Here is a 72,089-nt window from a genome sequence, read left to right on the forward strand (position 1 = left end):
ACAGCTGTAGCGCGCTGGGTTTACGTTTTTACAGGTATATCTGGCAACCCAGCCTGGCTGTCAAAATGGGCAGTTGATAACAACACACAGGCCAAAACAAACAGAAATTCCGTCACGGAACGTAAATTTCAAAAAGAAAAAATACTGACATTAGCATTGTTGTCAGAAAAGATAGTATTTCAGCTTAACATGTTTTCTTAATATCTGATGAGGCATTGGTGTCATTTGTTGTTTGGATTTATTACAGTACAGTACATATATTACATATTGGACCTTTAATGGAACACACAGTACATTAAAAGCACATTGTAGCCTGTAACCTAAACAGATATAATGTAGATATGAGTCATATCTACATCATATCATATGACGCCTGGTATAATTGACTATGTGGGTTGTTAGCTGTCATAGCGAGCATTTAGAAAGTGACTGTTGTGAATAGGGCAGCCGACAACTAAGGAAAGAGCAAATGCCAGTCTGTGTGTCTGCAGACAGCCTCACTGTGTTGCCCTGAGTTGGATCTTCATACGATAAGGTTTGGGAGTCAGCGTGACCCCATAGACTTGAGTATAGTCTGGCTCTCCTGCATCCTCAGGCCAGATGAACTTAAACTTCCTCAGCAGGGTCACCATGATGAGGAAGAGCTCCATACGAGCCAGACCATCTCCAAGACACATACGAGGACCTGGGACATGAAAAAAATACCTCAAAGTCATCCACAATAGATTAAACCCACCCTGTCTGCATGCCGCTGCACTTTTCATACAATGAGATCCATACTGTTGTTGTTGTTTTATGATCTTACAGTATACCTGCAGAGAAAGGCATGAAGGCCTCTGGTTTAACAAACTCTCCCTGGTCATTGAGGAAGTTTTCAGGGTTGAATTCATTGGGGAATTTCCATTGTCCCTCCTCATTCAGCACTGAGATCAGGTTAGGGATGATCAGTGTGCCCTGAGGAGAAAATTAGGCAAAAGAGAAAAGGGCATAGAGGAAGGCAGAAAACATTTGTTAGAAGATTTATTTAAAGGGGTGGTTCAGAATTTTGGACATAGGACCTCATTTCCAAGTTCGCCAGTGTGTTATTTATCAGTGGAGACCGTTTTGAACACTTTTCATCCAGTCCTTCCAGTTGCAGAGTGCGCTGGTGTTAGGCTAGCTCAAGTATCTGCTAGCCTGCCACTAAAAGCAGTCTTAGTCACACCACAGTACACCCGAGACAAATAAATTATAACGCCAGACTATCTTTGTAAATGTCTGTGTTGATAGAATAATGTTAGACATAAAACTAGATAGTAGATAGGAAATGCTGTAAACATATTTTTTAAATCTTCACAATCATTCCTCAAAAGTACCAAGCAGGCCTGCATTATTGCAAGATTCAAAACTACGTCATACCCTTCCATTTTGAACATGTAACGTTAGCTTGCTAGGTCGGAGGTTGTTCTTGTTGTTTCGATTTCAAATAGCAGTAGGGGATAGGTTTATTCTGGTAATGTACTTCCGTTGATCCAAACTAGAAAAATTGTAACCAACATTAAAGACACTAAACTTTTATCTTACAATAACTCAAATGAAATGAGAATTGAATAAGAAGTCATGTTTAACTTTGTTCCCTACAGAGGTTACCTTCCCTTGCCTCCACAATAAGGTACCGTGCTGGTACAGTACAGTGAGGTTTCCTTCCACAACACTTCACTATAGTGTTCACTATACCAGTTGCTTCTTACCCTGGGAATGGAATATCCCATGAGCTCTGTGTCTTTAGTTGTACAGTGAGGGACACTGAGTGGAACCGTGTTGGCTATCCTCTGCACTTCATGGATCACAGCCTGGATGAAGAGAGATTTAAACAACATGTTCTTATGCTTTTTGTGACTTTATGGGGCAGAAGAAAAACAATGCAGGCTTTCAGAAGCTCAGCCATAAAACAGTAGACCAATAAACTTATAATTGATCTACCCCAAGGACCCCAACCTAAACAGATTATCTCACCAGATTTATTGTTAGAGCTTGACACAATCAAGCTGTAATAATTACACAATTACCCATGTGTACACATACAATAAAAATAAAATTATTAAGTGACATCTGTCTTGATTATTTACCTGCATGTAAGGCATGTTGTGTCTGTCATCAAAAGTGGCCTGATCCTTCCCTTCCAACACCTCATCTATCTCCTGCTGACAACGCTCTGACAGATACAGCAGAGAGATAACAATAATTAGCAATATAATTTAACTAACTTAAATTGGCACACTTCTATAGCACTGATACCTTCCAAAACGGACCCTAAATTTAAATATACCCATTAAATTACCCCATCATCAATTCAACAATGAATATCAAAAACTATGCAAACTTACAGTGGAAGTGTGGCTTTGAGAGACTAAGCCTTGCAAGTGGTAAATCAACCATTTTTGGAATTGCCATTGCAATGGTACTGATGTCTTCATATTGCTTCACTGGCACGCAAACTCCACTTACCAAAATACTCTTTCTGGGCCCAGATGGCATAGTTTAGAGTCTTAATCCTGGAACAGGAGCTTGGTTATTGGATGACAAGAATGAACGACTGGGTGGACGGCAGACACCTTAGTAAGGTTTTACAGTCAGCACCAAGGATCTTGAGCATCCCAACCAGGGTTCAAACTTTGAGAGCAAATCTCTTAAAGACCTTGACTTTACCTCTGTGGTTATCAGAAGCATACATCACTGTAGCTATCTTCTGAAGTGCAAGCTGGTGAGACTAGCCAAATTTATCGTTCAAGGCAGCCATGGTGTCTGTATAGGGTTTTGGAGAGACAACCACTACACAGGCCTCTTCCAACTTAAGATGGTCTACTAATAATGGTATTTAAATAATTAAGTCCCAAGACACGAAAATATGCCTTTTCTGTTCATGACTTTCATAGAAATAATTCTAAGCATGAAATGAATATGTATTTTAGATAGAAAGACAACGGTAAAACTATGGAGCCGGTGGCAGAAAAGCCATTTACATGTGCATACCTTGTATGTGTGGGTAGGTCATAAGGTAGAGGAAACCAGTAAGCAGGGTGTTGGAGGTAGTATCTGTCCCAGCAAAGTGAAGATCTAGAGCGTACATAATCAGTTGCTCTTCTGAAAAGGAAGAACCTACATCGCCTCTCTAAAAAGAGGAGAATGGTTGTTTTAATACAAACAGACATTAAATGCAATTATGCATTACTGATACACACAAAAACCCACTGTGGGGCAAAACTACACAGACTGTGCACACGTGGTCTAAAGATACATGCAGAACATGCATACATTTGGTTGTAAGCTGATATCTTTTGACACGGCACACACACACACACACACACACACACACACACACACACACACTAGTCTATATCCTTGCATTCCACTTCCGGGATTGCTCCAGTGTTGCAGGAAATTCTGCTCGATGCATGTATTTTCCGTTTCCTTCCACTTTCTTTGTGTTTTAATTCTAAATTCTGTGGATGTATGAGGACTATTGTTGACACACAGACCTTATTCAGTTCATCCAGATAGCAGTCAACAAAGTCTCGTGGCTCTCCTTGGACTCTGGTCTTCTTGTGCTCGTTCATCAAACCAATCACAAGATTCTGACAAGTCTGAAAAGATTTCAAGTCAACATTCATAATTTGTATTAATTGCATGTTTTTCTTCCCACTGATAAATGCCATGTTTAATTCTCAACTCAATATATTTTTGATATTTTTGATTATTTTTAACATACCTCAACATTCTTAAAGACCTTAGTGAAGGGCAGTGGCAGGCCACGAATGATGGGAAAAGAGTCATACAGCTGTAAAAGAAGATAAATCATTTGTTTATTTCAATCCAAACTGTAGCCTGTATACAATATTAACGCTAGTCTCCGTGACATCAGCCATAGGTTTCTAAAGAGCCAAGATGAAGCTCAAAGTGTGTGGGTCGTGGTGGCTGTTTTAATGTGCTGGGTAATGTCATTTTCACCGCCGTGCGCTACATTAAAATCAATGCGACACACCTTACAAAAAGCATGGAGGTTGTCGATATGACTAGGTAAGATGCATGTAAATTGTTGCGCCCAACATGTTGAAATTTACAGCTATATTTCGATTTCTTTGCGGGAACACCACCTTCACCTGCCATTTTTATCTGCTCGCTTTCGGGTCTGAACTTTCCGCGAAGCTTGCGCAGAGAACAATTGCGGAACTGGGTTATAGGTTGCCAGGTTGAGGTGACAAACAGGTTGAAAATTGTATATGGTGTTTGGTTTGTGTGAATAGGATGCGTTTCATACAAGATCTGGCAACATTAAACAAACATATTGGTCTGATTATTTATAAAGGAGTTTGGGCCATGCAAATTACGGGAGTTTCCCGGGAGAAATAACAAACGGGATCAAAGGGATCAAAAGGGGTCCAGGAGATAGGGTTAAAAAACGGGAGGAAGAAAAGAAAAATGTACACACAACAGAATACACATTAAGTAGACATAGGAGAAAAAATATACATTAAGTATAAGAAATAGAAAAAAATAGGATTAGTTATGATAATAATAAATCAAACATTTACACAATAAACTTTCTATAAACAGACAGTATATAAACACAGATATACAGATGAGTAAATTGCAGATGAATAGAGATGAAATATTGCACAGTTGGAGGTGACACAGAGTAATAAATAATAAAGCGTAGTGCAGGATGTTGTCCAGTGATGGCTCATATTGCAGAAACAGCTAGCAGTGCTACATTGTGATGTTGCATTAAAGAGTCTGACTGCTGCTGGAATGAAGGACCTGCGGCAGCGCTCCTTCTTGCACTGAAGGTGCAGCAGTCTGCTGCTGAAGGAGCTGCTCAGGGAACTCACAGTCTCATGTCTCGGCTGCCCCGTATCCCCAGGCTCCCCAGTGTCCCTGAGCTCCCCAGCGTCCCCAAGCTGCCCAGTGTCCCAGCCCTGCCCAGTGTCCCAGAGCTGCCCAGTGTCTCCGAGTTGACTCGACCCGCTCAGCCCTCAGAGGGCCTCTGCCTTGGCCGACCCGCTCGGCCTCCAGAGGTGCTCTGCCTTGGCCGTCCTGTTCGGCCGCCAGCAGGATTTGGCCTTCGCCGACGGCCGCCCAAGAGTCCTCGACGTCCTGCCTGGCCGCCTGAGGGGCTCTACCTTCGCCGTCCTGCTCGGCCTCCAGAGGGGTGCTGCCATCGTGCTGTGGTTTATTTGCATGTGTTTTCTTATTGTTGCATGTTGTGGTTTATTTGCGCGTTTTCTCATTGTTGCATGCTGTGGTTTATTTGCGTGTGTTTTCTTATTGTTGCATGCTGTGGTTTATTTGCGTGTGTTTTCTTATTGTTGCATGCTGTGGTTTATTTGCGTGTGTTTTCTTATTGTTGCATGCTGTGGTTTATTTGCGTGTGTTTTCTGATTGTTGCATGCTGTGGTTTATTTGCGTGTGTTTTCTTATTGTTGCGTGCTGTGGTTTATTTGCGTGTGTTTTCTGATTGTTGCGTGTTGTGGTCTATTTGTGTGCGATTTCTTAATGTCGCGTGTTGTGGCCTCTCAGGGCCACCGTATATATGTGCAAGTGTATATGTATGCGCATGTGAAGTATGTATGTATGTGCAAGACTTTAGTACCAGTATATATGCATGTGCAAGTAAAGTATATATGTACTGTATGTGCAAGTAAAGTATTTCATTTTGGCCTAGGCGGCTTCTCATAGTATTGCCATCTTTCCTCAAGCCTAAATACACCTGCTGCAATCACAGAGTATGAATGAAGAGATGGATGGACGGACAATCCACAGTTAGGATTCAGATGCAAAGTTTATTCTGACATCGTATTCATGCTGAATAGTAGGGCAATGCAGGATGTAATGCACACTCAAATCTTTCAACTTGAGTGAGACATCTGTCTAATGTTGTGTTGCGAAATTTTTAAATAGTCAGCTTTTAAAGTAGACCTACTGTATACTGTTTTCAGATACATACTTGTATTTTTTAATTCTACTAGAACATGTTTACATGCTTTAATGTTCAAAAAACACTTTTTTTTCTTATAGTGCCCATGTCTGCTGCTCCTCTTTAATGTGCTATGAAACCATTTTATAGCTCCCTGTGACTGCTCTTTTCAACTCAGCAATCACTTGCTTATACAGTTTGGATGTGAAATTTTTAACAATGAAAGGGCCCACCTGAAAGAAGAAGAGGACTCTGGGCGCTGTATAAAGACTCCGATTTTTTTAATTGGTGCATGTTAAACTTTGCAGGTGCTTTGGGAATAACACTGTGTCTTTTTGTGTTATTTGTGCAGGTTTAGCTGTAAAAGAGTGCAATCCTTTGGGGAATTTAAACATTATACTTGGATGGCCTCATCCTATTTCTTTGGCTGTGCCTCAACAAATGTTATCAACGTGCTCTGTTATGTGCTATGAAACTGTTTTATAGCTCCCTATGACTGCAATTTTCAACTCAGCCATGAAATGCTTATACAGCTTGGATGTGGAATTTCAACAATGAAAGGGCCCACCTTAAAGAAATAGAGGAATCTGGGTGCTGTATACAGACCGATTGTTTTTAATTTGCACATTGCTTAAGCCTATATCATGGGTATCAGACTTGCATGATTTGAAGCAGAGGACACACCTAATTAATGAGCTTCATTACCACCAACTCTCTGAAGACGCCAATAATTTCCCTGTAACTGTCTGTGGCTATTAGTGCTAACCTTTGTGAGTTGAACTGTTTTTGCAATAAGACTTGCATCGAAATGGGTTAATTTTGCACTGAATGTATGCAAATTACCTAGGGTTCATTTTACACTTTGCTGATGCTTTCTTTTTGTGTTATTTGTGCAGGTTTAGCTGTAAAAGAATGCAATCCTTTTGGGAAATATACCTGTTAATATTTCTGAGCCAGGTTTGAAGGCAGAAACATGCTTTCACTCACCACAGTCCATGGTCCATTGATTATCTTGGTAATCTCAGTAAAGCATTGAACAATCACTTTGATGAACTCATCATCATACTCGTAGCGTGTACCAAACAGAACCTGACAGATGATGTTGGAGGCCGCTCTATGAAATATAACTTGAGGATTCAAGGTATTGCCTGTAGAAGACAATGTTGACATAAAGTATGACACAGCATTGTGCGAGAACACAACATAACATTAAAGGGGTGGTTCAGAATTTTGGACATAGGACCTCATTTCCAAGTTAGCCAGTGTGTTATTTATCAGTGGAGACAGTTTTCAACACTTTTCATCCAGTCCTTCTAGTTGCAGAGTTTGCTGGTGCTAGGCTAGCGCAAGTCAACAGTATCTGCTAGCCTGCTACTAAAAACAGCCTTACCCACTTCACAGTACACCCAAGGCAAATCAATTATAACGCCAGACTATTGATGTAAATGTCTGTGTTGATAGAATAATGTTAGAAATAAAACTACCCTTGCATCTCAATGATCGCATTACATTTTGAGGGACTACTACTGAATTTTACTTTGCTTCGGTTAGTAGTACTACGCTGAAAAGTAAACATAGAAGCACACTCCAGTCGGGACACCTAGCAGTAGCCTAGTACAGTGGTATTGAAGCATTGGATTGGAAACTAAGGACTAGGCAACATGGTGATTCAGTGTGCATTTAGAAATTGTAAAAATAAACTAAAAAGATGGGCACCACAAAGTTTCCACAAATATTCATTGGGAGATCCAGAAAGGAACCAACTGTGGCTTCTTGCTGCTGGCTTGGACATCAAGTTGGAGACTCTACTCAAGTGGCAAATGTGTAGTGATCATTTTAGACCAGACGACTTTGAAAAACCCTGCAATCTAAAGGACCACAAGTCACTGACAACGAATGCGGTTCCATCCGTCTTTCCAGATGCACCAACAGCTACTGATGACCAGGTAATGACTTTTGGTAGGCTAACCTAGCTAATAAAGCTAACCCCTTTCATAACGTTAGCCTAGCTGCTACTGATAGATTGAGACTGACAACGTTTGTAGAGATAACGTTACAGTTCAATGCATTGTGGAGAGTGACAACATTAGCTAACGGTATAGCTACACTCTTGGTAGATACCTGGCTGGGCTAACCGCTAACTTTAGGCAATTGCTGACAGAAAAATCATGTAGGCTTGGACAGTTTACATGCAAATTGCAGCGGCAGGTAAATAAACTTGTGTGATTGTCATGGAAACCGGCTTTCTCGGTAGCCTAGGTAATATCACTCCGCTGCTGCTGTAGCCTATGCTACCAACTACAAGGAACAAAGTATAACTATTGCAATGCGATGCAAGGGTAGTTTTATTTCTAACATTATTCTATCAACAGACATTTACATCGATAGTCTGGCGTTATAATTTATTTCCCCCGGGTGTACTGTGAAGTGGGTAAGGCTGTTTTTAGTGGCAGGCTAGCAGATACTGTTGACTTGCGCAAGCCTAGCACCAGTGAACTCTGCAACTGGAAGGACTGGATGAAAAGTGTTGAAAACGGTCTCCACTGATAAATAACACACTGGCTAACTTGCTAACTGGCTAAATGAGTTCCTATGTCCAAAATTCTGAACCACATCTTTAAACATAACCCAATGCAAAATGAATTCACATTAATGAAAATTCATAATCAAAATCCACCTTGTAATAGCTATGTTTCCATCCACACGTTTTTAATCCAAATTACGTGATATCAAATGAAAAATGCCTTATGGAAACAGTAAAATTCGATAGAATTTCATGAATATTGACTCAAATGAAATACGTTCGGTCTCATGGGATTTTCTCTTGATCGATATATACGGCTTATGCGATAAACGCTGATGGTAACGTTATTTGCCAAAAAAATTAATGAATTGCGATTGAGTTTTAGGTAATTTTATGGTGGGACACGGAGGGAAAATAAAAGGCAAGTTCCACCTTTTTGATGAGCTGGATCAGATCCTCGGCCAAAGGCCTATCGTAGCTTCCTTGGCTTCTAATATTAACAACAACAACTACTTTTGTCTAGCAAAACTTTGTTCGCAAACGTTTGCTTGAATGTTGTGCGATTCAGTGCGAAAATGAATGGAAACACCTTAAAATGTCTCAAATCAATTCAATATACCAATTTAATCACAAAAAAGAAAATGTGACATCATTACGCACAGGTTTTTATTCGCTTTCGCTTGAATGGAAACACATTTTCACCAGCTTTATTCTTATGAGTTTTTTTACAGAACTTCAGATAATTCGATTGACAAGTGGATGGAAATGATGATGATGGAAGCTAATGATATTAGAGTATTTGTGCTGCTCAGAAAACCCTCCCATCCGTATTAGGATTATGCCCTAAGATCACATACCAATACTCTTTTCCAGTGTATCAATAGTGTATTGTATCTCTGTCCGAATCCTCTCCTCCATGGAATGTTTCCCCAGACCAAAGTTCCTCAAGGTCGCTAGAGCAAAGCGACGATGGTCCCTCCAACTAGAGCCATAATCTGCCAAAACCACTCCTACAACAAGTGTAGTGACACAATGAGTATACAGTATAAGCATGGTTGCACTTGACAACCAGCCATTGTCAGTCGTTAATTATACTAGTAATAATAATAACAATAATAATAATAATAATAATAATAATACATTTTATTTATGGGTGCCTTTCTTGATACTCAAGACACCTTACATCAGGGGCAGGGCTAGAAGGGGGCATGAGGTGGCACCGGACCACCCTGAAATATAATTTGCCTCCCCTGGTGGTTTCTTAGAGTAGTGAAGAGAAGACTTCTACAAAGATAAACTAGCCAACATGTGACCTGTAATTTCTGTTTTTCCCTTTTCACCATTTCCCACCATTTCATTTAGTGTGATACAGTAATGATGGCAATAAAAACTTAAACTGCACAACCAGATGTTGTAGCAAGATATATAGGAATTATGGTACTTCACTCATCCCTACATACAGTACACGCATAGAAAGAGATATTTCTGACATACAGTATGCACTATACGTTTTTTTTAATTAGTTAAGTTTAATAAAACATTCTCTGCCATATGACATTGTGTCTGTTTTACCTTTCCTTTGGGTGGCGTCATTGACAAACATGTCTTGGGGTCGTCCAGCAAAATCAGTGCCCTTGGTCACCATAGCCTCCTTCATGGCCTTCATCCCATTGATGAATACAGCTGGTCTGGTACCGAGGAACAGACTGTAGACATTTCCATAAGACTTCCTCAGCTGGGAAAGAACAACATGTCAGTGTTAAAATGCATATATATCATATAACTTCAGATGGATATTACTCTTTGAAAGAGCAATTTACTAAAAAACACAAAAAATATATTTGCCCACTACCTTAAATTTTGTATCATCTGAAAATGCAATTTAAAAGCCAGCAAATGAGAACACATGGATTGAGATACAGTTGCACAACTCTCCACACACAAATTTGCAATAATTTTGCTACAATAATGACCCTATACCTGTACCACTGTTTAGCTATAGTACAAGTGCACAAGCAGTCAACTCTGTACAGACAACCTGTTGTAAGTAACCTTTACACTTAGAAGCATACTGTATTGCGCAAAGATTTAAGTGGCTTTCATACTTGTTTTTTATTTTACACTTACAGCAGCCAATAAGTTTCATTCATAGTCTAGAAGTGCAATGCAGTGCAAATGTTAAAACTATTACTATTAGTAAAACACAGTGGCCACAAGTGTAAGTATTGCACAATTGTAGACACATTTTAGGTAGCTACTATAGTTTAGTATATCATCAATGCCATAACATAAATCAATCAAACATCAATGCCTTAACAATTTCAGGCATTGGAAGAGCAAAATATTAATTTCAATGTTTTTTCTTACCCTCTCAAAGTCCTTCAGGGGGTTCTCTAGGCTCAGGTGCAAAATGTTCCCTAGTATCGGCAGAATAGGGGGTCCTGGGGGAAAGTTCTTGGGCCTCCGGGATTTGAGTAGAAGGACGAGGAAGACAAAGCAGAGCAATATCAGGAAGATTGAGGCAAACATGTTGATGGACTGGTCTGAACTGAAGAGGCAAGCTAATTGACTTGCTTTCAAAGTGTATCTCAGCTCTTAGTCCTGCCCCTTCTAGTTGTGGACTTTGCTCCCCAATATTAATACAGGGGAGCAAAGTAAATAAGCAAAGGTGAATAGTAACATCAAGCAGACATCAAAAAATTAGTGGCTATAAAGCCCAACTTTATAGCCATAGTCTGTTACAGTGTTCAAGATGACAGGAATTTCACTTTACCCTGGCGTTATATTAGTGCCAAATGTCGAGAGCTCAGTGAAACATCTTCACAAGCAAATAATATTAATTCACACAGCAGGGAGCGAGGAAAAAACAGCAGCCGAGCTAAGAACAAACAGCTGCGAGCGAGGAAAAAACAGCAGCCGAGCTAAGAACAAACAGCTGCGAGCGAGGAAAAAACAGCTGTGACTGCACAAAACAACCACTGCGGGGCATATGCACTCTCGAAAGTGAATTCTGCTCCTGTGCTTTTATTCTGCTCGGTAGGAATGGTGTTTTGCTAGGGATGGCTGAAGTGAAACTGACGTTCCGAAGCTTTGTCGAGATCCCGAAGCGCAGATGTTTCGAAACACTGATTCAAAGCGTGATTCAAAACACCCATGTCACGTGACTACGGCTAAATGAAACATCGGAGTGTTTCACAAGTGGCATAATATCAGTGTTTGATTGACAGGGTCGGGAACACACAATCACACATCAGTATAAAAGTGAAGTCAACGCATCTTGACCGCGTGGGTTTTTGTGAGAGGAGTTTGATTTTGAGATAGCGGATTTTTGGTGATATAGTGACATTCATAGTGCGAGTTGTTTAGTTATATTTAGGCTTACATTTAAATTTACACATTGACTGATAGGCTAGAGACAGACAGAGTATACATAGTGACACATTAACATATTGATAGGTAGATACATATATAGATACACAGATAGATAGATATATAGATACACAGATAGATAATTAGGATTGAAATATAATAAACTGTTGGGACATTCATATTTTTGAATAAAGATCTATAAAGAATTGAGACATTGTGGCTTGATTTCTTTTATTAATATTCTTTTGTCATGACCAAAATAACATTATGCAAAAATGGCTCATTGTCAAGGTTGTTTTAGATCAACACCTGCAAGTGACCACTAGGTGTCATCGTTGAGACGGGTGTCGGATTGTTTCGATGCCTCGACACAATATGGCACATTTGCATCAACGGTTTCATTGTTTCACGAAGCCTCGATCTGCCCACCACTATGTTTTGCTCGCTCGCGTTAGTCGACCTCCAATTTTGACAGGTTGTGGGAGGGAACAAACGCTGGCCCTCTTGTGATTGGTCATTTTCCACACGGAAGCCCAGGAAGGATGGACCAGAGAATGTCTAATAAGGGAAAAACTTCCACTCTCGGGAAAATTCCGGGTTGGTACAATGGGGCTAATAGGGAGTGAGATAGGGAGTGAACAGGCTCTCCATAGACAGGCTCTGGATGGACCTTCGCCTTCACGAAGACAAGAGGAGGACGGTTAATGAGGTAATTCGCTGTTGGCTAAAGCTAAAGCTGGTCATATCTGCGGAAAAAACACTACCTTGTGTCAATTTGTGTCAAAGTGTATATTTAGGAGATATGTTAGTGCAGGTGACAACAATGTTATGTTTTTAGCATGTTAACGTGTATTGTTATGTTAATGTTAGTCGGTAGTCAATAACGTTAGTTAAGATTAACGTTAGTGTTTGAATAACTACCATTAACGTTACCGATAGCTCCCTATGTCTTGCAGTTAACGTTATGTTATAAAGTTTTTAGCTGCAGCATTTTTAGGCTAATGTGAATAGTCTATGCCTATTGTACTTTATGAAACAGTCTTAGCATAGTTAAATAACTAACGTCACTTGTAATAAGTAATGTTAGTCAGCTGGCAGTCGGCCTTACAACCAAAGCCAGTTAACTGAATGCCTTTCCACTCCCTATTCAGTCCCATTGTACCGAATTAGGTTGCAGTTCCACCAGAGTTCCACTGGGGGTGATCACAGGCGAGTGCGTACTTTCAGTGTATTATGGGCATTATACATTGAGTCACCTTTGACTCGAACCTTTGTACATACTTATACCATACATACTTTGTTATTTGAAAACCTATGAAAATACTTCACTGAAAATGTTAGCATATGCAGCTTATTAAGTTGATTAAACGTGAGATTTTCTATCTCAACAGGGCACTCTCAGAAGGCAGGTCTTGTTGAGGCTGCTTTCCAAATTTGAAATGAGACTCGCCAGACAGCCCATAGACCTTGATTATTTTGAATTTACATGTAAGCAAGAGCTATATCTCTGCAATGCATTGTCACGTCATTTCAATGTACCTGCAGAGATGGCTGCATCATTACACCGTGTAGACTCTGTGGGCATACTCTCAAGACTCGGTGGGTTAGGCTGCATCATACGCAGGACCTATTCTGTCAGAGGACCCCTTTCTCTGTGGCATGTGGACACAAACTACAAATTAATCAGGTTAGTGATTATAAATAGTTCGCCTAGGTACAACATTGTACAGCATGGTGCAGTGGATGGGTACTCTAGGAAGGTTAGTTATTATTTGGTTTGATAGCATTTACATTTACATTTACGTTTCAATTTCAATTCTGGTAATGCATCGGACTAGAATTAAAACTTGAGGAGCCCCCTGTCCATAACTTGTCATGAAAAGCACAGCACACCATAATGTGAACTAGCTAGCGACACTTGATTTGTTGTGATTTCATAACACAGGTGATGTGCCTGAGTGCAACCACCAACAACCTGGCATCCACCGCATGTTCTGCCTTCAAGAAGGCTACTGAGCGGCATGGCATTCCTTCAAGGTAAACGTTTTGCAATTTGAACAGTTTTTACACGTTGCTACAAAAGGTATTATGATAGTCACTTTACATTACATTGTGTTTTATTTGTGCATTAGAGTCAGAGGTGATCAAGGCATTGAGAATGTGACATTGCCAGATTTATGGTCAGCGTTCGGGGAACTAACAGGGGAAGCTTCATGTCAGGGAAAAGTGTTCACAATCAAAGGTTTGTCATGTTTTCACAGGCACTTGAAGGCTATTTTGTCATCACTCACACTGTCATTGCATTTGTGTTAAAGAAAAAGAAACTAATACATACCCTGTGTTGGGTGAGATAACTTTGAAAATTGATTCAGATTAAAACTATTCTGCATATTAAGGATTGAACGTCTGTGGTGGGATGTCAGGACCTGTGTCACCTCAAAGTATTACAACATGCTTTGGAGTCTGGAGTGGGATCAGCTACTTGACGTTTCCTCCACAAGTTAGAACTCAAATCACTGTAACTGAAGGCTATTGAGAATAAGGGAAATGAACCTTTCATTATAAATTCATCATGATTTTAGTATGACTAAAAGTTGAGTTGAAGCAATAAAACAGTATGCATTAGGTTAGTCTATTCTTTGCTGAACTGCTACCCATACCTCTTTACACTTGACAGAAGACCTTTTCTGCATCCACATGGTATTCCTCCCAAAAGTGGAGATGGACCTTGAACATTATGTGGAAGGTTGGAACCACCATCCAATCGGGACAGAATATAACAGAACTCCACACTTGAGCAGTTATGGCAGTTGGGTTTGATGAACACCGATATTGAACAGCCAGAAAATATTGAGGTATGTTCTCCTAAAACCACAATTATTGTGATTCAAGTGATTTCATTAATCTTTGGATATTGTTCTGTGCTAGGACATTGAGGAGCCAGACATTGACTGGGACATTGCCACAGACCACGATGGTGAGACGCAAGGGGCGATTGTGGTTCCTGAAATTGAGTGTCCTTTGAGTGAAGAACAAAGTGAAGGTGTTCAGTCACTCATTCAAGACAATGACCCAGTTTCACCTGTAAGGGAACTGTACTTGCTATGCCGTGAATATTTGTTTGGCATGGGTTAATACTTAAAGGTTTGTAAATAAAGACGATCATGGGTACATCAAAGTTGGTTTGTTGTGGATTGGGACATTGTTGATATTATTATTAATATTACAATCATTATTATTATTATTATAGTTATCCCTCAGAACTCCAGTGGCACGCCTTTTAAAGAAACTTTAAAAACACGTCTGAGTCCCTGGACGCTACCCTCTCCTCTACACCCAAGCACCTGGAAATGTTCTTTTACCAATTCCAATAAGTATTGTAGATATATACTATATACTTGTGTATATAGCCTTAACCACCTGTTTATTACCGTAACAATGATAGCAAAGGTCCCATAACCTTAATGAAATAATAATAATAATAATGTTACCTGAGCCTTAACAAAGTATTACTTGTACCATAATGTTGCCCTAAAACTATCCAAACCTTAAAGAATACTTCACCCCCAAAACGAATATTTGTTTATAAATTATTTAACCTGTATTTCCTTAAATTTGTGAAGAAAACTTCTGAAAACCATCAGATGAGTATAGCGCGTATAAGCATGCAACTGTTTATGTGGAAGTGTTAGCCTAAATAATAAGGTTCTTGCGAAAATGCATGTTTTGGAAGTATTGAGCATACAGCTGGATAAATGAGACTTGGATTATATTTCACAAATTGTGTGAGAGTTTGTAATCAGATGTTTGGATATAGTTTTGCTGTTGTTAAACGTGGCCCCCCGTTTTTTGGATCTTCTTTGTTCACCGTGGTGGCATACGAGAAAACAAGTTTTCTTTCCGAATTCAAGGTAAACCAGGGTGAGTAATTATCCTTTTTTTAAAACTGATTTATTTTTCAAAAGTGGTTTATAAAGGTTTTGGAAGGAACAGAAAAATGATGCTGTCATGGCGTTTCTTTTTGTCGTTGAATTTGGAGGATTTCATTTGTTGATTCCATGACATGCTTTGATATGTGTACTTCCACTTGTGTATGCAATGACATGCTTTGATGTAATGTAACTGATTTGTATGAAATTGATATGATGAAGGCCATTCTGGCCAATTTGTCATGTTTTTAGTCTGGTGTGTAACATTTCTATCAATAGCATTTTAATCATATGCATCCATGAGTTAAAAATAAAGAAACTGCAATACTAACAAAATCTTGTGTCTTGTGTCTGTGTTTTGGTTAAACACCAAATGGCAAGAAGTAAAATAAATAAAACAGTACTAATGAGATCTGTTAGAATCACACCTCTCTGTCACAGTGGCAATGAAAACCATATCAACTTTGTTGTTTTGCATAAATAAATGGAGTACAAAAATACAAACTTACTAACATAAACTGTACTGTAGTTTTGCTATGGGGCTGTTCCATTGGGTTACATTATGTTGCATCTAATGAATCTAATTCCGTACATTTTAAACAATTAAATGTGTATATTTGAGCCAACCACAAAGGTCAGCAATAAGTATAATATTTTTCTTCTGTTATTTGGCATTCTTTAAAAAAACAACAATAAATTACATAAAGACTACACTTATGCTGGTTGAACCATAGCCTGTACAAAATAAGCAGTATAGTAAAACAAATTCTAAGGGTGTCACAAAATGTTACAGTTACAAAAGTTTCACTAGAAAGATGCAGTAACAACCATGTGTTAAGGTGAACAGCTCCAACCCCTAAACTAATACGGTCACATACATTACCGTCCACTGCAGAGTGATGCCGCTCCCCTCAGTGTTACCTGTGTATAGGAATGTATATGCATGTGAACTGAAGCAGTTTTGGGTGTGGACAGATAGTCCTTGCTATCTTTAGTACTTCTGTCTTGTATCTAATCACCCTTATGGTATGGGTATTTAGAATGGTTTTGTCAGTCTTAGCACAATATCAATATATTCCTCAGATCATTTAAACGTCAACACAGTTCAACTACTGCAGTGTCTTTAATCTGAGCTTGAAAAGACATGGCAACAGACAGTGAATGGCTCCCTCAAGTGGACAGCATTGGGTAATGGATTTAACATTCAGTGTGATTTTTGAAAATGAAACGCTTTACATAGGCCCATATTTAGATGTAGGCCTATATAAAATAGATCCGTTTGTTTCGTTTTCCAGAATAAGATCGAGGAGAAGGCATCCATATCTCTGACTGAAGATCCTTATTTTGGCCACTCAAAGGCAACTCTTACTGTAGGTAAGTGTTAGACATCCTACGCTGGCATTTGAATGATTAAATAAAAAATAAAAATAAGGACAAAGATTGGGCTGATCAATAAAAAAGAAAAAGCAACAATAAAAGAAAACACACCTCACCAACATAACAGCAGAGACAGAGTAAAAAGGACTTGAAATCGATCAGAATCACAACTTCATCATGTTTGCATCTGTGGTTCTACTCTTGGCGGCTGTTTTGCTCCTCGTGCTTCTCTTTCAGACCCACAGGGCCAAACATTTATCTCTGGTCAGAACCAGAACCAGAACCAGAGAAGAACCAGAACCAGAGAGATCTGTGTCCCAACAGGTGACGGTACGTCAGCGCCAACAGCATTTTATCAGCCGTGGAAAGTAACTATGCTGTACTTCAATACAACTGTAAGGTACTAATAATTTTCTCCTACTTGCCTATTGTACGTTTTACTTCTTTATTTTTATAGCTTTAGTTACTTTTCATATTCATATTAATTATACAAAATATTATGAATAATCTATGATGTATTAAAGTTTATTGATCCGGTGGTGAAATTCAAAAGCTACCTGCCAAGTCAAACTTCCACTGTTATTTTGGTGAAAGTAATTCAAAGGTAATGCAAAAGTAGTGTAACACATTACAATTCAGAGACAGTAATATTGTAGTATAACTAATTACTCTCAAATGACAGTAACTGGTAATCTATAATGTATTACATTTTGGAAGTAATTTGCCCAACACTGACTACATTTATATAGGCCTACTGCATTCATATACTGTTGGAATGTTTAAGAAAACATATAGACCAAAACAGAACTAAAAGAGAATGAATATTAAACTTACATTTGTCAGGTGGACAGAAACTCAACTCCAAATAGAAGGGTTCCTTCTCCCTATGTCTTCTACATGTTCTACTATGAAATAGTCAGTAAAATAAAGGCTTTTTAATTTTGAAGAAGAGTGCCTTGGATTTTCCTTCTTTTCTACACTTAATTGAATTTCCGACCCCAACGACCACCTTCAAACATTTGACTGAACTTCCTGAGCACCCTGGACTTTTTTTGTCTTTCAAATGATAATGTTGCTCCGCAACTGCCACATATGTAAATGATAGGGGGGACACGATTCTCCAAATCCACTATTCGATTTCACTTTTGATTTTAAGGTCACAATTCTAATCGATTTTCGATTCAACATTTTCTTTCAACAGGGACAGCAATGCCACAATAAAAGCCACTGGCAGAAGGGTACTTTTTAACAACAGTTTGTGTTTCTCAGTTTTTTTTGTGTCGTGAGTGAACGCACCATCGTGTAATGTTATGTTACCTGAGGGCACCGTGGACTCCCCTCGGAGCCCTCATACGTTACCTTCCTTTACCTTCGTTGTTTGTTTGCATAACTCATTAACAGGAAACCTCTCACTTTTTTCCAGTTCTGTTGTTTCTCTGTCACCTTTGACTCCGGCATTGGCCAAGGCATCTGAAAAAGTGCTGCTACAGGCTTCCGGTAAGCTAACGTTTGTGTCTTTGCCAAGGGGGTAAGCCAGCCTCCACAAAGCATACCTAGTATGGAGCCATTTTGATGCTAATAAGCCATCACCCGCCGATAGCATCCCATTGACTGCCATTCATTTTGGCGTCACTTTGACAGTGAATAACTTTATGTGTCCATTGTTTATTTCTAAAGAAACACAACAATGTATAAAAAGCTAACAATTGTGTCATAACCACGTGATTTTCTGTCGCACAGAAATTACCATAGCAGTACAGGAGAAGCTCACAAGCAGTTTTGACTTACATTATCTGTTAACTACTAACTAATGTTAACTAGTATTTTAGTTAGCAATAATTAGCCTGTGCCTATTTTATTTCCCAACATATACCTAGGCTCTCCGTCTCTGCAAGATTGGGAATGATTGAGATTTCTCTTGGCACAGCTACCAGAAGACTTACAACTTTCAGACACGTTGCTCACGTCACATCTACGTCGTCAAGCTCAGTTGGAGGCTGCTCAGTAACGCTCAGCGCTCACCGGAAAAGTGCTTCTGATAGACTTCACTGCTCTCTGTTGCAAGTCTACGGTGTCGCTTTGTCCATTAATTTTACTGTCTATTGTCTTTGCATGCTAGCATGCTATCAGCCTTGTAAGCTATGCCGTATGATGTTTTGTTTTTTTCTTCGGCCGTGTGCAAGTAGGCGGGGGTAGAGAGAAAAAACCTACAAGTTGCATTAGTTGAAATTGAAAGCTCATTTCACCCCTAGTAAATAGGGGGTGAACAGGGGCGTGTCTAGGACTTGAGGACGTTCGGGGCTTAGCCCAGACCCACTTAAACAAACTGAATGTAATGAACTCAGAGCAGATCACAAAAACGCCGTTTGGCTTACCCAGCTTGTTAATAGCCGGTGTATGTTCATTTCAGTTGCCCAGTTTGTAGATGTTAGTTAGATGGTACAAACATTTGGCATAATTACAGCTGGCCTGGCAACACAAAGGCAAAGGTTTTGCTTGCAGATTTGTGGTGCCTCCCCCAGAACATTTTGAGCATTAAACAATTAATTTCTTGTATTCTGGTGAACACTGTTTCAAATGATGTGACAGAGTAAACCCTGGTTCAGTACTCTGCCATCCAGGATATGGACCATAAAGTGCAGTTTGGTGCATCCAGCCAGGCACACCTTCAACTGGAAGAGGGACTTCTCAAATCACAGCACTCCCTCTGCAATAATGTTGTTAAATATATTCAATTAAAACTATTCATTTTAAGTAATTAACCATTCTCTCTGTAGTTATTGTTTATGTACTGTTTTTGCATAGGTGTCAATTTTGAGTAATAATCCATTCAACATGCCTCATGAATGCACATGAAAGTTGAATGTTACACAAATGGACATCGGTGTCCAAAATAATTCCCTAATTTTCAACATGAATTCCAAAAACCTCAATATACATGAAACATACAGTATATACAGTTGGTTTGATTCAGGTATCATCTTTTAAAATAATTTACTACGACTTGTCAGTCAGCATTTCATTCCTTTGCTTACGTACAGTATATGCAACTAAAAATTCAGCGGACTGCCCTGGACAGGATATATATTCATGGTTCATATTTTTAACATTTTAGCTTTGTTTTTTAGTCACCTAAACACTTCTCTGGTTTGAATGGCCTACATTGCCACAAGGTTTGGATTATATAAGACTTCCCACTGTTTATGTGTGTGTGTCCGGGTAGGTTCACAGGTTGGGATCTTCTATCACAGTTTGGAGTCAACAATTTTCTTTGCCATATATCAACTTAAAAGATGATGTTGATGATGATGATGATGATGATATGTCAATGTGTTTACAACTTGTTTTAAAAAACTGATTAATGTAGCTTTAAACATCATAAAGGCCTAAATATAGCCTTGAATATAAACTACTGTGACCTTTATTGAATGCAACAACATTGCTAATTGTAGCCTAGTCACAGTGTAGTTTACAGTTTGTAAGTCCTACAGTAGTATTATATCAGTTGAAAGTTTATACACTAGATCCTAAGATATTTTCACTTATAAATGGCTTTCAGCCAGATGTTATGATTATCATCAAATAAATTAATTTGTAAATTTTCAATTGTAAAATCATGTACATTTTATCATTTAATAAATAAGTAGAAAAAGGATGTTTATAATGGAATTTTTTTCCATTATTGAGATTATCTGAAGAGCATTCATTTCTTAAATGAATTCAATAGGAATCTACCTCTTAGACCAGATAGAAGTGGACATTTTCACTAAAGGAAATGTAATGGAGTCACCACAATCAGCAGGATTCAATTTCTGGGACTATAAATATCCACAGCAGGAAATCCAACCAGTTGTTAAGATGTCTTAATTGTTCTAGACCAGTGGTTTTTACAACTTTTTTCAATAATTTACGCCTTTTGAACTATTTTAGTACCCACTGAACAGCACAAAACATTTTTGGTCAAAAGAAAAACCTATAAACCTATAAGAGGTACAGCACTGCGCCTGTTAAGGCTTAACAAACAAACGTGTAACTGAAAAACACTAGTCTAGCCTACACTTCAAATGTTTAGAATCCATCACTAAATTGATTTGTTATTATAGTATAATTATTTTAGAAATTATGCATAAAAAAATCTCATGTACCCATTGCAGTAATCCAAAGTACCCCTAGGGGTATTAGTACCCCCATTTGAGAAACACTGATCTAGACTAAAGTCAGTGGGGAGAAGTAATGAATAAATGTACTCAAATGCTATGTGGTATATGAAGTATTTCCATTTTATGATATACTCCTACTCAACTGCATTTCTCAGGGAAATATTATATATATTATTACATCGGCAGTCACTTTGCAGATTGGGATTTTACATACAAAACCTGTGATGACCTTCTAAAATATGATGCCTTGTTGTATATGAAGTAGTTAAAATCAGCTCACATGACACGTTACTGCATCTGTAATGACAGTAAAGTGTCATAATATTATTATTATTATATATATATATATATATATATATATATATATATATATATATATATATATATATATATATAATACTTCTGTCCTTTTAACCAAGATAAATTAAGATTGTGAATGCAGGACTTACTTGTAATTGAGTTGTATTAATACTCTAATGAACATAGGATCTGAAAACTTTAATACTGAGGTGTGGACACGCTTAATAACAACGACAGACAGTTGTGAAAACTGTCAGAAATGATAAGGGACCCTTTCTACCTGGCATACAGGTACACTGAACCCTGCACTATTCAGCTGAACCAGTAGCAGTTTGATGGTTGGACAGTGGTGCATTATTGAAGCTTTTGTGTGGATGCTGTATTGTTTCACTGGGCGGTCTCTTGATTGTCAGCGGGAGGCCGGGGGTTGGGGGGGGGCTTGAATGGTGTGTGTGTGTGCTGACATGGACCTTCTGTGATGACATTCAGTTGGATGACTGGTGTGGCAGGGAGGACAGAGAGAGGGGAGCGAAAGAGAGAAAAAAGAAACCATAAAAGAAACAAGATAGTTTAAGGGAGGATATATTAAACAGACAAGTCAAGGAAAGAGAAAGTGAAAATTGTGGACAAGGTGAGTTGTGTGGACAAAAGGATGTACAGTGGCAGTTTGACCGAGTGAAATGGAGTCGAAGAGACTGAGACAAACTTGGGATTATCAGTAACGGAATATTAGAAGTGGAGTTTCTCCAACATGGACTAGTCTGGGAATCTGAACACACACACACGCGCACATACACACACACACGCACGCACACACGCACATACGCAAACACACACAAACACACACATTTGGTTTCCTGTTGTGAGCCATCTTGGCAGCGGACAGGTGACAGTATGCAGGAGTCTCCAGGTGCCATGGGTGTAGATGGCAGCTACGCCAGCAATGTTCCAGCCTTTCTCACCAAGCTGTGGACCCTGGTGGAGGATCCAGATACCAACCACCTCATTTGCTGGAGCGCTGTGAGTCAGTCCTCAAAACTTACTAACTTACTGTACGTGATACTGTAGAAACTCTGTGAGGAATGTAATTTTCAGTATACAAAAAAAAGATTAGAACGTAACTCTTAACCATCGTCTTCGTAAAACACTTTTGTGTCCATCATCTGCCTTCTGTTCTCTGATAAGCAACAGCACATTTAGATCAAATGATCAGCAAGTGTTAGCTACTGTATCACACAAGGCATATAATAAGCTGTGACAAGGCACCAAAATGCCGTTTTCATGTAACATGAGTACGACATCTTTAATGAAAATTATACACATTATTCACAGGGCTCGTTTCAGCAACAACAAGCAAACAAAAAACTTTTTAGGGATAATAAACTTGAATAAAAAAACAATGCCTTTACTGTTAAGCCTAGCTAACGTTACTTGTTTAACCTTGCTAACAAAACTGCTAAAACTGCTAACGTTACCTCCATACCTGTTCAGCTTGCTAACTAGCTGCATTTAATGTTGACCCTAGCTAATGACTACTTGTTTAACCTGTGCCATGTCATTTCTCTGAAGCTCCATTGTTCCAACCTCTCAATAACTCAAAAAATTCCTTTGTTCCTACAGCCCACTAGTCCGACGTCCACCAGCGATATTACGAATCCCACTATGGCTACGCCAAGACCCACCCTTCAATAGCATTTATTGGCCAGGGGTCCATGCTTACGCAAGGTATAATGTAACCCCATTTGTACAGGTCCTATCCCCTGACAAATCGGCTATCCTAACCTTAACCACTTGAGGTCAAATGCCTAACCCCAACCAATTGAGCTGCTTCGTAGAGCGGGTCTTGGCGTGGCCATAGTGGGATTCGTAATTTCGCCACCAGCGGGACGTCAGACAAGTGGGCTGTAGGACCAAAGGGAATTTTTCGGGTTATTGAGAGGTTGGAACAATGGAGCGTCGAAGAAATGGGCAGTCCCCGTTTAACCTTGCTAACAAAACTGCTACTTCCAAAGCTGTTCAGCTTGCTAACTAGCTGCATTTACCATTGAGCCTAGCTAATAGATACTTGTATAACCTTGCTAACAAAACTGTTATTTCCATACCTGTTTAGCTTGCTAACAAGTCCCTTGTTTAGCATGCTAACTCAAGAAGCAGAATAGCCCCAGAGGAAAAGAAAAGCTGTACCCACGGGTTTAATTTGTATTTTATAATATTCTAATATGAATATAGTTTATCATACAAACAATATAAATCAATGACACAAAAGCCAGTCGATAAAGCTAATGTTTGCTGGCCTGTGCTTTTATGGCAGCTTGTTTTAAAGTTTCACTGCCCTGATTGTAAACTCCTGGTAAGTTGTGGTCTAGTATAGGGAGGAAGCCTACAACAGTGGTGGAAGAAGTACTCAGATAATTTACTAAAGTAAAGATACCAATGCAGAAGAAAGTAAAACTGCAGAAGTATCATCAGCTTAACATACATAAAGTATTACAAGTAAAGCCCTGTGAATAATAGGTCATTATAGAGGTAGTTTGCATTAATGTGTACTGATGTAGCTGGACAAGTTGGAGCTAATATAATGACGTTATGTTCTGTAGTTTAGTCCAGTGGTTGCCAACCTTGGGTTTGGGCCCCCTTAAAGGGTGACAAAATAAATCTGGACTAGGAAAGAAGAAACGTTTTGTTTTTTTGTGAAATATTGGATCATTTTACCTCTTCAGGCCTACAAGTATTTAAATAAAACCATTTGAGAAGTTTAGAGGGGAAATCACTCTTTGGCGGAACTGCTGGCACCTTGTATACACCTGAAACGTAGAAGAGAAAGGGGCCCAGACTAGACACTTTTGTAAAAGATTCCAAAAAAGAATGGTATCATGTAAAATCCTATTTCTTTCTTTAATTCTACTTTAGAGTTTTATCTGAACACCTGTGTCCAGCCTGTCTGATGAGGTAAAATGGATTAACAAATTCACACTACCACTTTACAACAATGTTGTATTTATGAAGAGTTCCTACGTTTTTATAAATGATTATATTATTGGTTGGTTAACCATTTATTATTGACATTGTACAGTATTCTACAGTAATAAGCCATCACAATACATACATAAAAATCCCACTTTTTGTGTTTGTCAGGTTGTGAGTCTGCATTCACTGTAAGCGTGGGGTCTGTTTAATTGGTTTGTGTCCTCTGCAAAAGTTGTGTGCTTTATTTGGTGTTAAAATGGCATTGTGATAACCACACTTATATTCTGCTATCAATTCAATTCAGTATATTTAAGAAGGGGACAGTGCAGATGAATAAAACACATAATTATACATTGGTTAAAAATGCCAAAATTAGCAAAATGGCTATTTTTCATCTGTGGTCCTCTGACCTCAATGTTAAAAGGGCTTTTTAAAATGCAAATAAACAAGAAAATAGACAACACAAGCAGAGCAGAACTTAGCACAAAACAAGACACAGCACAGAGCCAAAAATATTACCAACCAAACAAAGCACAAAGCATTAGCATTTCACTTTTGACCTTTGACCCAGAGTGAGCAGCTACTGTACATGTTCAGTTCTGTGAGAAAATAGAAGTAGTTCATCACTGTATAATTATTTTCAAAATGTATCATTTTTGTGAGTGAATTTTGAAAGCGTTGTTTAGATGAAAACAGAGACCACACGTGGGTTTTCTGTGAGTTTATCTCTGTCCTCTGGAATGAGTTGTGCAGGATTGATGTGTGTCACAAAGACCAGGCTTCGGAGAAGAACGGGAAGAGGACACCTTCTCGGTTTTTCTTAAGTAGACAAACACACAGACAGATGCTCTTCAATGCAGGGGCGATTCTAGGATCAGACTGAGATCAAATTTAGGGGGGCTTGAGCCCCTCTAAAAAGGGTCTAAAATCGCCAGTGCTTCAGTCTCGTGACATTTGTAGTTAGAGTGTGCAGCATCAGCTGTTGCATTGTCAGACTATTAGTAGGCAAGTGAGCATTACCACATAAGGTAACAGCAACGTCTCTTTAGAATTGTCTGAACTTTATAAATTCCCCACCTCTTGTGCAAATGGGTTTTGCTATCTCCCAATGTAAAGAATTTATAATACTTTACACAATACTGATTTTCAGAGTAAAACAGAGCTACTGCAGTTGTTTGGTAAGACTGTAACATTGGGAGAGAGAGCATGACTCATCACTCACAGTGAGAGAAAGAGAGATAGAGTCTGCTTGATTGGCTGACTGAGCTGAATTTGGCTGTTGATGAATAGATCATGCGCTCTGGTGAAAATATATTACCTCCTTATCTCCTTTCATCACTTAGGTAGCATTATTTCACATAGAGTATCCATCCGGTGACAGTTGGTGATGTAGAACATTATCACCCACAAACTCAAGTTACTAGGGGTGTGACAAGACACCCAGCTCACGAAGCGAGACGAGACACGAGATTGGGTTCACGAGATCGAGGCAAGACGAGATTTTTATACTATTTTACAGAAAACTACAATGAAGAAATAAGACTGGAAAATGGTCCTTTATTCAATCGAAAGTCCCAAAATGAAAACCAAGCACTGAAAGGTTTTGCCACAAACTCAGATAACTGGCTTCTCTCCTGTATAATTAACAGATACACTGTTACTTATTCCATATGTATGGTGGAGAGATCTCTCTTCACTCAGAAGACCAAGGTTACAACATAACTAAGCGTTTTCTGGCAGTAGTTGAGACCAAATGTTTTGTACTTGAATTTGTCATTGTACAGTAGACTGAGAGAAATAAAGCTTATTTTACTATTGTTTCACATTGATTGCATTCTAGGGCACAAATAAATGACCATCAAACACTCAACAGATGACTTTTGTGAGGACAGATGCTCTTTTCTCCTCCTCTTCATTTTATGAATTGCAGCAATAAACAAGGAAGTAGGCTACTCTAGCATTGATTTATGACCATTATAGGACGAACGGAGAACATTTCTCTTTGTTGTTCTTTTTTCATTAAAAGTAAAGTTAGGTTTTGCTGTCCGCTTACGGACTCATTTTAACAGAGATAGCGAGTGGTCTGCGCGAGACAGCGCCACAGTAAACTGCACGCTGCAGACACGTGTGTGTCTTGGCCAAGAGAGAGAGAGGGAGAGAGAGAGAGAGCGGCGGTGGGTTTTACAGGCATGTCTTTTCTTCCGTTATCACTCTGCAAAATTAAACTCTGAGTCAATTTTGGAGAACAGGAGGGGGATCTTCTATGCTAATTTCAAAGCTGCTGCTCTGCACTTTTGTACTGATATCGCGAGACATATTTTACCTTGACAAGAAATCTTGTCACGTTTAAAGGAACACGGTGACTTATTGGGACTTAAGCTTATTTAGCGTATACCCCAGGGTTAGATAAGTCCATACATACCCTTCTCATCTGTGTGAGTGTCGTAACTCTGTCTGACGGAGTGATTAGCGCAACACCTGAAAAGCACCGTGGTTACTCTCTGCTCCTCACCACGGGGCTTCTCAGGTGCTGCGAGCAAATCACTCCGCCCAAGTAGCAGAAGTTGCAGTGCTTCGCCTTCTGAGAATATAGTTCCCAGTTTGTATACGTTTATAAGATGGCTGTGTCTCATGTGACCTCTGATCATGTAAATAGGAAAATGTTGGCGTTATTTTGTCACTTATTGGGAGCAGTAGGCTAGATGGAGCCGGTTATCTCCAGGATCTGTGCTAAGCTAGGCTAGCGGTGGGTGCGTCACACAGAGTTACAACACGCACGGAGATGAGAAGAGTATGTATGGACTTATCTAACTCTGGGGGATACAGGGAATAAGCTAAAGTCCCAATAAGTCGGCGTGTTCCTTTAATTGTGGGGATGAGATCTCGTCACACCTTTACAAGAGATGTATACTTGAAGGATAGGAATACTTGAAACCAACAATTTTGAAGCATGAAGGCCACCGTAGCTGTAATACGTACTGGTGGTGCGAGAGAGTTGATTGCGATATATGAGCTCAACGCTAGATGGGAGAAATTCTTACACATTGGACCTTTAACACAGATTACAAGTGAGATCAGTTTTAAAAAGGGAGTAAAATTAGCAATTAGTCAAAGAGAAATCATCTTAAACGCCATATGATATTGGGGATGTGAATGTGGATTAATGTACTGTTGTTTACCTAAGTGCGAATGTGTCCATTGGTTAAGTGTGTTGAACATTTGTTGAGAAGGAAATGTGAATGTATCAGTAGAACTATATTTTATTGTTCATGTGGAATTATTAAATATATACAGTAGTTTTTATTTATTGTATTGATAATATGTAACGTTTATTGTCTTGTTTTGTTTTATCTTTTGTGTGCACCCCAGGAAGAATAGTTGTTACTTCCATAACAACTAATGTGTTAGGGTTTCAGAGAATGTAGGACCCGAATGCAGAGACGGACAGGCAGTGTGAGCTTTGAGGATTTAATGAACAAATAATAAGGTCCATACTAACAAAAGGTGTCCCAAGAACAGAAGTCAGATCCAAAAATAGGTACAAGCAGAATGCCAAAAACAGGAACAGGCAAAACACAGAACAGTGACAAGCAATCCACTGACAAGGACAACCGAGAAACACCGAACAGCAAACAATAATCCGACAAGACACAAAGGCCCCGTTTACACGAAGGGAAGACACAGATATTTTCCTGCGGTTTGGCCTCTCATTTACACGAAAACCCTGTTTTTATCACAGAAAACGATTATTTCTAAAAACTCCGGCCAAAGTGGAGATTTTGGAAAACTTAGTTTGCACGTTTCCATGTAAACTGAGACAAACGGAGGTTTAGGCAGCCGAGAGAGAGAAAGAGGACGTGATTGGTTGCTGTTGTTGCTATTGTCGGGATTCTGATTGGCTAACGTGGGCTTGAGCTTCTCGTTACACTGCCACCTACAGGTCTGGCGTGCTCTTGACTGCATTGACGGCATATATACACGGGTACATGTAAACAAACACTTTTCAGAAAACCGAGAGGTTGAAATGTCCCTTTATGAAAATAGCCGGCCATGTGTAAACGTAGCAAAAGACAGAACAGAGACTAAATAAACCAGGTAACGAGGACTAACAAGGGACAGGTGACACTAGGCCGGGCAAACAGGTGAAACAAATAAGACAATCACAAGGGCTGGAAAACTAAAGACAGGAAGTAAAACTAGACAAGGCAAGGGATAAAAAAGATTTCAAAATAAAACAGGAAACAGAAACATACAACCATGACATAATGGGATCTTAAATAAAAAATAATTATTAAAAAAAAAAATATATATATATATATTTTTTTTTTTTATGTCCCTGTGTTGTAATTTAAACAGGTCATGAACAATGATTCCTTTGATATTTGAATGATTTTCTGGACCAATATAAGGTATATAATAATTATATAATAATATATGGTTTTAGCATCTCAAAGAAAAAAACGTGTTTTCAGTCACACTGAAAACAATAGTAAAGCAATAGTAATGAGAAAAAAGTTAATCAGTAACCAGACAAGTCAAGTTATTATGTTGATTGTAAAGTAAAATATTTCACTAGAAATGGACCTAATAGAAAAACTTTGATCCATCATTTACAGGTTCCAGGGCTCTGTCTTGACTATAAATGTTGCCTCTGTTGACACTGAATGGGATATAAGCAGAGATGTTGTAAACTAACTACACTTCCTGATTGTTCTCAATTTCAGTCTGGGACAAGTTTCCATGTGTTTGACCAGGGACGCTTTGCCAAGGAAGTTCTGCCAAAGTACTTTAAACACAATAATATGGCGAGCTTTGTTCGACAGCTCAACATGTGTGAGTACACTCATCTTGTCTTGTTTTTCTTGTCTTCTCTTGTCTTCTCTTCTCTTCTCTCAATTGCAGTATGTGTTTATACTTTGTGTGTGTTTGCTCTTGTGTGTGTGCATCTAGATGGTTTCCGTAAGGTGGTGAACATTGAGCAGAGCGGTCTGGTGAAACCTGAGAGAGACGACACAGAGTTCCAGCATCTGTACTTCCTCCAGGGACACGAACACATGCTGGAACACATAAAGAGGAAGGTATGGACACACAGAAAAATGCACACACACACAATGTCCCAAAGGCAAACTGACCAGAAAGTATCTTAACCCTTGTGTTGTCCTCTCGGGTCAAAATTGAAAATCAACATTTTTGTTTTGTTTTTGTTATTGACACATTTTCTGATGTTTTTGTCCCTTTTGTTTGTTTTTTTTAGCAATTTTAACACTATTTTTCACTAACACCAACTTATTACCACTAGTTTTTCTTTTATTTTTGGAATTCATGGTCTATAAATGTAATTTATAGGAAATGATTCCTAATTTGAAATTCTGAATTATTTGGACTAATATTATGTTGATGGATAATCACAGACGTGTGTATGTCAAAGTTTAGTTAGAAGGCTGTTTTGAAACCATTGAATACCCAAAATTCAATGAAAGCAGTGATCAAGTACTTGCAATTGTTGGTAACTTGGTAGTTTTATAATTTTAAATAATCCATCATGATGCTTTGCAATGTAATCAGGAGTAATGCATCGTCTACCAAAAGACAGAAACGCGATCTGTAAAAGTGGACTTTCGGACAAGAAACGTAAGAGAGAACCAAGCTAGCAGGAGCTATACAGGCTAGTGGCTGCCCATTGACCCTTTGTGGGCAGACGGCTCGGTCTTTAGCGGTATCTGGTCATTCCCTTGTCGGCAAGCTGCACGGTATGGATTTAATGGAGAATTATCAAAGTAAAATTAAAGGTTCCATGACATGGTGCTCTTTGGATGCTTTTATATAAACCTTAGTGGTCCCCTAATACTGTATCTGAAGTCTCTTTCCCGAAATTCAGCTTTGGTGCAGAACTACAGCCAATAGAGCCAGTCCCACAATGAGGAGGAGAGTGGGAGGGGCAAGGTGGAGGGTGGGGGTGTGGCCTTGACCAACTGCCACTTTTCTCGTTTGAAAGCCATGATGTCTCTCTCTCATGGGTTGGCCAAATTCTCTGGGCGGGCAAAGCAGAGAAAGGGGAGGTAACCTTGCTTGTTATGACCTCATAACAAGCAGATTCCAAAACGGCTCATCTGAGCTTTCATTTTCTCAAAGGCAGAGCAGGATACCCAGGGCTCGTTTTACACCTATCACCATTTCTAGCCACTGGGGGACCATAGACAGGCTGGGGGAACTCATATTAATGTTAAAAAACCTCATAAAGTGAAATTTTCATGCCATGGGACCTTTAATTTAATTGAACAGAGGCGTGTGAATTCTACTTTCCTTTTTTTTCTTAAATCAGTTTGTTGTTGGTGCAGATGTCTAAATTTTGTTGAAATGTTAATTTGTAGATTGTAATCTTAATTCTAATGGCATTAGATGACTGTATTATGGGAGAAAAACATGCTCTGGTTTATTGCCATTTCTTTAAACCAATCGCAATCGTCATGGGCGTCGCTAAGCGCCGGACAGAACCAGCATGCCGCTGAAAAATAGCCTCGGGAAGGAACGTGTTTTGGTGGAACGTGTGTACGTTCAAAAGTTGTTTTAGTTGTGCAACAGAAAACTCAGATTGGACAAATTACACCTGATACTGACGGGAAACATTCGTTTTTGCTTTTGAAAAATGTTGACTCAGTAATTCCACTAGATGAATAGCGAAAGGATTACAAAAGTTATTACAATTAGGGCGCCACAAGGGGGTTACCTTCTGTTACTGTTCGTTCAGAACAAAAATGGCAGATCTGATAGATGCGATTTTTCATCCAATCACCTTTAACATCTTTTTTGACAGTGCAATACCTTTTCCAAAAAGTCTCCAATGACCGCTTCTCCGATGGTTCTGGGTAACAAACCATCTGGCGCGTAAGGTTACCAGGGTAAGACGTGAATGTACCAAATTGCCTAACAATTCATCAAATAGTTGTCGAGATATTTTACTCAAACCCACAAATGTTAGCCTCGTGATGGCGCTTGAGGAAAACTCAGGGGATCATCAAAGTCATTAGGGTTCATCCTCTGGGGACCATGACTGTCCGAAAAAAATTGTTGGCAATCTGCCCGAGACCAAAGTGGACAGACTGCCATCCCTAGAGCCATGCTCTTAGTGTGGCTAACAACTCCACTGAATTTCTCTGCTCACAAACAGCAGAGGGAATGCGTGGTTGTATGTGCTGTATCTGAGTATGTTACCGAGTTAGGCTGTACTGTGTGTTCAGGTATCCATAGTGAAGAGTGAGGAGACCAAAGTTCGCCAGGAGGATCTCAGTAAACTGCTGTATGAAGTCCAGCTTCTCAGAACACAACAGGACAACATGGAGTGTCAGATGCAGGACATGAAACAGTGAGTATAGAGATTTTGTATCTATAGATCCTCAGGGACCTCAAAAGTTCCACCTACAATTTCTTTTGATTGGTTGTATATTATTTGGTTAATTGCAAATACACAGGCCCTGCATTATAACATTATCTTGAGACCCTGTCTTGTAGAGGGACCTTAAGTCTAGTTTTTAGACCTGGATTATTTTGGTTAATATTTTGCATATGTTGAATAAAATTGCTTTCCATTAAATGACACATAGGAAACCCAGGATCAGGTAGTAGTCAGGATTACTGGTTGGTGTCAGCGTGTTTCAGTAAATATTATAATTTGCCATGTATAGTCTGCAGTGTGTGTACTGTATTCTTCTTATTTCATTATCTCACCAGTTTCTGAAACAGGATGCTCTCACCAACACAGCCCCTTTTGTAGTTTTAATGCAGAGCTGATTTCCACTCAATAGGAACTTGGAAGTGACAGAGTACATGCCCAATGCACAGAGTGCACATGTGACAGATGGGGGTCAAAAGGGGCCCTACAACACATTTCTGCCCATGGGCCCCCTTACAGTTTAATGCGGATATGGTGTAAAGGTTATGTACATAAAAACAAAAATTCTCAGGTCAGGTCAATTTGACACATTAGTAGGGCGCAATCGGCACAAAATATTTTACAAACAGATCTCAAAAACGTATTTGATTTGACAGTTAAATTTGTCCACTGAGTCATGGCGTAACAATTTTGTAAAAATGAAAACCTTAATGGCAAAGATTCTTTATGTTTTGTGAAGAAAATACAGAAGTGATGCCTTATACAGTCGTGATGCCCCCACCCCCTTTTAATCATAATTTAGGGGGGAATGTGAGAAGAGAGAAATGTTATTCCTCTTGCTAAGTTGGAACAAAACACCCAGTGGATGAACTGACTTTTTTTTCTAGAGGCTATTGTTGCTCAAAATAGCTGCTGTGTGTCTATTGTGTGGTGGAGCTGCATTGTGCTCTGTATTGTGCTTATGCGAGGAGAGAATGTTCACCTGCTCACCTGACTAACACACACACACCAATAACCACATTCTTAGAAAGGATGACCAGATGTGTGCATGTGCACATGTTCGGCCGTGCATGTAGGCGTGGACAATGTTCTCTCACAATATATTCTGACACAGACTTTTGTCTTTAATATTTTGTGCACACATGATGAAAAGAAAATCTCCATTCCTAAAACAGATGGAATGGAGTGAGCTGCTGCAAAAGCTGTGCGGAAAGAGAGAGAGAGCTCACAGCTGAGTTTTCAAGCTCTTTTTTGCCTCAATTCACTCTGAAGGTTGGACTGCACTTGCACATCCTTGAAAGTCTTGTAAGACAATCCTAAAAACACAGACCTGTCCCTCCCAATATCCCAGCCTGGGACTGCTCTCCAGGCATATGCTTGTGACAATACTCTGAGTAGCTTACTAGAAAATAAGGTGGGGCGATAGCAGCTGAGCAATTCGCACCTACCATGCTACCATCACACAGTGGAAAAAGCAAAATAACTGTTAGTCTCTTCTTTACATGTCTCAACAAGATCACACATGCACCACCTTGGGGTGAACTGTCTAGAGGTAGCAATATAACTAAAATAGTGTATAAACACAATTGCTGTTTCTCAAATCGTGCACTTCTGTACTTACTAGGGCTGGGACAATTTTCTTTTGTACCGATTTGATTCTTTCACGATACATTTTGTGTGTGTGTGTGTGTGTGTGTGATGAACAATAAGTCCATAAGTCTTGTTTTAGTCAAACACCAATATTAAATTACATGCTAATCCCATTAACCTTTCAATTAGATTGCAGGGTTAGTTGTTTTGAAGCTGTGATAGGCAATTTGTTTTTTGGCATAGTTTGTTAAAAATTCCATATTAACTTTTAAGCATATTATTTAAGTGGTGTAAGTGAAAACTAGACTTGTGCATCCGCCCTTGGCTCTGTTTTTAGGATTTAGAAAATGTAGCCCATCACGGGAGACTTTGCCCAATCACAGGTAATTTCAGAGAGATAGAGCGTTCCTATTGGCTCTTCTACATGCCCGTGCGACAGAGAGGTGAGAGGGAGAGCTGCAGGAAGAGGTCTCACTTTACTTCTCTTACTTTACTTGCCTTTTGAGGCTTTAAAGAGAGAGCTGCGTGAAATCTGCTAACTTCCCTCAAGTGATTTTCCTTGAGTCAGCATCGGTTGGGTCCGAAGACTACAAATTTGAAAATGAAAAAAAAATCTGAGTGTGTGGATTAAGAAATAAGTGACCTTACCAAACCTCTGGAGCCCACTCCTCATCTCTGCTTGATGGTAACAGCTCAAGCCTAAATTAGCCACTACTAGCACAATATACCTGAAATTCTGAGCCAACTGTTGGTGGAGTTTTATTGTGGGTAATGGAGTCGCCAGGTTTTGACATGGAAAAAAAACATATCTTTAGTTCTGCTGCATCAATTTAAATTCTTTAATAAAGAACCTAACACCATTATAGTAGCGCAATGCTAATTTCGTGGAGGACTCTTTAAGGGTAAGGGTAAATAGGCACACTCTTCAGTGGCAGGTGAAAGGGTGGCATCTTTATTAAAAACATCCCAGAAACTGGACCTCTAGAATAAAGTGGCAAAGTCCCTCACCTTCCTGTGGACCACCATGGGAACTTATTTCGGAAAAAAACAGGTCTCGCTCGTTCTTTCCTTTCTTGGCTGATAGAAAGACGCTGGATACAACACATTAGGTAAGATAACATTACATAGGTTGTGTAACACAGCCAAGTTAGCTAGCTAGCAAGCAAGCTGGGCAGCAAGCAAGGTGACATAAATTGTGTGAGACGAGATATTCGGTTTCACACAAAAATGAAGTGGTACTACGACAAACGGTTACTTTCTTAACTTTCAAAATCTTTTAAATCGAGGAACATCATATGTGTAATTCATGGCTCAATTCAAACGCACTACCAAATATATATATATATATATATATATATATATATATATATATATATATATATATAGATATTTTAAGATAAGGTCCCATGGGGTCCATCAGAAAAGGAAGGGACTTCACCTTTGTATTCAAGGCCAGAATTGTGAGGAAGAAAATATTTGGAGGCTATTAAACTGTTGCAATGTGTGTGTCAATATGTCAATCACTAGGAAATAGAAACAAAATATGTACCTATCCAGATTATTGTGTTAGAGCAGATCAACTGATTGCCTGTAAAACAAGTTACTTTCTTTTTTCCAACTGCTTACACACGTTTTCAAAACTATGTCTCCTTTTTTCAAAACTCTACACACAATTCCTAAAACTGTACACACAAAATGCTAAATGCCTCACATCTCCTTCAAAATGAAACACTGCATTCAAAATACCATAAACACATCTCAAAATGAAGCATTTGCATCAAATGTGTGTGTGTGTGTGTGTGGGGGGGGCAGAATTGTATTCACTTTGTACAAAACAAAGTCTGATTGATTTGTAATGCTGAAATAGTCATTAGATAGTTGCATGCTGTATGGACGCCACTGTAAAGCTACTCAAGATGGGCTTCTCTCCCTGATCTCATCAGAGATGGCTCTCCTTCTTACTCTTCTTCCCTCCTCCTCCTCCTCGTTGTTATCCCCTGTCTCTTCCTCCTCCTCCCCTTGCTCTCTGTCTATTGTTGGCATCCATTGTTCAAAACTGGTAATCTGACCTTGGACCTTTGTATAGGCCTATACTAAAGCAATGATTGGTTAGTGTTCAGTTATAACATAATGTGTTTGCAAATGTGAGGAGTGTGTGTGTGCCCTGGTAAATAAGTATAGCATTTTGATTGGCTGTGTTTAGAAATGGATAGCAAGTCACTTCCTGTTAGATTTTTGTGTCTTAGGTAGAGAATTGTGTGTAATGTTTTGAAAAAAGTGTTTTATGCAATTGAAAGATGAGTGAAAGGCTGAGAAATAGCTTATGGTTTTGGAGATTTGCTGGGTAGTTTTGCACTTTGAGTGAGAGGTTTCAAAAATTGTGTGACATGAAAAGATTTTGTGTGTAAGCAGTTGGAAAAAACTGTAATAGGCTTCAGATTTCTAACCAGGTGAAAATGGAAACAACTTTTAAGGATTCTTCTATCTATCTATCTATCTATCTATCTATCTATCTATCTATTTATCTCTCTTCCTCCTCCTGTGTGCAGGCAAAATGAAGTGCTGTGGAGAGAGGTGGTCTCACTAAGACAGAATCACACACAGCAACAGAAAGTCATTAACAAGGTAAGTCTGTGTGTGTGTGTGTGTGTGTGTGTGTGTGTGTGTGTGTGTGTGTGTGTGTGTGTGTGTGTGTGTGTGTGTGTGTGTGTGTGTGTGTGTGTGTGTCTGTGTGAGATTGTGTGTGTGTGAGTGAGTGTTGAGTGTCAGTGTGTGTGTGTGCCATAAACAATAACTTGTATCTGTGTTGAAACAAATGAAATAGTGTGTATATGCATGTTTTGAGTGAGTGACTGAGTGTGTATGTGTACATATACATATACTCATACTCATTAAAGGTATAATCCAGGGCTACATTTCAGTAGTATTACCACTTCTTCTGTTACCTACCACTAACTACCATTACTACTACTACTACTACTACTATAAGTGATGCAACCAGCCAGAGATCTGCAATTGTGTGACATATTGTTCTTTTTACCTCACCACATTTATTAACTAACAGCTAGAGTTCCAAGTCGCTTTGATTTTACATACAAAACATAGATCAGATAAACCTACAAAATATGATACATTATTATAGATAAAGAAAGATTATTTGGTCATACAGAATATGACAACTACAGTACTGTATAAGATCCATACATCCAAAAAGAATCCCAAAATGTTGTGTCAGACCCTGTTTTTTTATTGGAAGATCATTAACATGTTTTGATAGGATGGCACAGGGTGGGTTATGGTATGGTCATACAACTTATTTCACTTTTCCTGTGTGTGTGTGTGTGTGTGTGTGTCTGTGTGTCTGTTTGTTTGAGGACGATGCTGATTCATGTTGTGCTTTTTCATTGCCAGCTGATTCAGTTTCTGTTCAGCCAGATGCAGTCCAACCCACCCAGCACTGTGGGCCTAAAGCGAAAGCTGTGAGTACATGCATGCAAGCACACACGCATGTACGCACTCAAGCACGCACGCACACACGCACACACACACACACACACACACACACACACACACACACACACACACACACACACACACACACACACACACACACACACACACACACACACACACACACACAGTGGAGCAATCAACAAAAGTGAGACAAACAGTGGGGCAGAGGGAAGGGCTGGCTCAGCTGACAAACTGAACAATCTAACTCAACAAGCACTGTGAATGGAGACAAGTGCTGAATCAGTCAGTCAGACACGCACACACACACACACACACACACACACACACACTGACTGACCCATGCACGCACGCACACACAGTGAAGGCAGAGCAGAGTGCATGACCCTGCTACAGCCTGTGTGTAAAATGCTGGTTCAGCTTTGCTGTGGAGTGTGAACAAGGCCGACATGAGAAAGGAAAGGCACGCTGGAACACAAAAGTGCTATAGAAACGTATATTTCAGGGTTAGTATGTGTAGTGTAATTGGTAGCGATGATGCGTTGCTGTATGGACAGGAATCCACCGACACTGTTTCTTGATTATAAAGGTTTATTTACATCGAAGAAATCAGCATCTTGTACAAGCCCTGCAGAGCTCAGAGAGGACAGCTTCTCATATTCTCAAAAGTCACTCTAAAGTTCTTTGTGTGTGGACCACATGTGTATATTCCATGAATTGGGGTGGGATCGATAACTGACCAATGGCTTCATGCCAACTGGCTCTGTCCTGGAGGGCCCCAGGCTAAAGTTCATCACTTCTAGCTACATATAGATAGTTCAGATATGGCCTAAATACAAGTTATAGAATGATCAGAATAAAGTAGGATGTTAATATACCTCATATGCTACCTTTGCAAAGGTGCAATTTTGCCCCGTGTTTAATGGCCTAGCTTTCCTAATCTCTCTGAATGTCCACCATCTGTGTTTAGCATCTTCCCACTCTCATGACTCACTCGGCCCTTCTCTCTCCCCCCTCATTTCCTGTCACCACTCCACATGAACACATGATCTAAAAAGGCAAAAAGTGCTCCAAAAAACAAAGACTAGCAGCTCTGTGAAACTGTTGTTGCTAACATCAGCAGCAAATGCTATTGTGTTCACAATAACAATGCTGACATGTTGATCTTTACCAGGTACAATGTGTATTATGTTCACCTTATTCTTAGTTTAGTGGGTTAGCATGCTAACATTTGCTAATTAGCAGTTCAGTTGAAGTTTTGCATTAGTTTTGCAAGTATTTTACCCTTTCTAAAGCCATGCTGCTAGCATGTAGTATTCATATTCAATGTCACCTTTCTATCATGTTATCGAGAGAAATGTATGTGGACCAACAAACTTAGCTCTAAATGTGCAGTGTACAAATTCCATAGAGAGTCGATGACCTTTCGTCGTCATGTCATGCATTTGAAATTATGTGACAGCAACATATAGCATCAACAGTGATACACAGTAGTGATACACAGCAGTGTGGTGAAGAAGTGATATATGCTACACAAAATGCAACATTTGTACCATTCAGCACTTTCAAAAAATACTAAAAGTAAACTAAACTGACGTCTACCCAACAGACCCACTAACATCCGGGTAGAAAACCGTACAAGTACCGCGCATCTAATTTTACGGCGCTTAGCAAACGGGGACGAAAAAACATCTGGATAAACTCTCATCTTGTTCATCTAAAATGCATGTTTGAGGGGTTCACATGTCAAGACTTTCACTAACATTAGTTTGGAGAGCTAATTTACCTGTTGTGCCACAGTCTAAAGAAAATGACACCACCCAAACTAGCAGTCAGTCCAACCGGTAATGAGATGTTGCTGTTGTAACGCTAAATTTGGTTTATCAAAGACCGTAGCAAATCAACACAGCGCAGAAAATAAGCACAGCAAACGTCAGATAGGTCGGACCACCGTGTTTAACTGTATAGCTATAAAAAGTACAGTTACAAGTCAACAAGTTTGTCGATTTCACATATCTCCGCATTTCAAATCAACTGTTAATCGTCTACCCTGGAAGTGATTTTTGTGTTAGCGCAAAGTCACGGTAATTCGATCTGCAAAGCTTCCATCTGCAACAGGTTATAGTCATTCATTAATTAGTACTCTGATGATGATGATGATGATGATGATGATGCCCTGCTGTGATTGACTGCCAATGTGTAATTGATTGAAAACAAATGTCTCTAGGCCCTTAATGTTGGACGATGGCTCTCCCAGCCCTCCTGCCTCCAAGTTCAGCCATAGTCACCCAATGGAGCCCATGCATGAGCCCTTCTACATCCAGTCGGTGAGGAAATATGAAAGTGATACATTACCACTGTGCTTCATAACCCCTAAAGTCCAGTAAACATGTATCAAATGAGATTATCTATATTTGGATCTTTTTTTAGAGTCATAAATAACATAACCAAAAATGACTGTCCTATAGAAGTGTCAGTGCTCTGCAGCCTTTTGTCAATGAGACCATTTTGCTGGGAACTATAATAAGTAAGCTACTGTGCTGCTGACCTTCCACATTTAGCACAAATGGCACTGGCAGCCACATGCAGTAAACACCAACTTTAAATTTACTGGCTGGCCTTTCTAATTGCTTGGCCATGTTTACATTTGTTCAGTTGATTTACCACACACCATTCGTAATACAGAAGGTATCATTCAGCATTCCGACTTTTATTTTATCTGTTCTTATGACATGGCATATCCACTACATCACAGCAAATATATATTATCTGGACATCATTCTTCTTTAACCGGCTGCCATCAGTCTAGCTGTTATGTTATATCACCACTAGAGGGAGGCAGTGTGCAGTAACACATACTTTTTTACATCGTTTTACTATGTGTCTGTGTACTATAAATTAAAATATGAGATTTAAATCCATACCTTTAATAACAACACATCAAATAATATAAATGTCATCAAAGCAGCCAAAAGCTGAGCTGGCAAAGCTCCTCTACTAAGCTAGGCTTGTTAGCCAAACCTATTTAATTTAATTTAATTTATACTGTTTATTGATCCCCAGTGGGGAAATTACAATTTTAAAATTTTGTTTAATTTTATTTAATTTAGCGGGTTTTTTTCTCCTCTCCATTAAAACTAGATTTAGCTACTAATTGTGGATATCAACCTGAATTACCGACAAGATATTGGTTCATCAAAATGTATATTTTTTAATTAAAGAGCGAGCTAGGGAGGGTTGGGGGGGGTACATTAAGCTTTAGCCAAGGCTAGCTTGTGGCTACTGTATCTTACCAACTTGCTTTAACTTGACTCTGTTGCTTAGGCTGTCTAGTTGTCTGTTTCTCTGTAAGAGTGCAGTAAGTGCGACGGTGGGTTTTTATAGCCCAGATATTATCAAGCCACCGTACAGTTATTGCTGCCTGGGCCGCTCTACATAACCAAAATGCAGTAACTGCCCAGCTAAAGTGCAGTTAGACTTGGTTTTTAGCTCCATTTTGTAGTTACTGCAAATGGTATATGCTGTTTTCATGGAAATACTTTCATGTGCCACATTCTTTTTATACAGTAAAACAAATCCTTTGATTGTGGTTTCAGTCAACAACCAAATTATGTATTTGTTGTGTTTTGTAGGACAGTATTGGCCTGCTGTGAATCTGTATTAATTGTAAATGAGCAACACTGTGGGCCTAAAATGAGAAAAAAGAGAGTTTTTACTAGAAGAGACAAGAGCAAACACACATCACAGTCATCTCTTCTTCCTCAGCCTTCCAGTGATACCGCTTCTTGCTCTACTAGTGGGCTCACAGGAGGACCAATTATATCAGATGTTACTGACATGTCTCAGGCCAGTATGGCCCTCCAGATGCAGCCTGATGAGACTAGGTGAGTGATGCAATATACTGTAACATTACTAGTTCCCATAAAAGTAACCCCCACAATTAGCTCTACAGCTATTGCAGCATGTAGGAGTCTAGGATGTTGTGAAAGAGGTCATGGATATTGGATCATAAAACTTGTCGTAGGCAATGTGTAGCTTGAAACAACAGTCTCAAAATGTGTTATATCTCTATCTCGAGAAAGTGTATTCAGAGTAGAGCACAGTGAGTATGATGAGGAAGTTGGTGTTTATGCATCAAACTGATAGCAGGCTTATCTAATGGAGATGAGCGTGATAGAACATGGCAAAGTGAACAAAACTAACCCTGTTTCAAGGTTTTCTTGACCCACCTAATACTACCGTAGTTATCTTTTGACTCACAGTTTTTGACTCTACCAACAGGGAGAAGTGCATGATGCTAATCAAAGAAGAGCCAGTAAGCCCAGGAGTGAGAGGAGGAGGGAAAGGAGGCAGCTTAGGGGGAGGAGAGGCTGTAGCGTTGACCTCCTCCTGTGAGGTGTGCTCCTCAGAACCTCCTGTTCTCCCCGTCGCTATGGTCCAGTCTGTCCTGGAGGGCAGGGGCTCTGTGGCTTCTATGATGGAGAAGAGGAGCAAGAGACCTGCCCTAGACAGGTAGTTCTTCAATCTAGATAGGCAGACATACAGTAGAGAATTCAATGTACACAAAGATGTTTGTAAAGTAATGCAAGCAGTGAGCAAGGGACCCTGAGTGTATATATATTACATATTAATATGTGTGTGTGTGTGTGTGTGTGTGTGTGTGTGTGTGTGTGTGTGTGTGTGTGTGTGTGTGTGTGTGTGTGTTTATGTGTATTTGCAGAGTGGAAGTTTCAGATGCAGTGGAGAATGTGGATATGAGCCTGGAAGAGCTGCAGCAGCTGCTGCTCAGGAGCCATCAGCAGAGTACTGTGGAAGCTGGGACCAGCGCTGTTATGGATGTCAGTAGATCTGTGCTATACAACTTGTTTAACTGCATGTAGTGCATGTGTCCAATATTTGAAATTTCAAACTGGTAGTTGTGTCTGTCACTGCTTAAACAGCCACTGAGATGAACTGTTCATATTGACCTAGACTGATAAATGTTTTTCTCACTCCTCACTCTCTATCTCTCTCTCTCTCTCTCTCTGTAGCCCTTCAGTTTAAGCCTGCCTCTGACTGAGTGGAACTTCACTGAAATGGAGTCCAACCTCAAATCAGTAAGTTATAAATGTGAGAGCTGCACTTGGACAGAGCTTGGAGGAGGATTTCAGGAGTAACCTGCTTCTTTTAATCATGCAACGTAATGGCATCTCCTCTGCTTAACTACTTTACTGTTATCCCAAGATGTATATGACACTAGAAGTATTACATTGCCTATTGAGTCAACCCGGTCTCACGCCAGGTCGTGTAATAGTCACGTTATTTTGATTCATAAATTCGTGTACAGATTACGATTTTGACGTTTTTTTGTGTATATGCAACGACTTTTGAACGCGGTCACGCTTTTCGAACCTGCTCTGGGGGACGCGACAACGGGGAAATGAGGCGCCACACGCCGGCCAAAACAACGGGACGGGCCGCCACTCGCGGGCCGCCACTCGCAGGACACGATCCACGGCCGCAGGGGCACACCACAACGGGGAAACGAAACACCACAACGGGGAAATGAAACGCCACAATAACGAGACGGTTGGGGTTAGGAAAAAAAAAGAACGGGGAAAGGAACCGTCACACGCGGGACACGCCGACAAAGGAGCTGCCACACGCGGGGCACGATCCCCGGGATGAAAGTCCTGTGTTTTCTGACCCATCCACCACACCGACCAACCTCCCTATGCGGACTTTCGCCTTATCAACTACTCGCTACCGCCAGCGTTCGGGGATCACGAAATATGATTCCCATTAAAATGCATATGCACTAGGGCTGCACGATGTGAGGAAAATTCGTATTGCGATATGATCCACAATATTGGAGGGAATTAAATTTTTGTATCATTATTCTTATGTTCCTAGAAAAATATTAAAATAAAAAAAATTAAATGATTATAATGTGATTTTTTTCAAGGATCTGTACAAAACAGTTAGTCTGTAGGATACAATTTGTAGGCTGGAGCACCACAATACTTAATTCAGAAGTGTTTGACACATGTTATGCTTTTAACAAACATTGCGATTTGGATATTGCAGTAGTCGTTATTGCGATTTGGATAAAATTGCGATTAATTGTGCAGCCCTAATATGCCCCCACTCCCTTTAGGTCTGTTTTTGTCTACACCAACTCCTGAGAAAAATATTTTTCTCATTAGCAGCTAAACATTCAACAGCTACTTGCTAACTTTGTCTGTCTGTCTGCACAGCCTGAGACTGAACCAAAACATCAACTCATTTAGAAGTTTTTTACTTATGAGCAGCAGACATCTTCCTACACCACAACACATTCTCACTCCCATCGCGTAAAATACGGACGCTTGGTCAGGTGCCTTTAGCGTTGTTATTGATGCTAAAAATCTCCTTTTGCGTCCGATCTAAACACGCTCTATCTAAACGCGCTGGGTCGGGACTATTGTCGTCACTTTTGACGCATTTAGGTTTACGGAAAGATCGATGGTGGGCATATAAAAGCTGCGTTTACGTGACATGCGGGACAAGAACGGGACAGTTTCACAGGTGGGTTTAGGACCCAACTGTGAAAATCCTGTGCTCTTTCATACTACTTGCTACCGCTGTCGCTGCTGCTCTGCCCGGTGCGTTCCATACACACGCAGAAGGGTGCTTATTGCGTCGTATCTGACGCTGAGAGCCAATGACCAAGCACCCTGTATTTTAAGAGTTGGGAGTGAGAATGGGTTGTACGCTACACCATGCCTGGTGGGTCTTCATCTTTTCAGGTTGTCCAGAGCAAAAAGAGCACTGTCTTAGAGGTTCATACTTGTATTTTGTGTTTCTACAAAAATTTTTTTACATACTTTAATGTTCAAAAAACACTTTTTATTTGTCTCATACTGCCGAAAAAGCCCAATCTGCTCTGATTGGTCAGCGTTTCTGGGTCTCTGCATCTGCTCCGCTCCATGGATGTATAATAAGAATGCAGTGTTGGCGGTGGGCCCCTGTTCATTCCTATGAGAGTTGCTCAGTAGCGCACTATGGAGTCCATAGAGCAGGCGCACTAGAAACTTCCGCCGGCTGAGTCGGCTACTTCTGGTTTCCGCTAACTTGAATAGGGATTAAAGGATTTAATTGTGCGTCTTTTCTAGACTTTCCAAATGTTTTTGGACCAAATGGATCAAATTCTGATAGTGATACGAGTCATTTTGTGAGGGGTGTAACGCTCAAAAAAATTGCATCACGTGACAGACCAGGAAGTTGTAATTCCACCGTTTGGCCACTATGTCAAATGGGCTTCAAAGCCTGGCGCACTTCCTTGAGGAGCCTACTCCGCTCTTGCTGTCTCTGTACTACTGGAGTATATAACAGGACTCTGTGAACAATCACCAATAAAGGCTTCTAAACCAACTACTACACAACCTGACATGTTCCAGCAGGAACGTGATCTAAAATTGGGGAGAAATTAACATCTGCGACCAAGATTACAGGTTTCCCTGTAACTGTCCAGTGTGACTCTTAGATTCAGGATCCAGTACAATACAAACATGGGCATTGCTAAAAATTCTGCCCCCCACTCCCCTCTTCAAAGTTTGCTAGAAAAAAATCAATAATGTCGCTGAAGTGCAATTTTCTGTCCACCTTGCATTGAATAGAGGGTGAGGCTTTACATTGTCGGGCTCACTGTAAATAGTCTTTCATGCGGTTGTGTAAAGCTCTCCCACAACCAGCAACCATTGCAGAAAGAGTACAAAACTGCCTGATAGTATACAGCACCTCTCCAAAACCTCTCTGCTTTTTAAAGATTGCATTTAACAGCTTAAGCAGAGAAGTTAGGTGGGAAATTGTTGCTATGAAATCATAAATGATTTGGTTTGGTAGTGAAGATTTGTTTGCTTGATAAGCCTTATGGAATGTGTCCTCATGTCAAACAGCAGTTAGTTTTTTTAATGATGCCCAAATCTGATCCACTGATCATTAGGGGTGGGAATCAGCAGAGGCCTCATGATACAATATCATCAAGAAATTTATGTCACGATACGATATTATTGCAATTTTAAACATATTGCAATATTCTGGGATATATTGCAATTTATTACCTTATTTTCCAAATTCAAAATTTTCCCAAATTTTAAATTATGTCCCCATATACATTTCTCAGTTTGTTCATCTTGTTACAGTATTGCCACAGAAAATATCGCGATACTATGCTGTATCGATTTTTTCCCCCCACCCCTAATGATTATGCTGTTGTACAGTGTCCCACTGTGTTGCAAAATACAATCACTGAACTCTCTTGAACTCATCTTTGGCCGTCTCATCCATCGATAAGATTTGACTGGCACTCTTTTAATTACGTCAACTCGTTGTGCCCTCTTCTTCTGTAATGGTTTATTGGCACCTGACTGGAGAATTAGCTCCACTGTTTGTCTTGCCCAGCTCCATATATTTGCTCCTCTCTCTGTGTCTCTCTCATTCTATTTCTCTCTCGTTCTGTTTCTCTCTCGTTCTGTTTCTCTCTCTCTCTCTCTCTCTCTCTCTCTCTCTTTATCCTCAGTTCTTCATTACTGCAGCTGTTTCTCTTCCTCTCAGCCAAATATACCCAGCGAGAGCTGTTGGCTAGTTAATGTATCTTAACAGAAGCACTTTAATGCAAGAGGATGTGGTGGATGTCCTTTTGGAAAATAGCCACCTGGTCTATGTGGGTTTGAATTATCCCCGGCCACATTGCCAGATGACCACAACTAGGGCTCTTCACCTATATTAGCAACAAAGTGGAGCAAAAAGCGCTGTATCATGGGTCGGGTGGTGAACTTAATGTTGTTGGTGCATTTGTTGGCAGCCCAGCTTCTGCATGAAGGGACAGGACTTCTAACATCACATAACCATTACATTCTGCTGAACGAACACATGATAAAGATGTTGGATAATAGATATCCAACTTATACATAGCACAAATGTTCTATTGTTTGTTATGAAATTAAGGGTTAGGGTTAAAGTATGCGTGCATGTGTTTTTTTTCACAGTACATGTTCCAGAACCAGGAAGCAGAGGCTTTTCCAGCTACTGGCTGTGAGGAACAGTGATCGGTCTCGATGGTCTTTTCTGAAGGTGAAGGTAACGAGCCTGTGACTTGATCTGTTAGCGAAGTGGTCAGTGTTACAACATCTGGAGCAAACGGATCTTCCTAATCTTAGTTCAAGGATAGCAATAGTCATATTATATATTTTGTATGTCAACAGATGTCATGAAAACACCTTAACCAACAGTGTGTTAGTGTCTTTAAATGCTTTCTGACTGCCCCAGCCTGTCTGTGGAACTTCGCCCAAAGCCCATTGGTTTCTCCTGAAGTGAAACAGGGTCCAATGGTTTCCTACTGTTTGGAAACAATATTTAAAAATGGGTCATGAATATATTCCTTTCCTTGCTATCAGGACTTTTTACATGTTTTCACATAAATGTACAGTTAGTTGTCACGGCACAACCACAACTCTGGGAAACTTGATATTATTGTTACGTTTAGGGCTTCCAGAGCTTTGTTTACCCGTAAATATGAAACTCCAGAGACTAGCGCTAGCCCGCCATGCTAAAGGTAAAGTGGAAGGCCTACCTGTCACCTGGCTCCAGTGTCACTTTGTCTTCCAATCACCTCCGTCCTTGACCGGCATCAATTACCCTCGATGTTCCAGCATTTGTAGACATTTAAGACAAAACATTAACGCAACTTGATGGGGAAAAGGAGGATTTGTTACGGCATTTAGAAAATAAATGGCTTTCTTCCTGACTCTCTCAGTCTGTCCTCAACTTTCGCTTTTGTAAACTCTGATGCAGTTAAGGCACACCCATCTCAGCCTGGCGCTAGGCCAAAACAGCCAATAAGAAAAGACATAGTCTTCCACTATATTGAGAAATGGAGGCGTCCAAATGCCCCAACGGAGCGATCAATGCGCCATTGCAGCCAGGTAGCCTTCCAGTAATAGCTTTTTTTCAGGCTTCTGAATTGGCAACATGCCAACATCTTCTTCTTTGTATGATTTGCCAACATGGCTTTAGGGTTAAGGTTATGTCGCTGCCTGTTGGTTTGGCATGTTCTTGACCGTGCTTTTTTTTTTTAAATGGTGCTTGTGTGGACAGATTTCTTTTTTTGAGAACAAAGGAGGGAAAAACCCTGTTTTCAAAAATACTTGTTTTATCATAAATAAAATAAATGAAATTGAATTGAATTATCACAAATACTGGTTCCAGCAGGAAAAGAGCACAACACAATAGTACAACTCACACAAAACCCGAATACAGGTTCGGAACACAGGTAGTCACTCCAAAACTAAGGCAAAGGTTTCACACCTGCCTTGCTTAGTTTGGTTGAATTAAACTGTGGAGCGTTTACCCCCTTGGTGCAGTTCGTTTGAGCAGGTGTGAAGGCAGCAATCACACTGTGCGGACCGAAACAACCAGAATAGTCTGGATACAAACAAACTCTGGTACGCTTCAGTACGGTTTCATTTGTGGAAAAAATGTGATCCAACCGCCATCCGACTCTCCCAGGTTGAGCTAAATGGCTCCTGTAGTCAGCTGTGCTTTAAATTCTGCAATGTGGCAAACTGTAGCAGCTTGCAATGTTTCTCCCACAAAAAATAGACTGCGGTTAAGCTCGCCGTCACTCGCGTCTCCGTGGTCAAACCAGTTGAGACAGACGGCGGCAAAGAAGAGCGAAGTCTCGGAGAGCAGAGCAGACATAGTAACGTCACTCACAAAACAACGTCTGAAAAATGAAAACTGGTTTGACCATCTATGCAAGAAATATGCACTAGTCCAGAACACAGGACCTTCTTCCTGTATTTACTTTCTTGCTCCCGCCCTAGACACATCTGACCAATAAGTGTGGTTTGTAGTGATGCATTTTGGTTTGCTTGGATTTTTCTCTGTGTGCAACAATACCGAACCAAGGGGAATATTATGAAGGTAAATATGGTGCAAAACGTGAGAGCTTGTAGAATACAATGTGAGAACTTGCATAACTTGTATGTTAAAATTTGCACTTGTAAAATTAAAATTGCACTTGTAAAACTAAAATTTGCACTTGTAAAAAATATTCACACATGTGATATGAATTTGAAGTCACAAAAAGAAAAAAAACACGAGAGCTTGTAAAAAAAATCAGAACTTGTAAATTGAAATTTGCACTTGTAGAAAAAATATTCACAAATGTGTAGATTGACCATTTGTATGAACACAATGACAGCTGCAAACTTGTAATGCAACATTTACTCGTGTCGTTTTTTTTTTTACTCAGGTTCATTTTCCATCACAACCACAATTCAGTGATTACAACCTCTCGAATCTGTCACTCTATGTGCTCTCTCGCATCACAAAGTGGAGAATCTGCGCCTCGACTTTTGCAACACTAGTTGCGATACATTTGGTGCAAAACTAATTTGTACCTGTGGACTACGGCTGTGGAGCTCTGAGCCAACAGAACGGGGAAAGCAGGGTTTCTATCGCCAGATGAGGGACAACTCTGTCCGGCTTATTTAGCTATGTAGCATGGAAGCCTGGTGGAATAGCAAGCTAGCGTTAGCTAACTAACCAACCAGCCTGCTTCTAAATAAATACCTTTTAATTATCTTAACACTTTTTAACAGTCAAACTGAAACTCTGGCGGTGAGCTCCAGGTCCTGCAGCCGCAGACGGACCATCACCAGTGGGGATCGGCCAGCGGAGCAACATTGCTATTATTGCCAGAAAGCTTCGCTGCCGACCTCGACCTGCAGTCGGAGCTCCAGCGGGACACAAAGAGCCCCGCAACCGGTAGCAGCGGCACATAAGTAAAAAAAAAAAAAAGTACACGAGTAAATGTTGCATTACAAGTTTGCAGCTGTCATTGTGTTCATGCAAATATCAATCTACACATTTGTGAATATTTTTTCTACAAGTGCAAATTTCAATTTACAAGTTCAGATTTTTTGTTCTGCAAGTTCTCACATTGTATTCTACAAGCTCTCACGTTTTGCACCATATTTACCTTCATAGAAAATGCTCCAAGTTTACAAACTCATCAACTGATTTGGACCAGAGCAAAGGAACTACAGGTGTGAAAACACCCTTAGTCTAAGATGCAGAATAATGTTCCAGAAAAACCACAACAGGACTTTCACACATGCTTTCACACATGCCGCATTTAGTTCAGCACACTAGAGTTCACTTTCCCTCTTGGTGCGGTTCGTTTGGCCAGGTGTGAATACAGCAATCGCACTCGGGTGCGCACCAAAAGCGGACCAAACAAGCATACTGAGACCTCCTAAATGCATTTAGCTCTGACTTGACATTTACATTAGCTCAGAAGAAACAATGGAAAAGGATTTCAATGAAATGAGCTGGTTTGACCACGGAGATGAGAGAAATATGCGCTAGCAGGACCTTCTTCCTGTATTTACTTTCTTTACTTTTACTTTTACTTTCTATTTTCTTCATTTACCAATGAGTGATGCATTTTGGTATGCTTGGATTTCTCTCCATGTGAAACGAAGCCTAAACCAAGGGGAAATTGCTGCAACTTTACAAACTCATAAATTGATTCGGACTAGAGCATACATACTATAGGCAGTCCTTCCAGAAAAATGCGGAGTCCTTGATTATGCGGCACGTTTTCTTAAAAGATGCAATGGAATATGCAGGATATTTATGCAATTGTATGCGATGAAATTGCAGGAACTTGCAAAAATTGCGGGAACTTTTGTGGGAAAATTGATGAAATTGGATTGATGGATTGATGAAAAAGAGAAAAAAAAGTGATTTTCCACAACACCCTGCTTTTTGATGTTGTTCACATCTCGTAATTACGTCACTTCATAACGTTCCCATGGCAACAGGGGAAAATGGCTGCTCTTGTGTGACGTAAATGCAAAATTTTTCAACTTTCTGCTAAGATATATGTGACTTTTTTGCAACGGAAATGCGGGGATTATGAAATCATGCAAGCCCCGCATATTTTGTGCGTAAATCGTCAATTTATGCGGCGAAAGTGCGGCGTATTTGAAAAAATGCGGCACCCGCATAAATATGCAGACTTTGGCTGATTATGCATTGAATTATGCGATCGCATAATCACGTTTTTTCTGGAGGGACTGTATAGGTGTAAAAAACGCCCTAAGAAAACACAAGGTACAGTTTGTCACGTTAGGAAGGGAACATTATACAATCAGTATGGAGAGGAGGGATGTATACAGCAACCAGTAACTGTACATATAGCATATAAGTATCTTATTAACACAGAATTGAACAAATCCAGAACTATACTGTTGTTTTCCTCATCCCCATTCCTTCATGTGTAACTATGGAGATGCTGTGCATGCCCGCAGACTGAACCTGTCATCTCTTCTGGTTTTTCTCCTCAGGCCACAGAAGCTGCTGTCCTCCTCATTATGGCATATCTGCATGTGTTTGATCCCACGGCCCTGCCAGGCTGTTTCTTACACGTGGCTTTACTTTCTTTCTTTTCCATTCACATACCTACAAAATGCAGCAATGAAAAAGCCTGTATCCTTATATTTCCTGGCCAGCTGACTGGGCCTATCAGCCACCGGCTCTGTGGGCATCACCGCTGTCTGCATGAGGAAAGACATTGCTCTAAGTTTTACATAGTGACCCAAACAAACCAGTGTGTTTTCACATAATAATATCTAGACTCCAATATAAAAGCCAGCTGGATGCAGACAGTGCATTCTTGGCTCCAGCACTTTAGTCTTTGTGTGAGAGGGAGTTCCTGCTTGTGGAAGTGACTTTTTCCTCCTCTACTGTATAAAGAATCTATTACAGCTGTAAAATGAATATTTTTATTATTTTATCCTTATTGCAAAAATACTGTATTTATATCCAAGAAATCCTATCTTGGGGGGCAATGTAGCATACTGTATATTACAAGTTATGTGATTTTCTTTTTCAGTCTGTGTAAGAGTGTTGAAAATGTAAGTGCTCCTCATATATTTCATGCATTTCAAATCACGATAAATGTGTTGAGATAGATCAGAGGTGTGTTAGCCTTCCGTGATATGAAAGGTTCTTCTAGCAAAAAATATGGATTCCAGCCACTCTAAAATCTGTTAAGAAACCTTTAGTTTTTTTTTTAAAACATATCACGAAAGGAGGTTTTACACACTGAAGCACCCATCTAATGTATCTTTGCACAGGCCTGACATGTAGCTAGAGACTTAGAGTTACTTCTCTTCTGTCCATTTAAATGTGAAGTTTAAAGGAAATATTAAAAGATAGACTTCTCATTTGACAAAACCATGAACACCACTGCATTTTTGCACAATCTGTATCACTATTTATATATAGTTATGACAACGGCTCATATATTTTCTGTTTGTAGATAACAAACACTTTGTTGCTCTACACATGCATGTCTAAAAGAGATACTGGCCTCAATAACAGGGTTTTTACAAAACTCAAAAGCAAAATTAAGACTTGGAGACATGATGTCTCTGAATGTTACTGCTGTTTTGATTTGGAAACAAAGGCCACACGTTGAGTTAAGACTTGAGTGTGCATGGAACATAGAAAACCCTGATAGAAAGTCAAGACAGTGGGATGCTACTTTTCATACTTTGTAAAGCAGAGAGAGAGAGAGAGAGAGAGAGAGAGAGAGAGAGAGAGAGAGAGAAAAGAATACTCAACTGTCCAGGAGCCAGTCTTTTAAAAGATTACATTATGGTTGACTGTGTTTAATTAAATGTATGGTGAAGTGGTTACTTGAGAATTGAATCTGTTATAGAACCATGAATACCTGCTTGAAGAAATGCATATTAATTCTTCTGGATTGCTAAAGATGATCAATAACCATTCGATGTAAAATATTAGTCCTCAGCACTGGTTGCAGGCAACAGTTTAAAGGTTAACTTGATGCTAAAAATTCTTTTGGAAAAACTTCCTGGAGATGAGTTGAATCGTGCAATACTGTACAGAACTGTGAGAACTCATACAATTGCAATACATGGATGACCATAGGAATGTAGGAAACAGCAACTGTGAGTATTAATGGATAATGTTAGCCTGTGAGTCTAAAAGCCCTGCTGGCTCTTAACACTGGGTCGGACAAAATCTTCAAACTGTAGTTTCAGTTTTGGGTGGGAGCTCGTCAGCTACAACTTAGCCTCCGGCAAGGCTACGATGGCTCCGTAGCTACACCGCAACCCCTTTAACGCAGAACTTTGAATCCAGGTTTGGAAAAGATTTGAACTAACTGAACGAGCAGCCGATCAGCATCTTCAACGTCAGAGCTATACGCTGCTGCTAGCAAGGCTAAAAATCGGGGTAGCGATTTGCATTAGCTTTTTGAAAAGAGCATCGCATTTTCTCGATCATGTACTTTTGAATCTGTTGTGTACTACTACTACCACTACTACTACTACTACTACTACTACTTATTAGGAGTCCAATTACCATCATTTTATCATTATCAATATAAGAACTGCTAACTTCCTAACTTTGGACATATATTTGCTCAAGTTTGATTTTGCAAAAGTTAGAAAATAAATTCCCCTGACATAGACACGATTAGAATTGAGGGTTTTAAAATGCGCTGAGAAAGACCAGCTCACAGCTGTGTTCATATTGTGTAGCTTTACCGAGACATTATATTGGATTTGACAAATGAAAAAGCTAATGCAAACTGCCTCCTGCAAGTTAACATTTCTGTGGCAGACCCTCCTTCTCTGTGCATAGAAAAAAACAAGCTGTGGTGTATTACAAGTGAACTTGCACTAAAAATCACAGTTGTATGATATTTGAGAGTATACAGTAAATTTTTTTTTCAGGAGTGATGAATACACACATTCAGTTGCTGTTGCGTTCTTAATTTATTCTGTTTTCCATTTTAATCATTTGCACTGGAAATGAACGGATGTGTGTTCAAATGACATTTATGCTTGTCGGGATTGCATATAGATAAGGAAGTATTTTTGTTAACTGAGTGAAAAGCTCTGCTGTATCAAAGCGTGGCATCCGAAAAGCACTTCTGCACTATCAACAAACAACAATACATTAGTGTATTAATACATATAACACATTATCAAAACATAGACTGCAAAACCCTTTCTTGTTACAACAAAGTACACCTGCTCACAATAAAGACACACAGGCAATCTTAGTGCTTAAATGCTTTTGAAAGTGGGCCACAGCCTGCTAAAAATGTGAATTGTTTTAAATGGTTTTTTGCAAAGACTAAAGTGTATTGTTACAGAGAGTCAAAGAAACTGAACATGTATTCCACCTGTTTATGAAATATTTAAGTTGTTAATACAAATAAAAGTGAAATAATACTAAAAGACATTTTGATTACTTTCTTTGAATTTGTACTTGAATTCCATTCATATTCTGAATCAGGATTTTGATTCTTTTGCCATAATGTCCTAACCATCCAAGGTATACTTACCACCAGCTATGAGATTGTCAAATGATAGTTTACTTTTAAGTCTGTATGAAATCAACCTTGTTTTAAGAAAAAAACATGTTTTATTTGCGATTTAATTGAGAAGTACTACCCACAATCCAAGCGTAACAGCGACGTCTCTGATTGGTGGAGCTTGTTGTTACCATGAAATGTATGGTATGGTATGAAATGTTTGCCACTTCTGCTCGCGAATGGCGAGTGAGCTTCTACCACTGAATTCTACGTTCGCTATGTACACAGTCTTGTACCTTTGCCTTTTCTTCTGTTTTCCAAATTTATTCTTGCGCTGAATCAAATGTTTTATGGTAACAATTCATCTCCTAGTTGGTTGGCTTGGTTCCAGGCATAAAACTCTTTATATCTTGAGCATTTTCTGAAACGTCAATGGAGTCAATGCATGGGGGAAAATCACTTACCGAACCGGAGCATTTCAAACAGTCAACGGTCACTATTGAACTCTATTTAACAAAAGTTTTGAGTGTGATGTCTTTGTTCGCCTTTTCAAAGTCAAAAAAACAAGAACAGAATTGTAAAGAATAACTATTTAACTGTTTGTCTGCTCTAATGTAAACCGTTAATGTTACTCTGCCCAGCAGTAGTTACCTACAGTGGCAGTTCCTCACCGCCGTCGAACCAAATGCTTGCTCTTGGGGGAATTGTTGGGTCTCTTTAAATTATTGTGTGGTCTAGACCAACTCTTTTGAGAAAGTCTCCTGTGATAAATCCTGTTATGGTTTAACACTACAAATAGAATTGAATTGAGTAGTAACCTGTTTTACAGAAACATAAGATAACATTATTATGTGGTGTTGTTATGATAAAATAATGAAAAAAGACCCATTAAGACCAACAACAATTCACTCTGTAAGAGCCAGTGTAACAATGGCCCAGGATGCTACTATCCACTATATCAGAATTTAGGATAATGTTATGATCTGTTCTGTCCTGCTGTATTAGAGTTTCCAACCAACTCACAGTTAGTTAGCTAACAAGCTACAACTAGTAAAAGCTGTCGACAGTCCCCAATTTAAAATTAAAAGCCTGCTCTTGTCTACCACTCTTGAAATCAAGGATCCTTTGTTCCAGACATTACCGAGTGAAATGTCTGCCACCGTCATCATTACTACATTGGAAAGCTTGACAAGCAGTAACCATGCTATGGCAACTTTGTAAATATTATATTTCCTTATAATGTTGCCAAGTAGGAGCATACATTAATAAGCAGTGGTTCAAGAACTGACCCTTGTGGAACCCCTGATAAAGTTTCTCAAGAAAGAGACAGATGTTATTTTTTTTGTTTTGTTTTAAACAAATGATCCATCCAGCTTAGATTTCTAGATCTATCTATTTTTTTGTATAACTGTAAACCAATAATGTAGCATAAAGATGTGATGTTGTGGCTCTAGGATCTGGGCATGGTGTTGCTTACACTTACACTGAAACATTTTGAATGGTGTCATTAATTAGACAGTTCAAGATAACTGCCATCACCTTAATCATCTAAAAAACACAATGTCACATCTAAACAACACAATGTGAGGATACATTTCATCCACATACAGTAGTAGTGATTGTCTGTTGGTGAGGCTTACTGTTGAAGGACCGCAACCTCCTGCCAGAGGGGAGGGGTTTATACAGTTTGTGTCCGGGGTGAGAGGGATCGGCTACAATCTTTCCTACCCGCCTCAGCGTCCTTGAGGCGTACAGGTACAGGAGAGACAGCAGATTGCAGCCAATCACCTTCTCAGCAGAGCGGATGATACGCTGCAGTCTGCTCTTGTCCTTAGCAGAGGCAACAGCGTACCAGATGGTGATGGAGCAGCTGAGGATGGACTTGATGAAGGCAGTGTAAAAGTGCACCATCATAACGTTTGAGAGGTTGAAATTCTTCGGGTGCTGCAGAAAGTACATCCTCTGTTGTGCTTTTTTGACGAGGGAGCTGATGCACTTCAGGTCCTAGGAGATGATGGAGCCCAGGAATGCCACAATGTTGACTGTGCAGTCATTATGGGTGATGGGGACGGGTGGGGCTGCATCCTTCCAAAAGTTCGCAATTTCAGAGTGTTTAGCTCCAGGTTGTTCTGACTGCACCAGGTCACCAGGTGGTCAATCTCGCACCTGTAGGCCGACTCATCCCCACCAGAGATGAGTCCAATGAGGGTGGTGTCATCCGTGAACTTCAGTAGCTTGACGGACTGATGACTGGAGGTTCAGCTGTTGGTCTACAGGGAGAAGAGCAGAGGGGAAAGGACGCAGCCTTGAGGGGAACCGGTGCTGATGGTCAGAGAGTCAGAGACGTTGTTTCCCCAGCTTCATGTGCTGCTTTCTGTCAGACAGGATGTCTGTGATTCACCTGCATGTGGAGTCAGGCACATGCAGCTGGGTTGGTTTGTCCTGTAGCAGAGCAGGGAGGATGGTGTTGAAGGCAGAGCTGAAGTCCACAAACAGGATCCTGGTGTAGGATCCTGAGGATTCCAGGTGCTGGAGGATGAAATGAAGAGCCATGTTGACTGCGTCGTCCACAGACCTGTTGGCTCTATAGGTGAACTGCAGGGGGCCCAGGAGTGTGCTGGTGAGGGATTTTAGGTGAGCCAGAACAAGGCACTCAAAAGACTTCATAACCACAGACAGGGGCGTAGCACAAGACCCTGGGCCCTATGCATAGGCAGTCCTGATGGGCCCCCATGTTCCTCAACTCACACCCCCCTCCCAAAAAAAACATAATAATAATAGGGCCTCTGTACACGTGAATCTGTAGGCCTAGATGTTTATAGGGTAATAACTATTAACTGTAATGCTTCGAGTAGCCTGATAACACACATTTCAAACCTCCTTTCTCAACATTCTCTAGCCTACTTTACTGTGGTTACTACTAAATTTTGTTGGTTTTCGCTGTACCTTTACTTGCCAGCTTGCGTCCTATGGTGTCTCTCTGATCATCTGTTAATTTATATGGCCATAGTCCTGGATCCTCTGGCAAAAACTGGTCTGCACTGCTCTGCCTACTTTCCAGTTCCTCATCTCTCATTTCCACACTGTGCTCAGAGCAACACTCGTGCTCCCTGCTGTCTTCACTCCCATCATCCTCTATCATCTTTCTCTATGAAGGATACATCTGATATTAACCTCTTATCCTAATTGTAACCTAATATAATAAAACACACTAAGATGTTACTGTTACTTAACACCTTTCAGTCAAAATGGCTAAACATGGTTTGTTTTAATTTTGATATAAGTTCACCTTGTCTCAAATCCAAAGAGGAGGAGGGGTCTGTTGCTACTCCACTCCCTGGTGGGACAGTTTCTGAAACTGAGTGCCATATGTTTCACAATGTTAACATCTGTTTTTACTAAATCTGACATAACTATAATGTTGACGTCATATGTATCTACCAATAAGCTACCAAGCTACCTATGACACTAATTAGCCTATTATTGCTAATTATAGACATTATAGCCTATTAATTTAAATTTAAATAAGTTTTAAATTAGGCTATTACAATGGTGTGTTGTATGCAAACAGCATTGTTAGTGTATTTTATTTTATTTAGCCTTTACCTCAGATTACATGTATAACCAAATTATTATTTGAAAGTGTATGTTCTGCTCTTTCAATGGGTTGTCTCAGTTCGTTTTTTGCACTAACGGTCACGGAGATATTCAAGCAGTTTAGCACCATGGATTTCGTTTTTTAGTTTGTGCTCACCTTTCTTTGAAAAGAAGTCAGTTACCAATTGTTTCCCCTCATTCTGTTTTCTCTCCTTCTCCTGTATTTCCTTTCTTTTTGGTAGCATGATTTGACTTTCTTTGAGAAAGACATTTCTACAGCAGAAGTTTGCTCTCCACCAGATGCTCAACTGATCTAACGTAAACAAAATGCGTGCAGATGGACTAAACCATTTGGCAAAGTTAACTCTCTCCTTGATTTCATGTTGTTTATGGAGAAGGAGAACCAGGAAATGAGTCTGGGGAAATGCAACACTTCTAAGCCACGGCCGAATGACGTGCGTCACTGCGACATGTACACGGCGTAGAGTCCGGCGTAGGTTTGTGTCTTCACGTACCTAGGTGCGTAGCAACGGCGTAGATTTTAGGCAGAAATATAAATCAGCCTTTAGTCCTGTGATCCTTGTTTTCTTGGGGTCTGGGATGATGGTGGAGATCTTGAAGCAGGCTGGTTCGGGCATGTCTCCAGTGAGGTGTTAAAGATGTCTGTGAACACTGGAGACAACTGATCAGCATTGTGCTTCAGGGTGGAGGGAGAGACAGAGTCTGGTCTGGTCCTTTTGCGCAGTTTAGTTTTTTAAACAGCCGTTTGATATCCCTTTCCAGGATTGTAAGGTTTGTTGTTGTGGAGTGGGGGAGGGAGGGCTCTGGTGTGGGAGGTGACGGGGCCCCGACACCTACCGGGGTGGGGGAGGTGTGGCAGGAGGGCTGGAGCTGGTGAGGGGTTGAGTCATGGGGGATGGAGACATAGCTGCAAGGTTTTTTCAAAATGGCAGTAGAAGGTGTTGAAGTCATTAGCCAGGCGCAGGTTGGTGATGGAGCGTGGGGGGACTTTAGTTTGTTATTTGTCTGAGCCCCCTCCAGACAGAAGTCATTAGCTGAGAACTGTTGTTGGAGTTTCTCAGAGTATAGTTTTTTAGCATCTCTAACTGCCTTTCTAAACCTGTATTTTGACTCTTTAAAACAGTCTCTGTCACCACTCGCCTCTTCCTTCACCAACCTTAGCTTTCTGAGTTTGGCTGTAAACCCGGGCTTGTCGTTATTGAACCTCCTGGCGGTGCGTGTTGGTATGCGGCTGTCTTTACAGAAACTAATGCATGATGTCACAGCCTCTGTGTACTCGTCCAAGCTGTTGTTAGTTCTGAAAACATCCCAATCGATGCAGTCCAAACACGCCTGAAGAGCCGCCACAGCTTCACTGGTCCACTTCTTAGATGTCCTCACAACAGGTTTAGAATTTTTTAGTTTCTGCCTGTATGAGGGAATCAGGTGGACCATGGCATGGAGCACGGGGGACAGCATGTGAGACTGTGTCATCTGTCTGTCTGTCTATTATATTCTGGCTTGCTTCGGCTGTTTGGTTTTCCTTCTCTGTCGTTCTTTATTCCTTTAATTGCATTTTCATTTTAAATTATTTACGTTACTGTTACTAAACCCTTTTTTGAGTAGCACTACACCAAGTTATTATCTTCACATGATGTCTGGGAATGTAAAACAGAGGCTGAGGTGGGGTCATCTCTAATCAGCACACAATGTCTGAAAAAGGATTCACAAAATGTGCTTTTCATTTAGGAATTCCAATTATCTCCTGTGTGGCACAGATAACTAGCACTTTAGAAATTTCCAACCTGGACAGTAGTGTGTCCTGATAGAGCTGCAATTGTGGTCCTTTAACATTGCTTATTCCCCAGATTGCCAGATATATTTAGCATTGGGTTGGTACAGTGCCATTTTGTGTGAAAAGACAGTTTTGTCAAACATTTAATCTCAGTTATAAGAACTAAGTCTTTTTGTTACTAGAATGCTAGATTTACTGTATTGAATTAGTGTGTGAGGACTTATATCATGCAAGTGGCAGTTAATATCTGCGCTTGTGAAATAATGACAATGTTTTATTGTGCTCGCAACATAAATCTTATGCCATACGGGAAGCTCATCGAGACGTGACCCCACCCTGAGTCTCGACCCCTAGGTTCCAGCCAAACAACAAATCCATTTGGCCCCGTTCATACCTCTCCTCGACCCCCACCATCCCACCGTACACGACCCTGACCAACCATCGGCTCCCATTCTTTAGCGAGTTCGTACTTGGCAGAAGGGTACTTTACAACAACAGTTTGTTTCTCAGAGGTTATGAGGTTCACCTGAATGCACCGTGAGTTTACAAGGTGCACCCATAGACTGTGTGCATCAGCGACGTTACCCATTGGTTTGTGGACTACGGTTTTGAATCCAGGAGTTTAATATTTGGCCGTCCCCATCTTGTTTTCTTGGAGCCAGAAGGGACCATATTTGGACAAGAGAGTGGAGCTGGGGAGGATGATGTCTATAGTGGAACGCTAAAATGGGAAACTTGCCGATTTACAACCAGCTGACATCAGTCATCCAGCAGAGTTTTGCTGGGAGGTAAATGGGGACCTCTGGGCACTGGCGCCATTCATCTGCATATACAGCTGTACACAGATTCAGTTGAAAATAATTACCAGCTGATGCTACCCATGGTTACCTAGCTTTGGTTGGCGAGGTGCTACCAAATGCATGGGTCAAAGTTTTAAGACGAAAAGACGACACCCAAAACAAGTTCAAGTCTATTTTAATGTGCACAGTGCCATGGTTAGCATTGCTAAGCCTTTGCTTAATCGTCAGTTTTAAAATGAATGGGACCATAATTGACATAATGAACATTATAATGTTGTATTCAAACTCATTGTTAACTCTCGGCTCAAAGGGGCTAAATGAGGTCTCTGACTTGCGGCAATTCCTATAGGGACTTTTTGTCTGGTGCGCCTCCTTTATATATATATATATATATATATATATATATATTATATTATTATATTATATATATTTATAGTACTTTCTATAGATTTTATTCTGCATTTTCACCAAGGAGTAGTATGTTGGTTATGAATGCAGTTACTGTTTTTACTACCTTCTTTCGAGCATCTTTTTGCACTGTTTACTTATGTATGATGGATCTATCTAAATATGTATATATGCATTTGTTTATCTTTTTATTCCATTGATTGTATCTAGGACAATCTAATATTGTAATATTGTGCTCTGTCAGGTGACCTGGCCTAATAGGTTTTTAATGGCGTCTGTGTATTCATGTCTTTGTCTGAAGAAGAGTAGAAAGATCGAAACAAATCACATTTGTGGTAAATTAAATAAATATTTAATGGGAGCAGTCTCTAGTGTGCAGACATATCTCAGTCTAGGACATGGACTTGACCTGGGACTTCATGGCAAACACTGACTTTGGCCAACCTCTAATTGACAGTAATGGCAACTAGCTGACAGCATAGTTGTTATGAACAGTCATTTACACATCTTTGTTGTGCCACAGCTCCATCTGGTAGTGTTTTCACTCTTATTTATTACCAGAAATCTGCTCCTACTGTAATATTCTGAAACCATAGCATGTAGCTTCAGGACTGAAAAAACAACAACACAAACCCTAGAGACAACTTCTGGTGTATTTAGAAAAAAATAAAAACATTACTTTTCACAAAATATAAAGTGAAAGTGGCAATATGGTTTGGAAAATACCAACCCCCTCAAACATTACAAAGATTTACAAAGTTTGGAAGATGCTGGATATACTGTGTGATATACTGTGTGATCCAACACATTTTTATGGGCACACACACAGGAAGGACAGCTGCTATAAATATCATTATCTCTCCTCTCAACTTGTGTGTCTCTCAGGTTCTCTTTGTCTTGTCTTCTCCTTGTTTCATGGTGGTTGAGCTGCACTCCTCTCCAGTTACGACTCTGATGTAGCACATATTGCATTTGTGAATCCTCCAAATTAGATTTCAGCCCTTTTAACCAGCCATCAACCCAGAGTGTGAAATCACTGCCAAAAATGTTCTCACAATGATGTCAGAGAAAATGTTTTCTTTGATTACTGGCATTGCAGTTGCAGTCAGGTTTGAAGGAAGTGCAGTTTCCCACAACAGATATTACTGTGAAAAAAATATATTTGTCCTTTTATTGTTCTTTTAAATGTACAAATGTATGAATTTTCTAAATTTGAACTTCCAGTTGTAGACTTAGTCTTATTTGTAATGATTCTAATCCTTTTGTTATGTGTTGCTGCTGTTTAATGTTTTTCATTAAATCAACCTTTCACACAGTTATTATTGCTGCTGTTTATATTTACTTCTCTTAGAAACCTATTATTAATCCTAAAATCATGCCATTAATGTCTGCATCGCTGAATGATTCACACAACAAAACCTTTGTTTTCTTCTAGCAACTAAATATTTAAAATTGAACTAGTTTGTTGAAAGTAGAGTCTGTTCAGCAGCAGTATGGCAAATATTAAAGTAGTGCGACTTGGAAGAGAGTGTTATCTAAGGTTTGCTGGGATTGGGAAATATCATACCTAAGCAGTTAAGGCTTTTAAAGGCTCTCATGACGTAGAATATCCTTGTTTTACACAAGGCTTTTATGTAATTGACTTTCACTTCTCTTTGTGCTGTCCTTACAGTTTTTCATGTTATGTAACCTGCATGTCCGGCATTCATGTGTAGGGTTAGGTAACAAAACGCTAGTTAACACTTGGCAGCAGGTTAGCAACGTTAGCCTACTGTTATTGGCTAGCTTAAATTGTGTTGGTATGGGCCCCCGCATAGCTCAGATGGAAGGGCGGGTGCCCATACAGTATATACTACATGTTTGCTCCTTAACGAATCAGGCCTAGGTTTGATTCTGACCTCCGGCCCTTTGCAGCATGTCATTCCCCCTCTCTGTACCCTTTCATGTATTCAGCTGTCCTGTCGAATAAAGACCTAAAAATGCCCCCCAAAATAATATTTTGGCGGTATTTCACTCAAAAGGATTCCAACACCGGGACGTGCAACAGTCTGCAGCTAAAGACACAGAATAGCCTAGCTGCACTTTTATAGACACCATGGCCACTGCCGGAGTCGGAGATGTCAAGAAACAACGTTGACGGGACTTCAGGGTGCATTCAGTTGCACCTTGTAAATTCATGGTAGATTCATGCATTTGTGCAATATGAGTCTGATTAATTTTGACAAGATTTAAATTAGATAAAAAAATAACTATTTTTCACATTTTAAATAAAATAATACATGTATGTCATTTCTTGTCGTCTTCTCATTCTTCTTCTCCACCTTCTTCATGTAAAATTACTAAACTCTTCAGTCATATTGGTGCATTGTGCTTGGAACCCTACAGCAACCACTTTTCTTTTTTTTTTTGATTGATTGATTTATTTTTGGATCAAGATGATAAAATAGTAATCCAAAGGATAACATGCTAAAGTAAAATACTTATTTCCAGCACGGTCCAGCATTTTGTTCTTAATATTTGTGAAATTTATACCGTATAATTGGACATATTAAAGTTGCAGTAAGCAGACAGCAAAAAAAACGCTTGTTCGTGCTTGACTAAATGATAACCCCATCATACCAGCTCTTCCGACTTTTTTGACAGCAAATGTCCACTTCCTGGACAATAAACTGGACTATTTTTTTTACACAATTCCGTTAAAATATAGATGGATGACAATAAAGTCTCTATTATCTAATAGTTTAGGCTTGATTTAGCTGTAGCCCTGAGCCTTTGGCCACCGTTAGCAGAACTTTCACTGAAGGGACGTGCATGTGTATCTGCATTCGTAGAAAACAGCCAATCAGAACACTCTCTAGTGTCTAGTGTCTCTGGTCTCTAGTCTGTGGTTGGCCTTAAATCTCCTGTCATGGGTTGTATTTTGTAAAGCCTAAAAACAGAGCCAAGAAGGAGATGCAGGAGTCTAGTTTTCTCTTAGAACACTTGAATTACACTATGCTGAAAGATTAGTATGGACGTTTTCCCAACAAAGCCAAAAATAAACTACATACTGCAGCTTTTATAAGTGCTTTCTTGCAAAGTACACAGGGTGATGTTTGGTCACCAATAGTTTCAGCTCCACCAATAACAAAGCAGAGCTATATGAATAGGTATTATTATTTGACATTAAGGAATTCAGCTCTTTTTGCTTTTTTTTTACCTATACAGTCGAGTGGGAAATGATATTTGAAGATTTCTAAAATCTTTTCTATCTCACTGAGTAACTCTCTGTCCTGACCTCATTTGTTTTTCCTCTCCTCTCCATTGTTCCTCCTTCCCTACTCATCTCCTCTTTCCCTTACCATTGCTTCCTTCTGTTCTCCTCTACTGTTAACGTACAGATTGCTCTTTGTATTCTTCTTGCCTCCACATCCATCTCCAATGTGCCCTTTTTTCTTCTCCTACCCCCTTCACCATGCTCTTCCTCCACTTTTCTCTTCTGTTTCATCGTGAATCAGCCGTCCTCCCCAAATTTCCTCCATTTCTTTCTCTCATTTCATCCTGCACATTATTTCCTCCCTTATCTCCTCCACCGTCTACTGTGATCACATCATTGTGCAACTCTATTGCTCCACACTCACTACACAATCTCTCTTACACCCTCTCCTCTTCCTCTGCTTCTTCTCTTCACATCCTCCTCTCCCTCCCTCCCTCTCTCCCTCCCTCCCTCCTCCATACTGCTGCATTATTCAGACTGAGTGCTATTTGGAATGGCTTGTGTTGTCCCTGAGTACCTCTCCTCTCATCGCGCTTCATGGAGCATCACTCTGGAGTTTAACCCCTCCCTGACTGCACTACACACACACACACACACACACACACACACACACACACACACACACACACACACACATGAATCAGGTCAGACCATGGCACACACGTACAGATTCCTAACATTCAGGCATTTTCATGCACACATGGAGGTGAATGTAAAGAAGTTCTCGCAGTTGCCAAATCGCACAAGCTCCTTCCTTCTCTTTCTTTCTCTTTGTTCCCCAAATACCAGCCAGGGGTCCTCAGAGATCACTTAAGCAGCAGATGCAGGCAGATGCAGGGCCAGACTACAACAGAACATGGCGTCTTTTATTCATAACTACCGGCAGCATCGAGCTGAGGCACATCAACTGCAGGCGCTACAGTTTTACAACACAGAGCAGGGACAAGGTTCTTCACCAACGACAAAAAAAGGAAACCTCCCTGCATATTTCAGCATTTTAAAAAGCAGGGAGGATGGAATGTATGTACAAAGGGATACAAAGAGTCACTTCACTGGGAGATCCTACATCTTTATTTATGTGTAAAAGGAAAGGAGGAGCAAGTACAGATATGAGAGGGAAGCGAGAAGAGATGTGAGAAGATAAAAAAAAGTTGAAATGAAATGTGCAAGTGTGCGTATTCAACACTTAAAAAAATACATAGTGATGAAGTGGAGGACCTATATGATGATCAGAAGTGTGAAATCATCACTGTTCATAGAGAGACAGAAAGCCTTTGTCTCATAGTGTTTTGTCAGTCGTCTCCATCAAGTTTTCTCTTTTTTCAGCAAAGTGGCCTTTGTGGCACCTCAACTATCTCTCTCTTATAACAGCAATGCTTTTTTTCTTTTGGTTTTCCTCTTTATTTTTTACTAATAGAAGTGCAAATAAACTACAGGGAACACAATTGAAAGATATGAGCTATGAATGTTCTTAAAAAAAAGTCAGGTTTAGTGGTAGTGTTGGCACTGATGATGTGACTGGAGCATCAGGGTTGAAGCACTTCTGCATTTTTCATGTAAAAATGTCTTTTTATAGCTGAGTTGTGAGGATGCAAGCTGACTGCCAGTGAAATGGAGTTTCTGACATCAAACAAGACTGGGACATTGAATCAGTAATGATTTATATTTCCTTACAAAAGATGGAGATCTTAAAGGCCACAACTCCTACATTTATGAGACTGTCCTCCAAAAACACAACCCCATAGGCTGTTGTAAAAGCAGCTTGTTACTACCCATATTTATGTTTATTGTAGCGGTGACCTCCAGTGGCCATAGTAATTATTATGGGCGCAAAGGAGGGTGTCAGGTGGCGTAGTATGAAGAAATACAAAGTCTGCATAGGGAAGAGGTCTGGGTGGATGGATGGATTAAACAAACATAGGACTTTCACCCAGGAGACAGCTCTTTGTGTCCCGTATGAAACCAAAAGTCAATGTTGACTTATTTTAAATTTACGTGTGTAAGTAAACTTGAAAGATAAGTGTCTCGGGCATAACCACAACCCTGAGGAAACTTGTGTCTATGGCTTACAGAGCTTGGTTTTTCTTGTGCATTTGAAAATTACAGAAACAGTAGTCCACCAGACTGAAGGTAAGGATTAGAGGTCTAGCTTTGTTGTAGCCGCTGTTCCGCGCTGTTCCGCGCCGTTCCGCACTGTTCCGCGCCGTTCCGCGCCGTTCCGCGCTTCTCTTCGGGCCAGCTTGGTCCTCGGTGCGCTGTCAATCAGCCTCGACACTCCGAGGATAGTTCATTTAAGACGCGGACAAAACATTAACACAACTTGGCGGGGAAAAGTCACAACACATCAGAAACACTGACTCTCGTCTCCAGTCAGCCTGGTCTCACAGAATTCCATGAAATGAGCACAAACTGTTAACAGCGCATTACGTGGTGGTGGCACGGAATGTGTGAAAATTCCGTGTGGCCACCGTGGAAAACAATGCCAAAGTAAAGTCAATGAGAAGATGACAGAGCATTAAGAGCGACTACGGTAGCAAGTAGTATGAAAGCCCGAAAATCCACGTAAGGAGGTTGGTTGGGGTGGTGGATGGGTCAAACACAGGACTTTCACCCAGGAGACCGGGGATCGTGTCCCGCGTGTTACATTTCTTTAACTGAACTGTCGCTTCCTTGTTTTACTAAATGCAACCGTCCCGTTCTTCTTTTCCTAAACTCAACCGCCCGTTGTTGTTTTTCTAAGCCTAACCGTCCCGCCCTGTTGTTGTCCCGTTATTGTTTTCCTAAACTCAACCGCCCGTTGTTGTTTTTCTAAGCCTAACCGTCCCGCCCTGTTGTTGTCCCGTTATTGTTTTCCTAAACTCAACCGCCCGTTGTTGTTTTCCTAAACCCAACCGTCCCGTTGACCTTTTCCTTAACTTAAGGGGCCGTGTTCATTTCACGGAATTCTTCTGTGGGCCCATCACGGAATTTTAATTTTACTCTGACTGTTACACTTAGGTGTAAGAGTGTGTTGATTTCTTGCCTCAGGTAGGGGTGCTAATTTAGGAAATGCTCCTGTGGGTCATAGTAGAGGGTAGAAACAAACAGCCTATGTGGTCGTATTGATTGGTGGACTTTTTATTTATTTATTTATACACTGTGCTATATCCTTCCAATTACTGCAAATTTCATTATGCAGAGTTTAGAAATAAGCCATTTCATCATCACTTTGATCATAAAATGAAGAAGATAAAAAACAGTCACTTAAGCATCACTTACTGCCTTTATAAAGGGCTCACAGTATGTATCGCTGGCAGCCACAGTCATTGTCAACTACAGCTCAAATGTCAATTTCATTTGGTCAAAGCATTTGGCAAAAGCTAAAAATAAAAAAGGTTATCACATGCCCTATTTTTCTAAACTCTCTCTCCACACCAAGTATAAAAGAGGCCACTATTATCTTAATGGATTACTGTTAAGGCTCCAGCCTGAGACCCTGAACAAGAAAGGTTTTAATGCCTTATAATCAATGTATTATTGTGATTCTTTTTTTTAAATGCATGTAGTTTTAATATTAAAAGTTATATGTAAAAGAAAAATAATATATATAAATATTCAAAAAGACATATCTACATTTCAATTTCTCAACATGCATGTATGTATGGCTGCATCTTATACTGGCCGTCCCCAGTGACAAAGTAGGAACTTTGAACCGTTTATCAACTTAAAGGCAGTAAGGGCTGCCTGGAAGGCACTAGGATTAAGGGTTGCCTGGAAGGCACTAGGATTAGGCAATGGTTATGGTTAGGGTTAGGTTTAGGGTTAAGGTTAGGGTTAGGTGCCTTGAAGTCAACAGTTGCAGCGCTGCCTGGAAGGAGACGTTGGGGGCTTAAAACACCATTGAGCCTTTGAACCCCACGTCTCATCCTCAGGTCCTATCTTAACTTTGCCCCACATTTGGAGAGATTGAACTTTTCTTTAAAATTTTAAATAACATCAAAACTGCATTATAACATCAAAAATGCATGGACACTATTAATTTCATTGAAAAGGCTCTGACTATATGTACTTTGGTTACAAATCTCAGCTGTCTATAAAACTAAAAGCTCAGTGTATGATCTGCTTTTTTGGGCTCATTGCCCACCCCATTTATGGTTACAGAATTCAGACCATAACACTTTGTTGTTACACATATGTATTTCTACTAACCATTTGCACTGTACTGGCTAAATATACTTTCACTTACTCTAGACCATATAACATGCCCACTGATTTGATTAGAGTACACGATGACTTGAAATGTTTAAATGACACTAGACAACATACACATTTAAAAGTGACATTTTATTTGATATATTATGTAGCATATTTCTTGTTGTGTAAAGGTTTCAAAGGATAATATATAATGTGAACCAAATCTCTTTTTTATTGCTTAACATAAGCTGAATTCTTATTTTTTGAAAAAAATGTATTTCATGCAATATATTTCCTGTTCAGTTCCAGAGACATTGTCATGTATCATAGATTACCAAAATGCACCACTTCACATATCGTACTGTGTTCTGATTGTAAAGTAGTAGAGTATTTGCAAAAGAGGAGGAAAAGTTGTTAAAAACATATATAAACTCAAAATCTCTTTGAATTGCATAGTTTGAACTTGAACTAAATAGTTAAACATGATGAACTACCAAATAATGTCTCTTTTCTCCTTAAATCAAGATGGCGAGTACACACTCACTCACACACACACACACACTCATCACCCATTGACTGTTGCTGTGGCTCTCCTGAGTTTTACAGGCCTTTATTTTCTTTCATCTGCTGATCCATTTCTGTATTTTGTTGTGTTCAAACTGCAGTAGAAAGCCATTTTTATTACAGCCATCTAATCTTTACAAGGCCTTACATCATGTTTTGTGTTGCGATGACTTGAGGCTGTCATCACTAGGGCAACCAGTCTTTGCGTTAAAGGTTCAGCAGGTAACTTATTTATTTACTTACTTATACCCACACAGACGTGCACGAGGCAAGGCAGGAGGCATTTCATTGGTTCTTTCCAAGCGGACCGTAAGACAGCGATTGGGTCGGCATTCTTACAGGACTAGTGCATTGCCTGTTTGGAGCGTGTGCTTGTTTGGAACGGCACAATTTTTTTGGGGTTCCCACTACTTTTTTTCTCTCATTATAAGCGCTGTTTAATCAGGCTGCGGCTTGTCTAGAGAATTGGCGTGCCCCCTTTTTTCGTCTAACCGTCCACACATCCACGTAGCGATTTAGCCCTGGTGGAAGAGGGAGGGAGCCCGACTCAGCCTGCTGGGGATGGAAAGGGAGGGAGAAAGGGAGGGAGAAACCTTGGGTGGTGAGGAAAACTTCCTTTTAGGGAGAAACTTCGGAGAGACCCAGGCTCTTGGTCTGACGGTGCCGGTTGGGGGTGTGATGAACAGTGGCAATAATAGTCACAATAAAGATAATGGAACTATGACAGGAAATAATAGTTGTAGTAGTTCATGGCGTAGCAGGGCACTGCAGGGCATTACAGGGTGTAGCAGGGCATAGCAGGACGTAGCAGGACGTAGCAGGGCATAGCAGGGCATAGCAGGACGTAGCAAGGTGTCGCAGGGCATATCAGGGAGTGGAGCAGGACCACGGAGACAGCTGTAACCATGATTTAGGTGCAACCCTAATCCAAGGAAAACTGCTGGGCAAAAAAACATAAGGACTCCGGGGAATAAGCTTCCCAGAGCTGAGTTAGTAACAAGCATTTCTGGGACATGGATGCACACAGAGGGAAAGAGAGAGGAGAGAGGAGCTCAGTGTGTCAAAGGAAGTCCCCCGGCAGTCTAAAACTATAACAGCATAATCAAGAGCTGATGCAAGGCAAACCTGAGCCAGTTCTATGAGGGTTGGTAGATGAATTTGACGAAATGTCCGCCACAAACAAACAAACAAACAATCAAAACAAGGTGCTGGAGAGCCCGAGAGCCTGGGCGTTTATCTAACGGGTTTGTGTATGATGAATTTCATCATTTGCATGTAGGGTAGACAGAAATCTGTTTTTGGCGGTTAATGACTTTTTGGCATGACACCGGTAGCCGGTGAACTGCAATCAATGAGCCTTCTTGGGATATAGCAACTCCCCACCCAACACACAGAGATTCATCGATTTATAGTTAGCTTACAGCAGCTACAGATGTACCAGTGTTGGGTGTAACACCAGAGGCTGGTAGCACAGCCAAAGCTAACTTTTGAGAGCGTTTTAAGCTTCGTGGCTTTTTGCTGGACGGCGCTCTGAGCCAGGCAGACACAAAGCTGACAACCTCACAGATGGATGCGGTGGAGATGGCCTCATACATACACGCAGCGAGCCGCTGTGGACTTGTGTCGGTTGCACGGACACGCAAAGATTTCCAGAAAAGAGGCTGCATGTGTCTACGACAATGCACGGACCATCGTGGCTGCACGACCAGTACAAGTCGATACAGACATTACATACACACTAACACCGTGTAACGCCGATGACCTGCCGATGTGCATTCAACCCGCGCTGGACTCCTTCATAATGAATCAGCCGTCACTCTGTGAGTAGAGAATCCAGTCTGCAGTGTAGTTCAGACACTTCACTGATAAACCAGAGATTGGCTTCATGGTCAAAAATAGTTTTCGAATAATTAACTTCAATCTCTGCCTGTTTTTTTCTTTTGTTTTTTTTAAATCTGTTTATTGATGGAAATTCCACAGGAAATACATAGAATAAAGTGTGTATCAGTATAAAAATATTTCCAACCTTTTTTCCAACAACCGTCATAAACATCCTTCATCAAAATGCCTTGAACTAGCATTACAACATTACAAGTAAAAGATTAGCAAGTAAAATCTAAAATCAAATGTAAAATTTAAAACACACAAAAAAAAATAGAATAAAAAGAAATGGGGGAATGGGGGGGGGGGGACGGAGATCAAGGCATCATATCGAAATGCCATAGTAATACTGATAATCACAGCCTTAGTAAATCGTCGCATAAAAGTAGGTGTTTTATGAGCCTGTGCACCGCGCATTCTCAAAGAGGAAAGAAGAGAAAAGTGGAAGTGCAAGGTACATCATCTGGGTTCGGGCTCTAGTCCTTTTAAGTTCCGAAAGTAGGTAATGATGGGTTGCCATCTCAAGTAAAAGTTTTTCATTGACCCTCTCAGTGTAAATTTAATTTTTTCTAACTTAAGAAAAAGCATAACATCCTCTAGCCATCGGTCTAGTGATGGAGGTGCAGTGGATTTCCACCCTAGAAGGATTCTACGGTGGGCAAGCAGAGAGGTAAATGCAATAACATTGGACTGGGCTCTAGATATAAACAATATCACAATCAAGGGGTTCGGTTCGATGGTTATATTGAGAGCCTCAGATAAAATTTTGAACACTCCCGACCAATATGTTTCAAGGGAAGGACAGGACCAAAAAGCGTGAGTAAGATTAGCAGGGGAACTGCCTGCTTTTAAAAGTAACGTAAAAGTAACAAGTAACGTAAAAAGTTACTTTCCATAGGGGATAACTAAGTAAAGTAACGGATTACTTTTTTAAGAAGTAACGAGCAAACACTACTTTTTAAAAGTAACTTCCCTAACGCTGCAGATGACAGATCTTTTTTTGCCTCTTTTTCAGAGCCTATACGTTATTTATTGCTGTCAAGGTGAAAAGACCATTTCAAATATTATACAAAAAAGTGAATATTGGAAATAGTTACCAACCCTGCCTTTAAGGAAGTGTAGTTTTATTGTCGTCCATTGCTCACTACTCTCGCGGTTACTAACACAGTGTCATACTGTCCCTTTTTGTTCCAATCAGTCCTCTCTTTCTCAGGAGCAGAGCTTTCTGTTAGCTATTCCCTGCTGGGCAAAGCGCTGTGTTTACTCAGTCAGGGGCAAATTTACAATAAAGTAAACTTAGGATGTAGCAATTAAAATCTATTTGTGTAATGTGTAACTACTGCTTTTTTTTTTTTTTTTTTTTGCAGAAGCAGAGACACATAGTTTGCTGCTTTTTTCACAAACCTTTATGACACAGGGGTGTTTGTTTGGACAAGCAGCACTGGACAACATGAAATAAACAATCATTTTCAAATCCACACACAAAATACCCTACATACAACAGGGATTAACTACATAAAATGAACAGAAAACAATATGCCTCATTAAGGGCTGCAGAAGAAATAAATGTTACATAATCAATCTTATTGTATTTTTACGTAACCCCCGAGCAAAACCAGAACACAGTAGTAGTGGTGGTTTGTGTGGTAGGCAAAGACAAGTACATCACAACTTCCTCTCCAATAGATTTAGTGGTATTTAAAGAAATGTTTGTAATAGCCCCAAACTTTCCAAACTGTCCAGGCTCCACTCAGGAAACAGGAGTAGGCGTGTTGTTTTTGAAGGCCCACACAGTGCAGTGCCCCCAGATCCGTCATGGCTTTGGTGTTTTCTTTGATTGTTTACATCTGTAATAAGTGCTATGCTCTAAAATGGAAACCTTTGTGGGGAGAAGAGTGAGATTCTGTTCTTGCTCGAAACCTTGTAATTTCAAAACCATATTGCTGCCCAAGTTGGAGGTGATGGCTACGAAATGGGGACGTCTGGTCACTCTACCACTACAAAGTTCTTGAACCCGGGGGCGCCAGCAGCCGTAATCCTGTACGCACTGTGTGTACATTTATTTCTATGAGACATGCAACTCATCTAATGATAACAATGCGTAAATGCGCACAGGAGCAGCGACCGACAGCAGCTCTGTTCAGCTCTCTGCTCTGTCCACAGCAATCATTTTCTCATTAATTATACTCTATTTCACCAAC

The 72,089-nt window shown here is 40.1% G+C and overlaps 3 protein-coding genes across 10 annotated transcripts; 2 read left to right on the forward strand and 1 right to left on the reverse strand.

Moving 5' to 3' along the window:
- Positions 1–256: 256 nt before the first annotated feature.
- On the reverse strand, positions 257–11,281 carry LOC114559695 (cytochrome P450 2F2). The gene is made up of 11 exons (XM_028584503.1): positions 10,845–11,281; positions 10,050–10,212; positions 9,335–9,487; positions 6,941–7,101; positions 3,749–3,817; positions 3,519–3,623; positions 3,013–3,151; positions 2,109–2,194; positions 1,731–1,832; positions 813–954; positions 257–685 (listed from the first exon to the last, which is right to left on the reverse strand). Exons 1-11 carry the CDS (start codon positions 11,004–11,006, stop codon positions 498–500), a joined length of 1,470 nt encoding a protein of 489 aa, XP_028440304.1. The 5' UTR covers positions 11,007–11,281; the 3' UTR covers positions 257–497.
- Positions 11,282–12,368: 1,087 nt separating this feature from the next.
- On the forward strand, positions 12,369–16,079 carry LOC114560427 (uncharacterized). 6 transcript variants are annotated; one of them, XR_003693183.1, is made up of 8 exons: positions 12,369–12,555; positions 12,998–13,059; positions 13,392–13,533; positions 13,792–13,883; positions 13,979–14,088; positions 14,243–14,346; positions 14,524–14,701; positions 14,775–16,079. XR_003693183.1 is itself a non-coding variant. In XM_028585789.1 (7 exons), the coding sequence occupies exons 1-7, from the start codon at positions 12,511–12,513 to the stop codon at positions 14,641–14,643; spliced, it is 675 nt and encodes a 224-aa protein (XP_028441590.1). In that variant the 5' UTR covers positions 12,369–12,510; the 3' UTR covers positions 14,644–16,079. The 6 variants fall into 6 exon arrangements, 3 of the variants coding, with proteins under 3 accessions (XP_028441590.1, XP_028441591.1, XP_028441593.1); XR_003693184.1 differs by lacking the exon at positions 12,998–13,059; XM_028585789.1 differs by having other exon boundaries at positions 14,524–16,079.
- A 6,063-nt stretch (positions 16,080–22,142) lies between these two features.
- On the forward strand, positions 22,143–51,643 carry hsf4 (heat shock transcription factor 4). 3 transcript variants are annotated; one of them, XM_028585744.1, is made up of 13 exons: positions 22,143–22,632; positions 29,304–29,412; positions 29,530–29,657; positions 31,818–31,942; positions 36,109–36,184; positions 36,971–37,038; positions 39,258–39,357; positions 40,796–40,914; positions 41,312–41,542; positions 41,751–41,868; positions 42,061–42,126; positions 46,039–46,129; positions 50,407–51,643. In XM_028585744.1, the coding sequence occupies exons 1-12, from the start codon at positions 22,507–22,509 to the stop codon at positions 46,096–46,098; spliced, it is 1,326 nt and encodes a 441-aa protein (XP_028441545.1). In that variant the 5' UTR covers positions 22,143–22,506; the 3' UTR covers positions 46,099–46,129; positions 50,407–51,643. The 3 variants fall into 3 exon arrangements, with proteins under 3 accessions (XP_028441545.1, XP_028441546.1, XP_028441547.1); XM_028585745.1 differs by having other exon boundaries at positions 46,039–46,123; XM_028585746.1 differs by lacking the exon at positions 50,407–51,643 and having other exon boundaries at positions 42,061–42,209; positions 46,039–46,089.
- Positions 51,644–72,089: the final 20,446 nt, after the last annotated feature.

Source organism: Perca flavescens, chromosome 8 (genome assembly GCF_004354835.1).
Source record: "Perca flavescens isolate YP-PL-M2 chromosome 8, PFLA_1.0, whole genome shotgun sequence".
Lineage (NCBI taxonomy): Eukaryota > Metazoa > Chordata > Actinopteri > Perciformes > Percidae > Perca > Perca flavescens.

What these genes read in the sequence shown, in the direction of transcription:
- LOC114559695 (XM_028584503.1), bottom strand. Translation starts at nt 11,006, where the DNA reads ATGTTTGCCTCAATCTTCCTGATATTGCTCTGCTTTGTCTTCCTCGTC. An exon ending in CCCTGAAGGACTTTGAGAGG is followed by an intron (nt 10,213 to 10,844) that starts GTAAGAAAAAAC and finishes GTTCTTTCCCAG; the next exon opens with CTGAGGAAGTCTTATGGAAA. An exon ending in TGACGCCACCCAAAGGAAAG is followed by an intron (nt 9,488 to 10,049) that starts GTAAAACAGACA and finishes CACTTGTTGTAG; the next exon opens with GAGTGGTTTTGGCAGATTAT.
- LOC114560427 (XM_028585789.1), top strand. Translation starts at nt 12,511, where the DNA reads ATGGACCTTCGCCTTCACGAAGACAAGAGGAGGACGGTTAATGAG. An exon ending in CTGGGGGTGATCACAGGCGA is followed by an intron (nt 13,060 to 13,391) that starts GTGCGTACTTTC and finishes ATGTACCTGCAG; the next exon opens with AGATGGCTGCATCATTACAC. An exon ending in ACAAACTACAAATTAATCAG is followed by an intron (nt 13,534 to 13,791) that starts GTTAGTGATTAT and finishes TTCATAACACAG; the next exon opens with GTGATGTGCCTGAGTGCAAC.
- hsf4 (XM_028585744.1), top strand. Translation starts at nt 22,507, where the DNA reads ATGCAGGAGTCTCCAGGTGCCATGGGTGTAGATGGCAGCTACGCCAGC. An exon ending in AACAGAAAGTCATTAACAAG is followed by an intron (nt 36,185 to 36,970) that starts GTAAGTCTGTGT and finishes TTTCATTGCCAG; the next exon opens with CTGATTCAGTTTCTGTTCAG. An exon ending in ATGCAGCCTGATGAGACTAG is followed by an intron (nt 40,915 to 41,311) that starts GTGAGTGATGCA and finishes CTCTACCAACAG; the next exon opens with GGAGAAGTGCATGATGCTAA.